Raw genomic sequence first — 69,679 nt, forward strand, 5'->3', positions numbered from 1 at the left:
ATGACAGCTGGTGGAGGGCGTCAGCTCTGAAGGACCCTCTCCCTCCCTCCTGGGGAGATCCAGATTCCCAGAGGCAGGACCTGGGCCCTCAGAGCTGGAGGGCCAGGTGTGAGCAGCTTGCCAGGAACTGTCACGCAGTCCCAGGCCACTGATGTAGGTGTGGAGACAGTGCTGGCAAAGCCAGTGGGGATGGGAGAGAGGCCACAGCAAGAGGCCCGTCTGGACTTTATCGTAGAGTCACAGGGACCTGAAACCAAGGCCACTTGGGGCACGTGCTTAAGGGCATGTAGAGAGCACTCCCAGGGCCAGGATGTGGAGTGAGGCTGTATTTGTCTAGCAGTGGGGAGCCACGGCTAGTTCTTGAGTGGGGGAAGGGGAGGCTAGGATGCTCCTCTCTGACTTCAGGAAGCCTGGGAAAGGGGAAAGCCACAGAGGAAGGCTACCTCCTGCGGAAGTGGGGGTGGCCCAAGCACCATGGAGACAACCCCCAATGCAGCTGGGTCTGTGGGGTTGGAGGAGAACTGGGAGGCTTTCCGGGGAGCCCCGCTCCATTGGGAGGAGCCCGCCTGGGGCCTGGGAGGCAGCTGGCATCTTGCAACCCTGCAATTAGTAGGCGGAGGAGCTGGGTGGTGGGGGGGGGGGGGTGCCGAGAGATGCAGCTGGTTGATGGGTGCTGCCTCTGCGTCCGAGGTCCCTCCCGCTGCCCCAGAGGGGTGCCCAGGGTGGCTGGCAGGCCCCAGGCAGACAGGGCACTGGATTCTTGGGAGGGAATGCAGAGCATAGGGAAAGCCAGGAAAACAATACTAACAGTAAAGTCGTATTGTTGGACGTGGGTTTGGACAACCCAGGTGCTATTGTCCTCATTTTCAGATCGGGAAATGAAAGCCCAGAGGGACAGAAGCCAGCAGACAGCCAATTGGAAAGAGCTGGGGCCCAATACCATGTTTATCTGGAGGGCTGGGGTGCAGCGGGGACGGTCACTCCCGGGGTACGGATCTCAATGCAGGCGACCCTGGGGCTGCCCAGTAGAGTCGGGTTGGCAAAATGACGTCAGGAGGCCGAGCCTTCAGAGGACTGACTCCAGAGCCCCCAGCCTATCCCTGCAGGGGGAGGAGGGGCTGGGTGGGGCAGTCTGGCCCAGCCGGTTCTCTAGCCTGTCTGGGCACCCCAGGCCTGTGAGGAGAGGCCTGGCACCACCACCCCTGGGCTGCTGCTGCTTTCCTACTCGGCCCTCTGCCCTGGGAGACTTCTTATCTGACCAGCACAGAGTCCCATCCAGGACCAGTCCTGCAGGTACTGCAGTGGGGCTGGATTTGGGGGGTGGTTCTGGCTTCAGCCTTCTACCAAGCCATCCATCTCCCTCCCTCCCTTCCCTCCCCTTTCCTTCCTTCCTTCCTTCCTTCCTTCCTTCCTTCCTTCCTTCCTTCCTTCCTTCCTGTTCTAGCTTCAGACTTCTATCATATCATCCAACCATCCATCCTTCTCCCTCCCTCCCTCTTTCCTGTTCCAGCTCCAGCCTTCTACCATACCTTCCATCCATCTGTCCTTCCTTCCTTCCTCCCTTCCCTCTTTCAAAGATGCCCACTCAGTCCAGGCTACCGTGACGGCTGCTGGCAGGATTCTCTGGCCTCCAGGAGCATCTGGTGGGGCAGGCAGGAGAAGCAGACGAGTACACAACCCCTTAAGACTCTAAGAATGAACAAAGTAGGCTGAGCTTGGAAGGACTGGTGGGGCTTTGATGGGGGAGGGGCAAGGCTGGTGGCAGTAGGGCGTGCTACTTGGCTGGAGCTGCAGGGTCTCTGGAGAAGTGGAGTGGGGCAGGGCTGCAGGGGAGGGCAGGGGCTGCACCACGTGGGGCCTTGCCTTGGAGAGGTGGGGTAGGGAGCCGTCCTCAAGAGCTCGGACTCTGGCCTCGGATCCATCGGACCTGGAATGGCAACATCACCACCAACCAGCTGTGTGGCCTTGGGATAGTTACTTGCCCCCTCTGAGGCTCTGCATCCTCGGTGAAAAGTGGGAAGATGATGGTAGCGCCTGCCTCAGCGGGTGTGAAGTGCACGGCGTGGCTCAACACGGTTACCCGTTCTCGGAAGTCACCCCTGTGTTGAGGAGCCGGTAAGAGTTCCGAGCTCATGGCTGACATGTGTCCCTGGACTGACTATACCTCACCCTGACCCTGGGCCAGTGTCTCCCCTTCTTGGTCAGTTCCCTCACCTGTTCAAGGAGAGACTGGACCGGACCAGAGGAAAAACCCTCAGGTGCCTCCGGGGGCCGGGCAGTGATGTGAATGAGGTGCACGCAGAGTAAGGCTGCAGGGAGCGGTGGGGACTATGGCCCGCCCAGGTGCCTGTGCCAGGCAGCACCTGCCCCTCTGCCCAGCGGCTGCAGTCACGTGTGAGCGTGAACCCGACGTGGTCCAATGTGCCGATTCCTCATGAGAAGGAAACCCGCATTTTTCTGAGAAGCTTCCCATTGCTCATATTAGCAATGCTTTAATACAGTTTTCAAAGTATCACGTGAGCCAAAGCTGCTGCCGCCACTACCGCGAACACAGGACGAACAGACTGCGAGCAGGGAGGCAGCACATTCCAGGCCTGGAGAATCTTCCAGTTCCGCGTCTGCCCCTCCCGAGACTTTGATCTTCCCTTGGAGGCTGATGGGGGAGGCCAGACCCTCTCCTCACTGCCGTTCTCGGGAGCGGCCCTGCCCGCAGAGGGGCTGGAATGGGGTCCCTGCTCAACACTCTCTCCAGGGGTGCCAGGGAGTCTGGGGAAGCCGGCCTTACCGGCAGGTCTGCCCAGGGCCTGGGGAGGCGGCTCTCAGGGCTGCTGTCAGTGACAGCCTGGCTCCTGGGGGTCAAAGGGCAGGCAGCATTTCAGCCCCTTCTGGGACTGACTTCCTGTTTGGGAGAGAAAACAGAAAGGCCCCAACAGGAAATGGGTCTTCTTCCCTTCTCCCCACAGCGCTTTTTCCGCTGGCTCTGGCCTGTGGGGAAAGACCCATGGTGGAGGGAGGGGGGCTCCCCATGGCTGGGTCTCACCCACTCCTTCCTTTGCCCTTGGAGCCCAGGAGGGAACCTGAGGCCTCTCAGCCATGATAGCAAATCCCACCTCACCAGCACTGCTAGGTCACTGATCACCAGCTGGGCTCCTGACACCCCTTAGGGCCCAGCACTGGGGCCTTGGGGGCCCCCTCAGACTGGGCCACAAGAGAGAAAGCACGGGGTGCAGCTCCCCACCACAGCCACAGAGTCTCTTTCCCAATTGAAGCGAACAACTCTTTGGTGCCAGGCCCCTGCTCAGAGCCACAACTGCTCCTTGCATACCCCCTGAGCACAGGGAACTCACCCCTTCTGCCTGCTAAAACACAATGTTGACGGAGCCTCTTTCTGCAGAAAGCAGGCCTGCTGCTGAGAATTCATCCAAGGGCAGGTGTCTCAATGCCACCTAGACTTGCAGATTCAAAAATGTATGCTAGTGTGTTTTGAGTAAGTTTCTACCAGATTTAACGTAAATCTGCTGGTTATAGAGGGTTTAGACATTAAGTATCAAAAATAACATGGAAACTACCTGCAATTTCATTACCTAGAGCAGGGCTGGGGTAAAGATACAAGGATTTATTATTTATTGTGTTTACACCTACCTCTGGTCACCTGAACTTCATCCCATGCGGCAGAACCCAGCGGGCAAATCCCTCCTCTCTGGCGCATACCTTCACGTATTTCAATAAGGACTAACCTTTACTGAGCTCCAGATGAACTCATCTTATTCTCACGATAGCTGTATGAGATGTCTAATTTACAGATGGAGAAACCGAGGCTCAGAGAGGTCAGGTACTTCCCCATGGCTGCATAGCCAGGAAGGGGCAGAGGCAGAGATCTGAATCCATCCGGAGCAGAATGGAAGTCTCTTCTTCTCAGATTAGACACACACTGTACCTCTTCCTCCCCCTCATGGGAGCCGGATTCCCGACCATTTAGCAGCTCAGATGTTCATTCATTCATTCTTTTGCGTATTCAGTCATTCGTTACGTAGCTTGACATTCCTGAGCTCGGGCTAGGTGTCAGGTGCAGGCTGGTGCTGTCCCCTACACCAGCTGCCCACATCTGCCACACTCTCAGGACTCTGCCCTGAGAACCCAAACTCGGTTTATTACAAAAGGCTGAGTTTATCACATTGTACTATAAACAGCTCCACCTGACCCCCAAGCTTCAGAGAGGCAGCCTGGGTCGAGGCCCCAACAGCCCCCCTCGCCATCCCCCTCGCCCCTGCATGAAGGTCCTGGGTGGATGGGGGTGTGGAGACCGGGCCCGGGAGCGGTCCTGTTTTTATAACATCAGATGGGTCCAAGGACCCCACGCACATACATAAAATATACATGTATAAAACACAGGCGATGGCTTCCCTTCCAAGAGGTGTTGCTAGGGTGGGACGGTCGACCCCCACCCTGGGAGAGGAGGAAGTCAGCCGTGGCGGGGAACACGGGTGGCTGCACCAGTCCGAGCGGCCAGTCCGCCTAGGCACCCAGGGGCCTGTGGCCACGGGCCAGTCCTGTCCGGCCCTGGGAGCTCTAGGCCACCTGGATCTGCAGGTCCTCATCCTCATCCAGGTCGCTGGCTCCGTCCCCGGCTTCCTCAGTGCCGAAGCGAGCGCTTCGGATCTTCCCGAAGAGGGGGGCGTTCTGCTGCTGCCTTCGGAGCCTGTGGGGCCGGGTGACAGGACGGTCAGGGGAGTCTGTCAGCTGCAAGCGGCCAAGCCTTCCCTAGCACTTCCCTGCTGCCAGGCCCCAGGCTGGGCCTTTTTCATCCATCACCTCATCACCCATCATCCTCCCAGAAACCACGGAGGTGAGGGAGATGCTACTTCACCCCCGTTTGGCAGACAAGGAAACTGAGGCACAGAGCAGCCAAGTAATCTGCCTAGTCCCCCGGACAGTAGTGAGTGAGGCTGGGCTCCACGGTGGGCTGGGGCTAGAGAGGTAAAGTAGCCGCTTAGGGTCATACTGCTGGGATTTGAACCCACGTCAGGCTCCAAAGATCACAGGCAGAGAGTTTGTTTGGGGCTGGGGGTCTGAGTCCCGTACCCCCCCCAGGGACAGTGAGAAAGTGCTCCGCCCTCGCTCTTCCCCACATTCAAATTCCTAAAGCCAAATTTACAAGGGCTGGTGGAGGAAATGACCATCCCCCAGCAAGTGGCCGCCTTGGCTGCATCTTACTGGAAGGCATGAATTATTAACACGGCAGGGAGGGGCCCCGGCGGGGGCCTCCATTACTGGGCCATGATTTAGTGAGCTGTCCCCGGAACATTAAAGCACAAAAAGTTGGAAAATAAAACGAGGCAGCGGTCCTGGGCAGCCCTGCCCTCCCCGTTGGAAGCACTTGAGAGGCTGGGTAGAGCCCGCCTGTCCATTTGGGGAGTTTATGGCTCCCAAAGAATGTGGCCAACACTGCGGGAAAGCCCGGGGCTAGGCGGCCTCTGAGGGGTGTGTGCTGTGGGGGTAGAGTGGCCAGTGCCGGCCATGCCTGGACTGGTGCCTGGGCCCCTGCACAACACTTTATGGGTCTCGTCCCAGGCAGACGGGGAAACTGAGGCCAGGTTGGCCACGCCACATGGCTTCAGGTCTGGCTTCATAGCCTGAATTCCCAGCCACGAAAACTCCACACACGGCAGCACATGGCACGTGCTCAGTGAATCAGGGCACAGGTGGCCAGGGGGCAGTTTGGCCAGAACACTGGTCCACTGTGTGGCCGTGAAGACACGTACCTTCTTAGGCCTGAGTTTCCTCGTCTGCCAGCTCCCTAGAACAAAATATCTTCTACTTCCCTTCTCTCATAGGAGCATGATTCTTGCGGCACAACATGGGTCCCAAATATAAGTACCCCCCAACAGCCCCCAGGGGCTCCCCGGGGGCAGAGGCAATAACAGCAGTAGCAGCACTTACTATGTGCCAGGTACTTTTATAAGCCCATTTAACTCACAATAACCACGAGGTAAGAACTGTATCATCCCCATTTTACAGAGGAGGAAACTGACACAGAGAGTTTAAGCAAGTGACCCAAGCAAGACCACGTTGACCACTGACATAGCTACTAAGTGCAGATTCCCACCACCCGGGCAGCCTGGCTGCAGAGCACGTATCTCTCTGTTCTGTGAAATAATAGGATGCCACGAAGGGCCTGGCTAGGGCCTGGCACAGGAAGTTGGTCAGTGTAGTGGTCATGATGCCCTTGGCTGGCGGGGCACCTACGAAGTAGGCAGGGGCTTAGGCTCGGCTCTCTGTTACCTTATGGCCCCGGGGAGAGTGCACAGAGTCCAGGGATGGGGCGGTCAGGGAAGGGATGAAGAGTACTAGCTGGGTGCCCCAGAGACCCCGAGGTCATCCTTCACTAACGCGGTCGCGTCCTGTCCAGAGCTGATGGGTTGGGTCTACCATCAGGGCCGGGGCTCCTCCATGCTTCCCTGCCTTCCGATTCCTCAGCTCCCAGCTGGCCTGTGGTCACCCCAGCCCGGGGACCTTGGGGGCTGCTTGTTCTTCCTGGCCATGACTCTCCAGACCCTTTGGCCCTGCCCGCTGCCCCACCTAGGACCCGACCTCTTTGGCCGCCCTTCCTTCCCTCTCACCACCCGCCCACCTGCCTGCCAGCAGTTCACAGGAGATGATTCCAGGGCTCCCAGCTGGTCTCACTTCCTGCACTCCCCTTCCCTGGTTTCCTGGCCCTGGCCCTTCCTGCCTGGAGGGGACAGGATTCTGGCCCCAGGGGTCTTGGATCTCTTCCTTCACTGCCTTCCCCTCTAGCAGGAGTTTGGGGCTCCAACCCTGACCGGGAGGAAGTCTCTCTGCCCTGTTTCTGTGCCCCAGCTGGGAATCCTCTCCCCGCTGGCCCTCCTGCTGCACGCCGGGCTCACCTGGACTGCAGATGTTCCAGCTGCACTTGTAGGTTCTCGCTCTGCTCCGTCTGCTCGTCCAGCGACCGCTGCAGCTTCCGTGCCTGGTTGTGGGCCTCGTCCAGCTGGTGGGTGAGCAGGGAAAGAGCGTGAGGGTCACCTTGGGCCAGCCACTCCTGCCATTCCTCTGCCTTCCCCAAGAGCAATCCCCGTCTGTCCATCGAGGCCAAAACCAAGGCCCACCTCCTCCAAGGAAGCATCCCTTTGCTCCTCTCCGTATCTGCTGCGCCCCTGCCTTCCAAGTCTACACGTCTTCCAACACCCCAAGCTACTGATGCAGCTATCAACCCACCTGCCCGTCTCTCCCTGTGGGTCTGTTTATCTGACCATTCAGCCGTGGAATAGCATCTGTCCATGGAGATACCTCCCTACCTGCCCACTCACCACTGCTTATTCTCCCCGGCCACCCATCCGCCCCGTCTATCTGCTTCCACTCTCCCAGACCCACCTATTATCCCATCTTTCCATCCTTCTGTCCTTCTTTCTCTCTGTCCATTCATCCTTCTACCCACCGATCCAATCAGTTATCTGGCCATCTTTGCACTGTCATTTGTCTTTCCACACATCTGTACACTCATCTGTCATTTATCCGCCCATCCACTCACCTACCCATCCACCCATCCATCTATCCCAACACCTACCCATCTACCCACCCATCCACTCACCTTTCATACATCTATCGTTACATCCTCTCCATCCCTCCCTCTTCCCTCCTCCCCCTCCCTTCCCCATCCACCTGTCCATCTGTTCTCTCATACTTCTGTTCATCCATCCACGGAGTTACTCTCTCGTCTTTCCATTTACACATCTATGTGGTACCTGTGCCTCCTACACATCCACCCACTCATCCATCCATTAATCTATTCGACTACTCATCTCTTCGCCCGTTTTTCTTCCCACGCTGCTACACACGCATCTATTTATCATCCGTTGGACGCCCACATCCCGCTCTACCCTGGGCACCTCTCGAGAGTCAGGCTCATGCCGGGCACCGGGGGCCCGGCGCAGAGTGACACAGGAGGGCCCTGCCGCCCCACTCCTACCCCGGCTGAGGTCTGAGGCCGCCCTCCGGGCTCCCGCGGGTGCTCACCTCGTCCTCGGCCTGGGCCAGCTCCTTCTTGAGCTCCTCCACCCGCAGCCGCAGCTTCTTCACCTCTGCCTCGTGCTGTTCCACCCGCCGGTTGGCGTGTGCCAGCTCTGCCACCTTCTCCTGGAACTGTTTCTTCAGCTTGCCGTGCACGTGCTTCAGGTCTGCCAGCTCCTGCGGGGCAGGGGAGATGGGGGAGGACTCGGCGTCAGAGGGCACCGGCCTGTTCGCCGCCGTGCCTCCAGCGCCCACAACAAGGCTGCACCCAGCGGGTGCCCGATGGACATCTGGAGGATTAAGAGGCTTAAGCGACACAACGAACAAAGAGCACTGGCGCGGGGCCGGGCTCCCAGTAAAGTGCTCGGTAAGCCTCGCCCCCGGTGGGCACCCAGGAGGAGCAGCTTCTAGGGCGACTGCCACCCCTGTCCTTAGTCGTTACTTCAGGGGTCCCCGGCCCCCAGTGGGCTGGAGCTGGACACCCAGCAGGCGCTCTGCCCTGGCTGCACGGGGCCCCAGGGGTGCCCCAGCCCCGGCCGTACCACCCGCTACCCCACCTTGTTCTTCTCGAAAAGCGCAGCCTGGCTGGCCCGCAGGTCACAGTCCAGCGCGCTGGCTGTCTGCCTCCGCCGCCGGGCCAGCGCCTCCTCCAGGTCCCCGACCTGCGCCCGCAGCTTCTTGTTTTCCCGTTCCAGGCCCAGCTTCTCGGTCTCCAGCCTCTCACGGCGACCCCACTCGGCTGCGTTCTCCGCCTGCAGCCGCTCCATCTGCAACAGGGCAGGACGGGGTCAGGGTTCCGGGGGACAAGGGACAGCAGGGTCTGGGCTGGATGCTCCCCCTCCCCATCTCCTCCTGTAGCCAATTTTGGCTCCAGGAAGCAGATCCGGCTGCAGCAGCTATAATTAACCTGGGCTGATTTCACGGTGTGCAGGATGTGAGGGAGCTTCTGGTCTCTGTGTGGGAGAGAGGCCCGTCACCCCCTGCAGGCTGGAGCCCGGGGTGTGGCTGGTCCCCCCCTCAGCGCACAGGCCTGCTTCTTGCCCTCTTCTGAGCGGTCGGCTGATGGAGACAATGCCCCTGGCTCCCCCCAGTCCCAAGCTCTCCCGGCTCCCAGCCGCGGCCTCACCTCACCCCTCAGCTCGGCCATCTTCCTGTCCATGCTGGACCGCGCACCCAGCTCGTCCTCCAGGTCTTCGGACATGCGACCCAGCTCGTCCTGGTGGGCCTCCTTCAGGATGCTGAGCTGCAGGATACAGCACAGCCTGGTTATGTGAGAACCACCTGGGTGCATCTGGAACCAGCTCTGGGGGATGGGCTCTGGTGCAGGAACGCTCTGCAAAGAGTCTGAGGTGGGGCCCACGTGGGCCACAGAGTATCCAGAACAGAGCCTGAATCCCACCACTTGTGCCATTTCTGGCATCTCACGCTTCCGACCTCATTACCCGCTAGCCTCCCAGTGTCTACTTGTGGCCCCTGTCACCCCACTTTCCACAAGAGTAGCCTAGAAGGAGCTCTTTAAAAAGACAAATCCAATCATACCTCCATCTTTGGGTTGCTTAGGATAAGGACCCACCTCCTTTCTATGGTCTCATGAAGCCCTGCGTGGTTGGACCCTCGTCCATCTCTCCTCAGCCTCATCTCCCACCTCTCTCCCCTTAGTTCACTGTGCTCTAGGCTCTAGTCCTCAAACACACCAGGCTCCTGTCTACCGCTGGGCCTTTGCACATACGGCTCTCTCTACCTGGTGCACTCTTTCCAAAGTATTTTACAGGACTGACTTTACTCATTCTCAGGCTTTGGCCCAAATGCCCCCTCCTCAAGGAGGCCCCTCTCCTCCTCCCTAACTACAAGGGGTGCCTCCTTTACTCTCTGTCCCACTCCCCACTGGAATGTGAGCTCGGGAGGACAGAGAGCTTGCCTGTCTGCCCACCTTTGTATCCCCGATGGTCTCGGCCCTGGGTAGCCCTGTGCTGGCTGAATGCACACAATAGACCCGAACAGGGTCTGCGTATGGGTGCGGGGCTGGCCACGTCAGGATCGTCTGGGGTGATTCTGGCAGAGTTGCACATTCCCTGTTGCACAGCAGGAAAACCAACAAACTACCACTCTGTGCAATGACACGGATGAGCCTCAAATACATAATAGTGAGGGCAAGAAGCCAGTTACAAAAGAGAATCTTTATAATTATCTGCTAAACTGCACATTCATGTTTTATTCACTTTTCTGCAAATGATTCCAGTTCATAATTTGAAAAGATTAAAAAGGCAGATTCCTGGACCCATCCCCCAAAGATGCTGCTTCAGGAGAGTGAGGGTTTTAGGATATTTCCCAAGAGATTCTACCAGGGGACCAGCCTTAGTCGCCTCCAGGGCAGTTTCAGGCTCTGAGGTCTGGATCTTTGTACCTTCTGGAAATGCAGCTGATCCACAGGCTTTCTCTGGGTGGCTGCGCCCCCTGGTGGCTATAGGGGCCTGCACAGGAGGCAGTAGCGGCCCCCCAGGGGGATCTCTGCCTACCCCGAATCCCCCTGCTACCGTGGTGGAATCCCCTCTCTGCCAGCTGGAGTCTCAGTTTCGTCATTTCTAAAATGGGGACATCAGGGTCCAGCCTCCTCGACCGCCCCGAGGCATCAGTGAGAGCACACACTAGGTGCCCAATGAATGCTACATCCAGACGCCTCCCCTTCAGCACAGTCTACAAAGCCCAGTGAGGTTTGGCTCCCCTGTAACCTCCTCTCTCACTACCCTCCAGCCACACTGGCCTGTTTCCTGCACACACTAGGCTTATTCTGGCCGCAGGACCTTTCCATTTGCTGTGCCTTCTGCCAGGAACTCTGCTCCCATATGGTCTCAAGGATGGCTTCTAATTCCTTTAGGTCTTGCCTCAAACATCACCTTCCTAGAGAGGCAGGCCTGCCTGCCTGCCTTCCTTCCTTCCTTTTCTTCCTTCCTTTCTTTAAGATTTTGTGAACTTTATTTTTTTTTATACTTTATTTCTTTATTTTGAGAGAGAGAGAGCAGGGAGGGGCAAAAAGAGAGACATAGAGAATCTCAAGCAGGCTTTATGCTGACAGCGCGGAGTCCGACCCGGGGCTCGACCTCACAAACTGTGAGATCGTGACCTGAGCCGAAATCAAGAGTTGGACACTTAACTGACTGAACCACCTAGGTACTCCAAGAGAGGCTATTCTTTTTTTCTTTTTCTTTTTTTCTTTAAATGTTTATTTTTGAGAGAGAGAGACAGACAGACAGAGTGTGAGCAGGGGAGGGGCAGAGAGAGAGAAGGAGACCCAGAATCTGAGGCAGTCTCCAAGCTCTGCACTGTCACCACAGAGCCCGATGCGGGGCTTGAACTCATAAGCTGTGAGATCATAACCTGAGCCGGAGTTGGACGCTTAACCGACTGGGCCACCCAGGCACCCCTAGAGAGGACAGTCGTGACCCACCACCCCATCTCTCTCATTCTGAGTGCTTCAGAGCTTATGAATGTATCTGCCCGGTTACTGTTGGTATCCCCCGGGCCCCACCCCGTGGCCTCCACAAGGTGAGCTTCTGAAGGCAGGGACATCGCCTGCCCCGGCACCCAGAACAGCGTATGGCACACAGCCAGTGCTTGGCGAGGAAATGACTGAACTCCCTGTCTCCTGCTCCCACTGCTGAAATTCAGCAGCGCGGTGCTGCGTCTCCTAGGAAGACCGTCAGCTCCAGGACTTACTTGCTTGAGCATCTCCTGCTTGGTCTTGTTCAGCTCCTCATACTTGATCTTCCACTGGCTGAGCTCCCCTTCCAGCTTCTCAATGTTCCTGCTCAGTGCCAGTTTATCCCTGGAGAGAGGAGGAGGAGGAGAGGCAGACATGGGGGTGAGCTCACTGAGGCCCTCTGCTGAAAGCCCTCACCGGTGGTCTGCACCGGAGGAGTAGTCCGTGTCCAAAGTCCTTGCCTTGGCATTCAAGGCCCTGGCACCCCACACTGTGGCAGGCACCCTGCTTTTGCACTCCTTTTGGAGGGGTACCCCCAACCCCACGCACAACCACGGGTGCCCGGCTTACGACGTGGGGAGGTGACCGAGACTCCAGGGCAGCGGCCATCCTGGGCAGGTGTCTCAGGCTCAACTGCCAAATATGACATCTGTTCCTGTTTTATGTACTGGGGTTCCCCGTAAGGCTTGGTTTGCACACAGGGTTCTGGAGTTGGAAAAGCTGGAAAATACTGTCCAGTGGGTCTTAGATGGAGGGGGCACTTCTTGTCATCATCCCTGGGTGGGTCCCCTGTGATCCCCACTCTGCACTCTGCTCTACGCATGCATGAGATGCTGTGAGTAAAGAGCACAAGGCCTGGCCCTGGCGGACAGTAGGTGCTCAACGAAGAGCTGTGCTTATCATCACTCTTCAGCATGCTGTGCCTCACGACTGCCCCCCACCCCCCCGCCACTCTCAGGAAGCCTGACATGTCATACGTCTAACATGCGCTTCTCAGAGGAGACAATGCCACCTTCTAGGAGGTATGTCTGATAATCACGCATGATCGGGTCATTTAGTGGGCAGGGACAAGGCGTGCCTACGTCCTGCAGTCAACGCCCAGGACATCTTGTGCACCCAGGAACTGTCCCGCATCCCTGTAATGCGTGCATGTCCTATTGGACATCCCTGGGTGTGAAAAGGATCCGAGCCTTGAACCTCAGGCTGATTCCCATATAAACAGAAAGTATCTTTGGTATAACGTGGTGTTCCCCAGGAACAGAATCGCTGTGTAAATTGAGGGAACGTCGCGCTCTGCTTTGTTCAGAACTCTACCAAAGGCTGTTCATCTCTCAGGAAATCTGGTCACCAAAGAGACAGCACTTGTGTATTTGAGTTATTAACCCCACACACCTGCACCTGCCGTTTTTGTAGCCACCCTGGGAGGTGACTTTACCTGAGTGAACACACATAAGGCTGCAGGACAGTGGCTGGCTCGGAGTATTTGCTGGTATGGTTATCATCGCTATCATTCTTTATAAAGTTACCAGATGCTGACTACATTTGACCCTGAACACCATAGATTTCAACCGCACGGATCGACTTACATGCACACTTTTCAATAAATATAGTACAATACTGTAAGTATATTTTCCTTTTCTTTTTTTAAAATGTTTATTTTGAGAGAGAGAGAGAGCGAGAGAGAGAGAGAGAGAGAGCGTGCGCATGTGCCCAAGCAGGGGAGGGGCAGAGACAGAGGGAGAAAGAGAATCCCAAGCAGGCCCCGCACTGGCAGCCCAGAGGCTGACGTGGGGCTTGAACTCATGAACCGTGAAATCATGGCAGGAGCCGAAATCAAGAGTCAGAGGCTTAACCAACTGAGCCAGCCAGGCACCCCTTCCTTTCATATTCTTAATGTTTTCTTTTCTCCAGCTTACTTTAGTATAAGAATACAGCATATGATACGAATAACATACAAAATATGTGTTAATCAACTATTCACATTATCAGTAAGGCTTCTGGTCAACAGTAGGCTATTAGTTAAGTTTTTGGGGAGTCCAATTCTGGGGAGTCAGATTTTCAACTGCACGGGGGGTGGTCAGTGCCCCTAACCCCCACATTGTTCAAGGGTCGACTGCATTTCACTATTTCTTCTAGGGGAGCTGGGCCTGAGCATTTCCATGTCACGATACATATATTTTATGACAGGCTCCCCTCATTTCTGCTTTAAATTTCAGTTAATGAAACAGGTTGAGTTTTGTCTGTTTTGCTTAAACAGAAATTTACGGTCTCACAGTTCTGGAGGCTAGAAGTCCAAGGTCAAGGTGTCAGGAGGACTGGTTCTGTCTGAGGCCCACGAGAGGGAATCTGTGCCCTCGCTTCTGGGAGTTTGTGGGCCACCATTGGGGTTCTGTGATTATAGAAGCCCCGCACTGACCTCTGTCTTCACACTATCTATGCATTTAATTTCTGGACAGAAAAGGGGGTGTTACAAAATATTCTTTGCAATCAGGCCTGTGCCCTGATCAAGGTCACCGGGAACCTCCCTGTTCTAAATCCACGGGTCAGAGCTTAGTCCTCTCCTTACTTGATCAATTCAACTGTTCACTGCCTCCTCTGTGAAACAGGTGCTCCTGGCTTCCCTGTCCCTTCCAGGACTCCCTTCTCCTGTCTCGTCTCCTGCTTGGCTCTTCCTCTGATCTCTAAACTAGGTTGGCTCCAGGGCTCCGTCTCTGACCTCCCTTCACCCGGCTCGTGGCTTTACCAGTATCACCTACTCACTGCTGACTCTTGAGTTCTTACCTCCAGCCCAGATCCACCTCACGAACTCCAGACTCCTCATGTCCCCAGCTGTCTCCCTGTCATCTCAGACTCAACCAGTCCAAACCTGAATTCCCATCGGCAACCCCTCAACCTCCCTGACTGTCCATGGCACCCTCTCCCTGCCAGGAGAAAAGCTCCGTGAGGCCAGGGGTGGGGAGGTTTGGTCGTATTTAGAGCGGTATCCTCACTGCCGAGCACGGGTTTGCCAGAGTAAATGCACGATACATATTATTTAACTAATGAATTATTAAAATAAGTCAATAAACCAAACCTTGCACTGGGTCCTCCGGTAGAGCACGCCGCTCTAAAGTTCCAAGACTCAGCCCTAAGTAGTGCCATTCACCTGCAACGAGCCTCACATTCCACAACACTGACTTTCATTCTGTGATTCTGAGGGTGCCCTGGTGTGGCCGGGTCCACCCCCCGGGGCCCTGCTTCCCTCCCAGGACTCACTCTCGCTCCTTGAGTAGCACCTTCTGGGATTCATCTAGCCGCAGCCGCAGGGCGGTCAACTTGGATGCACCCTCTTCGATGGTGGCTGTGTCTTCCCAGGGCAGCCGGTTGCGCTCCTGGCGGCCTGAGCTGCCCCGTGGGCCCCCGGCCCCCACGCTGCGTGCCTCCCAGCAGCCCTCGGGCTCCTCTGGTCTGCTCTTCAGCAGGCTCTCCACTAGCTCCAGTTCCTGTGGGGACCAAGGCGGAGGATGGACCAGTGGCAGCTGAGCCCCGCTCTTGGCCAACCTCCTGGCCTTTCCCAGGCCCGGGGTCTGGGATCAGCTTGTAGGTAACCTTGGGCGAATCACACAGCCCTTCTGGGCCCCAATTTCCTCTTCCGTAGCCTGCCTCTCCATCCCTGGAGAAGGAGAGACACCCCCTCTTCTGGGCCTCCCCCTTCACTTCCTGGAACTGTGCATTGAGTCAGCCACCAAAGTTCTCTGTATCCGAGAAGATTTTGCAGGAGATGGTGAGCTCCCTGCTATTGGAAGTATGCAAGTATATGGTGGGACACTGGTGTGAATGGAAGCAGAAGCAGGGACACTTATAATGGATAAGAGCTAGCTTCTCTCAAAGGGAATTCCGGCTCGAAGATCCCATTCTTCAGGTGCCAACACTAAGGCACCAGGAGATACGTGACATGGTAAAAGAGGCACAGGCAGGCAGTCCCTGTGAGCAGAACCGGCTCCCAGACAGGAAGCACTGAGGGATTATTAACTCAGTGCCAAGCCCTCTTCCTCTCCTCCAGCCTCCCCCTACCCCTTGGCCCCTTCAGCCTGCCCCTGCTACACCCACGGCCTGTCTCTGACCACGAACCTGAGACATCCATGGACTCTTTTCCAGCCTGGCTTCCCTTGTGACCTTCCTAGATGAGTCTAGGCCAACTCCTTCCCGGTCTGGTGCTCCGTTTCCCTATCTGGACTGGGACAGTGGCCCTGGGAACTACCTGGGGAGAGAGACTCTACTCCTAATGTATCTCAGACTGTCTGGGTGGGGGCCTTGGACACCACCTGGTCCAAAGTCCTGTTTCACAAACAGGGAAACAGGGAGGGAAGAGGCTTTTTCTGAGTCTCAGACCCAGACCCTGATCACCACCAGCAGCCCCTTGGCTAGGCTGGAGGAAAAAACCTCAGACTGTAATCCCAAGGTTCCTGCCACTGCACTGCCACCTCCAGGGCTGTGACTGGCAACCACAACAAGGACAGGTCAGGAATAGCACCTGAGGCTGGCTGACAGGAGCTGTCATTATCTGCCCCAAAGAAGAGCAATGAATGCCACCTCCGAACACCAGGCAGGCCTGGGGGGGGGGGGGGGGGGCGGGGCTTCAGCCACCAGGAGGCAGCAGTGCCCACTCCAGCCTGCAGGGATGGAAGGGGAGGGAAAGGGGCAGCCAAGAATCTGAGCTGGAAGAGCTGACCTGTCTGGGGATGGAGCTGAGAGGAATGTGAGTCTGGACTCTGCTCCTAGAAGGTCTGCTGGGTCAGGGGATGCTGCCCTCCACACCCACCATTAATGCTCCAGCCAGACTGATTATTACAGTGGGTCCTGGAGTTCACCTGGTTCAACTACCCAACGCCCCAGTCACCAGCTGGCAGACATTGGTACTTAATCTCTCTATGCCTCAGTGTCCTCATCCACAAAGCAAACACCTCTTGGGATTGTGCGAATTAACTAGATATGGCACACGCAGAGTTTAGTGCTCTGTGTAGGTGCCCACTGAATGACGGGACCTGTTATTCTCAGCCTCTGGGCTTTTGCATGCCTAGGATGTCTGCCTGCACGTTTCACAGCTAATTCCTCCACATCCGTTTAGTCTCAGCTGAAATGGGACCTCTTCCAGGAAAGCTGTGAAGCCCCCTTCCCAAAGCCTGGTTCAGGGACCTTCTCTGTGCCCCTGTTGCCCTGACAATCCCCCATCCCCTCAGCTTTGATGACACGTGTTATAGATGTTCACCCCTACCCGCCCCCCATTCAAGCTGAAAGAATGAATGAATTCAGCTGCGATGCTAATGGACGCCTACTAGGCAACTGTTTGGATCATACTCCTGCCCCAAAGGATCGATTTCATGGTTCTGTTGACTGCTCAGATGTGGGAGTGGAGGGACCACCAGGTCCCAGGCCTCGCCACCCTGGCGATCTCCCTCTCCCTCGAAGAATGGCCTCTTGAGGCCCTGGGGAGCAGAGGCCGACCCAAGGGAGTGAAACCTCCCAGTGGACCAAGCCCTTCCTTATCCCCCTTTCGGAGTCTCGCAGCGCTCCCTTCCGGACCCCGGTGTCAAGGCCCTGCCCAGGAGCCCACCTCGTCCCCAGCCCCACAGCCCCACCCGCGCGCCGCGCACCTGGCTGCCCTGGGGCACTTCCGACCCGACGTCGCGCACCGGCTCCTGCTCCCGCTCGGGCTCCGGCCCGTCCGGCGTCCTGTCAGCGTTCCCCCGGGCGCCGCGCAGCCGCGCAAGCTCGCGGCCCCGAGCCTCGCACTCGCCCTGCGCCTCCTGGCGCTCGCGCCGCGCGCCCGCCAGCTCCTTGGTGAGCGCGTCCAGGCGCTGGCGCAGCTGGCGCACCTCCTCGCGCGCGCGGTTGCGCTCGGCGCGCACCTTGCTCCACTTCTCGCGCCAGTTGGCGGTGCAGTCGGACCACCAGCGCATCGTCTTCTCCATCTGCGCCGCCCGCGCGCGCGCCTCCTCCAACTCCCGCAGCCGCAGCTCCTCGCGGCTCTCCCAGTCCCCGTCGGCCAGCAGCGCGGGCGCGGGCGGCAGCGACAGAGCGGGCGGCGGCCCCGGCGAGGGCGTGCCGCTGGGCGGCGTGGGCGGCAGCGAGTCGGACGGCCCCATGCGCTCCGGCGAGGGGCTGCCCAGGATGGTCAGGAGGCTGCCCTTGGACAGCTGCGGGGACTCGGCCAGCCGGGGGCTGGGCCCGTGGCTCATGGTGCGGCCGCGCGGGCGGGCCCTGCGTCCCAACTCCGGCCGGACTCAGGGGCGGCACGGGGGACGCCCGGCGGAGGCGATACGACTGTGCATGATGGCCACTGCTCCCCACCGCTCTCCTGGCCACTGGGTGGGGGGGCGCTTCTTCCTTGGACCTGTGGGAGAACACAACCGTTATTAGGTCTTGGCCACCACCTGTCCATACCCATAAGCTCAGACATGGGAAGGGCAAAACCGGCAGCGGGAACCGCATGAGCAAAGGCAGGAGGGGGGAAACGGTCTGCTTCAGGAAAGTCCCAGTGAGGCTGCAGTGGTGAGCAAGGGCCTGTAACCGCTTCCGCACTGGCCTCCAGACACCACCCTATGGTCCCTTCACCCTGCAGCCGAGGCAGCTTATCTGAAACCTTGATCTGCTCTCCCTGACCTTCAAGTCCAATCTCACAAGGTGAATGGCTGGTACTACTTCCCCATCTCCACCCCAAATGCAGCATGCATGCTTGCTGAAGGAGTCCCCTCCCTGCCTCTTGCTGCGCTGGGCTAACTCTCATCTGTAAGATTTATCTGAGATATCATCTCCTCCTAGAAGTCCTCCCGGACCGCCTCAGGCCAGGTGGCCAGCCCCATCTGTGTCTCCATCATTAGTCTAACCAACCTCACCTACCATTGATCTGTATCCCTGTCTGCTCCCCATCCTGTGAGTTTGCTGAGGGCAGAGGCTGGCTCTCGGCCACTGTTTTAGTCCCAGCATATGATGACAATGGCAATGACATTTGTGGAGGGCTGACTACAGGCCGGGTACCATGCCTAGGGTCTCATTTATTCCTCTCAATAGACTCCAGGGAGATGACTGCCATTTACCTAAGGGGAAAGGGAGGCTCAACTCAAGGTGGGTTAAAGCCTCGGATTTGATCGCAGATACTGTGTCTGGGGGCCCAAATGCAAACACTGGTGAGGGTTTGGTGAATGCAACACGTGTTCTGGCGGTATGATGGAAATAAGCCCGTATGCAGTGTGGGGGTGTGGCGTGGGGAGGGATCGGTCCCACTGCTGGACTCTGCTATTTGTGGGCCCCATCACTTTAAAAGAAGCGAGATGTGGGCCCCTGGGTGGCTTGGTCGGTTAAGCATCTAACTCTTAATTTTATCTCAGGTCATGCTCTCAGGGTTTGTGGGTTCCAGTCCTGCAGCTGGGCTCCACACTGATAGTGTGGAGTCAGCTTGAGATTCTCTCTCTCCCTATCTCTCTCTCTCCCAACCCCCTCTTTCTTAAAATAAATAAAAGAAAAGTGAGACGCATGCCCTCTCTCTGTCCCCAGCCTGTCCCCCTCTCCCTCCATTGTGGCCTTGTGTTGAACCGCCAGCAGCAGCCTCTCTTGGGACATCATGCTCTTCCTTCCCCATTCAGCAGAGCGTGTCCCACAAATCCTCACCCAAGGCCCTGCCCCGATAGCCATCCCTTCCTTTCCAGTGCACTTCTGGCGGGACTCAGCCCCACAACCAAGTGCCTCAACACCAGCTGCTCCCAACACTGCCTGGCCAGCCCTCTCTGTCCCCTCTTCATCCTCCTCCCACCTCTAACCCCCACTCTCAGCAGGTGATCTAATGTCATAGTTGCAGTGAAAAGGGAAGCCATCAGATTGGCACTCCCTCCAGGTCCTGTTCCAAGGCCCATGGCCCCCTTCTCTCTGGCCCTAAGAGGATGGAAGGGCTGTCCCTCTTTGGGTCAAAGTTCCCCTCCCCGGTTTCTCCCATCTCTGCCAATGATACCCTCTCTAGGGGACCTCACCCCTGCTGGAGTCTCTCCTGGCACGATCCCCGCCCCCCCTTTCCCCTCTTCTCTCTCCTCCCTGTCAAGGCCCGTCCATCCTTTCAGTCTCTTTGCCCTCTCTCATCAGGCCAGGCCAGGCTGGTTTCCGGCCACACTGCCCTACCTACCTACTGGGCAAGCCTCAGCCCTCGCCGCTGCACCCTCTCTAGTGTGGGCACCGTCAGCCTCTCCTGCTTTCCTGCGTCACCCTCATCCAGGACGCCGTGCCCTCCAGGTCTTCCTCCTACCCTCCAACTGCTTCCCGCCAGCCTTCCCGGGACAACCTGGGTGCATCTGTTGAGTGGCGGCATCATCCAGTCCTGGGGCTCCTTGTCTCTCACCACCCGGCCTGAGCCACCCCACCATGTCGTCACCAGCCCTGAATCTCTCTCTCTAGCCCAGGTGCCCCACCGGAACCTCCCACGCCTCTACCAGGATGTTCCTCAGATAACTCAGACTCAGCCTGGCTGAACTGGAACTCACCTTCTCCATTCCCTCCACAACCAGCTCGTCCTTCTGGATGCCCCCTCTGGGAGAAGAGCACTTCCTCACTCCTTCATGCTGTGGGGTACATTCTGGAATCTTGCTTTCTCCCCACGCCCCTCATCCCGTCACCTCCAACTCCTGTCGGTCTGTCTGCCACATGTCACAAGGATCTATCCACCTTCTTCCTACTCTGTCACTAACCTGTCAAGGCCACCACCATCATTTCCCACCTGGGTGAGCCCAGCCACTGCCTTTCTGCTTTCCCCCTGGAACCACCTTTGCCTTCTTCAAATCCATTCTTTTTTTTTTTCTTTTTTTTAAATGTTTCTTTATTTTTGAGAAAGAGACAGAGTGTGAGTCTGTGGGAGAAGCAGGGTGGGAGGAGTGGGAGAAGCAGAGAGAGAGGGAGACACAGAATCGGAAGCAGGCTCCAGGCCCCGAGCTGTCAGCACAGAGCCCAACACGGGGCTCAAACTCATGGACCGTGAGATCATGACCTGAGCCGGTTGGACACTCAACCGACTGAGCCACCCACGTGCCACTCTTCAAATCCATTCTGAACAGTGGCAGCCAGAGTGAGTTTTAATTTAATTGTTTTTAAAGTTTATTTATTTTGGGGGAGGGGGAGGGGACAGAGGATCCGAAGCAGGCTCTGCGCTGACAGCAGAGAACCTGACACAGGGCTTAAACTCACAGGCGGTGAGATCATGACCTAAGCTGAAGTTGGACACTTAACCGCCTGAGCCACCCAGGTGCCCCCCGAGTGAGTTTTTAAAAATGCAAACCTGGGGGCACCTGAGTGGCTCAGTCAGTTGAGCATCTGACTCTTTTTTTTTTTTTTTTTAAATTTTTTTTCAACGTTTATTTATTTTTGGGACAGAAAGAGACAGAGCATGAATGGGGGAGGGGCAGAGAGAGAGGGAGACACAGAATCGGAAACAGGCTCCAGGCTCTGAGCCATCAGCCCAGAGCCTGACGCGGGGCTCGAACTCCCGGACCGCGAGATCGTGACCTGGCTGAAGTCGGACGCTTAACCGACTGCGCCACCCAGGCGCCCCGAGCATCTGACTCTTGACGTCAGCTCAGGTTGTGATCTCGAGGTTCACGAGGTCAAGCCCCGACCCAAGCACAGAGCCTGCTGGGGAGTCTCTCTCTCCCGCTCTCTCTCTGCCCCTCCCCTGCTCGGGCGCTCTGTCTCTTAAAATAAACAAACATTTTTAAAGAACACCAACCTTTGGCCATGCTTTGTTGTTGGCAATAGCGGTGACCCCCCTCTAGCGTCAAGTCCGAGCTCGCTCCCTCTAGGAGTCCCAATCACAAAAATCCTTCAATCCCACCACTTGTTCAAGGTCCGCACCACCCGCCTCCCACCCCCCCGCCCCCCAGCCCTGCTCCCCTCGCTCAGCTCACGTTCCACGGCCCTGCTCTCGCCCTGGCAAACTCCCTCAGCGCCCCAGCCCCTCTCCTGTTCTTTTCTCCCCAGGCAGTGCCAACCTAGGTCACCTCCACTGCTCTGCCTGTCTTGCCTCCACCTGTGCAGCCAGACACGCGGGTTTTACCGTCAGGTGGAGCAGTTTACGTTCGTGACCGCTCGCGTGTCAGTGCTGCCCGGCGATCCTCCTGTATTTCTCTCATCCGTTGGCTGTTTGTTAATTGTCTGTCCACCGTCACCAGGCATCGGTTCTAACCTCTGTCACCAACCTCGTGTAAGCCACTGCCCCTTTTTGGGCCTCCATTTCTCCACCTGTAGGATGCGGGTGGCGTGGGAGTGAGGGAGACCAGTGCTTCCTGATCAAGGGATTTTTCAGATTCACCTAGATACTTGCTTAAAATGCTATTCCTGGGCCTTACCTCCCCCACGCCCTGCCAGAGCCTCATGGTCAGTAGGTGTGGGGCTGGGGATCTGCATTTTTATAGTCCAGGTTGGGGACATTTGAGTACATGGTGATGCCTCGTCACCACCCCTAGTTTCACATAGACACACGTGTACGTCTCGATGCCAATAACAGCTACACAAAGTCACACACCCAGACACAGCCATACGGACCTAGCTTCCAGTTCCCCATACACCACCACCTCCCTGGCAGGCTGCGTGCCCTCCGACAGGCTCTCTGTGTGTGCAGTGAGGTGGCTGGCCTAGATACCACGTGCATTCGCAGACATCTTCGCACACCCGGACACATCTGCAGACACGCATGCAATCCCACACACTTAAACGCAGACACAGAGCGACACGGGAAGGCACGTATCCTCAGGGATGGACCCCTATGCACGCACCACGGTACGGATGCACGGAGATGCTCCCCTGTAGATACAGAGTCACGGAGGCACCCGAAGACGCGCACGTGAAAACACACCGATGGGTACACACGGACACGTGCCGATACTCACCCCTAAGACAGATGCACACGCACACAAACACACACTCCTCCTCTCTGCCTTTCCCTGGCCCAGCTCCACCAGAAGAAGCTCTTGGAAAAGAGAAACAATGTGCGGGCCTGAGGGGGAGGGGAGGAGGCAGGAAATCCCAGTGCCAGCCCTGTGCTGGTTCTGGGGTGTGGGGGGGAGGTCCGCCAGGATCCGGCTGCTGGGCCCTTCTGGCAGCCCCTAAACTGAGAGGGTGGCAGGGAGGGGGCCACTGCCATATCCTCTTGGCCTCTGGGAGCTTCCAGGCCTGGCATGGGGCTCAGCAGTGAGGGGGCGGGGGTGGGCTCTTTCCAGGAATCTCAAGCCTGTCGCTCAGGGGCAGGGCAGGCGCCACCCAGGCCCCTAATGGCTTCCAGGCGCCCACACTAAAGGCAGGGGTGGGCTCCAGACGGAGCTCCCGTTGCCCTTCCCGGCAGCCTGGCTCAGTCTCTCCTGGGGGCTGGGGGAGGAGGAAGGGGAGCAGCGGGGAAAGAGGGGCTCTGAACAGCCCTCCTGCAAGCCCAGAGTTCCCTGGGGGCCGTGTGTACATACGTGTGGAAAGGGGTGGGGGCCCCAAGGTTGGCTTTCTGGAGAAGCCCACCCCCCGGCACACCAGGAACCCTGCACCCCACGTAGATTCCGCGGCAGCCAGACCCTGCCTAGCAACACCTCCCCTCACCCTCACTCCCATCCCACTCACACAACACAGCCCCGGGGACATACACACAGAGCCCTAGTAACGGACGCTCACCACACTCACCCAGAGTCGTGCAACACAGAGGCTCAGGTCACAGTTACAGAGACAGACTGCTGCCGCCCTGCCCTTCCTGCCCCTTCTCCACCAGGCTCAGTGCCTTCTTCCCATAGGGTGTGTGGTTTGTATGTGTGTGTGTGTGGCCTCCTGCTTCCCCTAGGGTGTCACTACCCCCCAAAGAGCAGGTCGGGGAGGGACCAGCCACCACAGGCCCCAGAGAGCCTTCCTCACCCCACCCTCCCCTCTCCTGCCTCCCACCAGCCAGACGGGTCTATTCCTGCTCTAATCCTCAGGGTTTCTGCTCAGGCTGTTCCCCCCCCGCCGCTCGGAACGCTGCCCCTCAGTCTCCGAAACCCCCACCCATCCCTCAAGCTCAGTTCTGCCACCTCCAGGAAATGCCTCGATCTCCTCAGCTCCAGCTCCTCCTCCCCAGAGAGCACAGCCCTACAAACCATCGCAGCCACATTTGGCCAGCTGCCTTCTCTTCTTGCAGCGCAGGCTTCCCGGGCCCAGACGGGACGCTTGTGCCACCCACAGCTTCTAGGACAGGCCTTGAATACAGGATTTGCTTCAAGTTGGCTGGCGGGTGGAGAGCAGAAGGCTTAACTGTGACCTCGCATCCCCCTTAGTGGGACTCAGAACTCCCGAACCCCAGCCCCACAGCCGTCCTCACTGCTGCAGGAAGCTGTGGGCTCACTCTAGGACAGAAACTGGAATCTTTTGATCCAATACTTGGCTCAGGCGAGGCCCTCATCTACTCTGTCCACAGAAAGTGACCAGTGGTTCCTGCTGCTTGTGTTACTGTCTAGAAGTTCTCTCCCTCCTTCTTTCTCCATCAGCAAACTCCTACACATCCTTCAAGACCCACCTTTACTTTCCCCTCCTCTGGAAAGCCTTCTCTGATCTCATATAGAGCACGTGAGTGTTTCCAAAGCACTGGCACACCACCCTGTTCTTAGGCAATGGTCATAAGGAAATCTTGATCTCTCTGGCTGTCAGCACAGGGCCCAGCATACAGCAGATGACACATACATACTTTCTAGGTTGATGGATAGAAGATCAACAGTTAGGGATCCCCATATAAAGAGGGAGAGTTGAACTGTCCTAAGGATAAAGAGTCATTCTGTAGCCAGACTCCAAGACAGGCAGGTGTGTGAGCCTGTCTGTGGCCAAGGTCAAAGTCAGAGGTCATTTCATGGCCAGGTTAGGGATTGGGCCTCTTACTTAAGCTTAAGTGGCCCACAGGAGGACAACTTTGTGTTTTGTCTTTAGCATGTTTAGATGACTCTCACTATCCAGCTAGAGAAGGGAGCAATGCTGAAGGCTGGATGGGGGCCAGCTGAGGGGACTGGGGGTTACGCAGCGGCCCAGCTCTTCCCTCAAGCTAAGAACCCCACTGTGTCCTTCCAGAACCTTTCAGGTGGCGCTCTGGAGCTGCCCATGGCCACAGGCCTGGCTGTGGGCAGGGAGCAGAGCCCAGCAGGAAACCGCAGAGGACAGCCTGATTGGATAAGTGCAGGGTCCAAGGCTGGTCAGCCCACAAACTGCGGGCACCTGTCCCTCGGACCTGCTGCCTGGGCTCCAGCCACTGGATGGCCAGGAGAGGAGGGAGGGAAGGAGGGAGGTAAGCAGGGCCTGCCACTTAGACCTGAGCCGCTGGGGAGCAGACTATCCCAGGCACCCCCATCTCAGACCGAGGAGCCACAAAGATGTCCTACATCACTGATTAGAACTCCTTTCTTTACAATGGACCAACTTAGGTCCAGAGGAGCAGCGACTTGCCCACGTCCACCCAGAGGACCAGCAGCAAAGTGGGGGCGGGATGTGTGTGTGTGGGGGGGCTGGACTGCTGGGATTGGATCCTTCCCCTCCTGGGCTAAGTCTGCCTAAGGGGCATGATGCCCCTGGGAACACTTATAAGAGGGGGTCCTCAGGCATCGGGCCAAGTGGCCAAGCATAGCTGGTATGGGAGAGAGTTAGAGCCTTTCACGGGGGCCGGCCGGCCTCTCGGCGACTCCTTGAACTATTCGCTTTTGTAGAGCAGACATCCCACCAGTCAGGGCTGTGTCACTGGTAGGCTGTGTGATATCTGCAACTCTCTGTCTTGTCTGGGCCGGTTTCCTTGTCTGTACGATGGGGAGAGGCACTAACAAGATTCCTAAAAGCTCTGTCCAACAAAGTGGGCAGACCTTGTGCCACCTGAACCGACCAGAGCCAACCCAACCCCCACACAGGTCTGTACAACCCTCACTTAAGACACAGAAACAGGAGCCCAGGGCGGAGAGTGGGTTTGCCAGCTATCATCAATTGGCACTATTAGAACGGTGGGGTAACTGAGGACCACTCCATTCTCCTCGCACTGAGCCATCGCTCTAACTGCCCCAACTCCCTCCAGAAATGCGCTTTCTGCCCGCCCATGGCCAGAAGTCGCGTCGACCCTCACTTCCTCGCCCCTTCCCCAGCAGCCCCGGTCCGGCAAAGACGCCCCGCTCCCTCTAGCGGCTGGCGGAGGGCAGAGGGGGCTCCCGGCCCCAGGCGGCGCGGTCCCGCCCACCCCGCCGCGCGGCCCCCATTGGCGGCCGCCGCGGGCTTGGGGCGGTGGCGCCGCGCTCCGATTGGCCCTTGAACCCGTCCATCCCGCACTCGCCATGGTGACCACGTTGGGTCCCCCGGGAGAGTTCCAAATTCCGCCCCCGCCCGCCGCCCCCCTCCCGTCCGGTCCCGGCCCGCGGCATTCCGAAGGCGGCCCTGCCCTCCCCCCCACTCCCGGCAACCCCTCTACACCCGAGGCCTGGGACCCCGGGAAGTTGGGGAGCCCCGGGAGAGGGCTAGGAAGTTCTCGGAGTTTGGGGGTTGCTGCGGACGCTGTGCCCCTCTCCTCCAGCACGCCCCCCAACTTAACCCCTTCCCTCCCGCGGAAGGTTCGCGGCCTGGAGGGAGTTCCCGGGACGCAGTGGCTAGCTGCCCCCAGCGCTGCCGCCCCCGCTCACCTCAGCCGGGGACCCGCGGGCTCCGGACGTCCGACCCGCCGCGGCTGGGCGGAGCGGGCACGGGGCTTGCCGCGGCCTCCGCCGGGAGGGCCGAGGGAGGGCCGCCGAGTCTCCTCCTCCCTCCCGGAGGGAGGGGAGGGAGAGGAGACGGCGGGGCGGGGGCGGTGGGCCCCGGCAAGCTGCAGCCCCAATGTGACCCGGGCCCACCGAGTTGCCGGGGTGGGGGCACCAGCCTGATTTGGAGGCGAGGGGCACGGGGCGGCGGGCTCTGCTAGAGAGGGAGCGGGACCCGGACGGAGGCCCCACCTCCGCTTGGGGCGGAGGGTGGGGGGGGGTACGAAAGGCAGGGTCTGGGGGCCCCCGCGAGGTTCGGCTTTCCCGCCTCAGGCTTCCAGAGCGCCAACGACGCACTAGGCGCCCTGCAGCCGAAGTGGGCACCGCCTGTGCCGGGACAGCACGTGGGGCGCGCTTATCAAATGTTCACTTTTGTTACCTGCATTCTTCCTAGTGCCAGCTCTGCCACCGAGTGGCCGTGGAGCAGCAAGTCTCTGCCCTTCACAGGGCCTCAGTTTCCCCTTTGTACCACAAAGGGATTCACCAGAGTAACCTCACGCATGTTGAGAAGCGTGGTGCGGCACTTGGCCCGCGGTGGGGGCGGGGGGAGATTTTCTCCGAGGTGCTGGGGTACGCCCAGCCTGGGACAGGAGCAGGCAATTACGGTAAGGCGCGCTCTTTTGTGCGCCCAGTGGCTGTGGGACTTCCTCCGCCCTTGGGAGTAAGGTGGTTGTGGTTTGCCTGCGAGATGGGGGATGGGTGCCAGGAGGGCTTCTCATCATATCCTGTATCTGGAGGGCGACTGTGGTGAATCCTCTTTCTTTCTTTTTTTTTTTTTTTAAAGTAGGCTCTAGGCCACCTGTGAGGTTTGAACTCATGACCCTGACATCGAGTTGCATAGTCCGCTGACTGAGCCAGCCAGAAAAGCCCCTGCCATGAATCCTTCTGAAAAGATCACCAACACTTCACGGAGAGAGTAGAGGCAACAAGACCACATTGGGACTCTACCTTGAAAAGGAAACGAAAAATGATGAAGAAAGACTAGCTTTAACTCACTAACACTATTTAGATTATGATTGCAACCATGCAGACATTAGAATGAAGAGTTGATCCTTTACTGGAACAGGGTCATTTTTGCAAATATATTTGAGAGTTTCACGTGCAAATGTTGCTCTGAATCCTTTGGTAGTCTAACAATTCTCTCTGGAAGGACGCGATCATTTCTCTTTAGCGATGTTCTCTTCCTCTGTGGACAGCTATGCCTTCATTTGTCCCATGTCACTTTAACCAACTTCATGAAGCCCTGCGCTTTTTGCAACATTTGCAGTTTTGCTTGTCAGTTCATTTGCTTCTTACTTGCGTGGTTAAATGCTGATGTCTGATGGAGACAGATTTGGGGAGAGGATGTGGTGTTGGAGAGAGATCTAGTCTGTAAATGTTGCGAGGCTGGCCTTTGCTTTGCTTTGTACCTGGGCCTGTGAGAGTCAGTTACTAAGTACTCAGAGGACAGAGATTCTCCCCCTCTTTTTTTAAAAAAAAGTGTTTATTATTTTTGAGAGAGAAAGACAGAGTGCCTGAGCAGGGGAGGGGCAGAGAAAGAGAGGGAGACACAGAATCGGAAGCAGAATCCAAGCTGTCAGCACAGAGACCCCAACGCGGGGCCGGAACTCACAAACTGTTGAGACTGTGACCTGAGCCGAAGTTTGCTGCTTAACCAGCTGAGTCACCCAGGTGCCCCAAGACTTCCCCCTTTTAAACTTGAGGAAATGCTCCGGGTGGGGTTGGGGTGGGGGGGCTTTTGGCTCAGACTTCCCCGAAGTCCACAGCCGGTAAGGACAGCAATGGGCCAAGAACCCCCTGGTTCTTTCCCAGGGTTTCTGGAGGCGACAGTAGGGATAGAGGGATAAAGAAGGTTGAAGAGGTCGAGTCAGGGGTGAAGCTGAGCTCCAATGAGAACATCACAGTTGGGCCCTCTCTCCTAAGAAAGGAAGTAGTCCTAGGAGTGTCTTGCAGGGGATGGGGAGATCCCACCCAGTCATGGAACCAAGATGGGTACTGACCATAGGCTTGGCAGTTCGTATGAATTATCTCAGTTTTTTTTTTAATTTTTTTTTTTAATGTTTATTTTTGAGACAGAGAGAGACAGAGCATGAACGGGGGAGGGGCAGAGAGAGAGGGAGACACAGAATCCGAAGCAGGCTCCAGGCTCTGAGCTGTCAGCACAGAGCCCGACGCAGGGCTCGAACTCACGGACCGTGAGATCGTGACCTGAGCCGAAGTCGGACGCTCAACCGACTGAGCCACCCAGGCGCCCCATGAATTATCTCAGTTTTAAGCCACCCCGCGAGTTATCACCAACTCATAGGAAAGTAAGAATCAGAAGTCAAGTGACAGGCCCTGGGTCACAGAGCCAGAAGGTCTCAGCACCCAGATCTGACTCTTTCAATCTTACCATTGTCACCCCTGTCTCTGAAACCACACACCCAGACTGCCCTCTGGATGCATCTAATCTGGTGTCAGCCTCCCGGTGGCCCCACCAAAGGGGTTCCTTCCCCAGCTCAGCCTTCGATTGAGGTTTGTATTGGTATTTCCCACATTCCAGCATTTCTGTCTTGTACCTCTGCCCCCACTTTTTGCCATCAACACATAGCTCTTTTCCTCTAAATAATTTCGTTTTTTAGGATGTATGTGTATTTTAGGGTAAGCAGGAAATCTGTATCAGTTGCCATAAATAGAAGAAAATCACAAAAATTAATGTCACGCGAACAAACAATGCTACTAAAATCTAGCTAGAAACTTGCTCTTTGTTAAATAGGGGCGTTTTTCACAATAGCCAAAAGGTAGAGGCCACCCAGGTGTCTGTTAGTGGACAAATGGATAGATGAAATTGGTCTGTACATTCAAAGGAACGTTACTCAGGCTTAAGAAGGAAGGGAATTCTGATACATGCCACAGCATGGATTGACTGTAAAGACATTACGTTAAGGGAAATAAGCCTGTCACAAAAGGACAAATATTGTGTGATTCCACTTCTAGAAGTTTCCTAGAGTGATAAGATTCAGAGTAGACTGGTGGTTGCCAGGGGGCTGCAGGGAGGAGGGTAGGGAAAGTTGCTATTTAATGGGGACAGAGTTTCAGTTTGGAAAGGTGGGAAAGTTCTGGAGACACATGGTGGTGAGGGTTGTATAGCATTGTGAATGTACTTAACTGCCACTGAACTGTCCACTTAAAAAATGGTTAAACTGGTCAATTTTATGTATATTTTGCCACAATAAAAAATTATTAAAAATCAGGTATCTAGTTTTCTGAGTCCAATATAAAAGATTGAGAACTGAAAAGATAAGGACACAAGGCAGTAGTAGAGACAAGTTAGAGAGAATTCAGCTCTAAATGGAGGCTTCTCCTGGATGCAGCCAGGATTGAAAAACAATGAACAGCGAGTGACTTCTTCATGGTGTGACTCAGTTTAGGTAATGTCCTGTTGGGGGTCCCACTTACCGTCCTCTTGCAGATCACGGGTGAGTAGCCCCCATGGGGAGAGAGAGATGCTTCCCTAGGGATGGTGTGTGGCTCTCCCAGAATGGGGAGAGGGAGGTGGCTTGCTGCTTCCTCCCTGCCTGGGGGGCTGAGCAAGGGACTGGCACGCCTCCTAAAGCTGAAGCATCTGGAATGTTTTATAGGGGAGTTGGAGGCAGATCAGCCTTCTCAGGGGAAGCTGGACTCAGGGGAGCTGCCCCTGAGCGCCTGAGGGATGGAGAAGAGCTGGGGTCCTGCCCAGTACGTGTGCGTCCCAGCTGGGACAGGGCGGGGAGGTGGATGCGAATGTGGCAAGCCCATCCAGAGCTGGGTGGAAGCTGGACGGGGCTGGACCACGAAGGCAATCGGGAGCCACTGCTGGCTTTTGAGCCGGGGAGTATCTTGGTGGTGATTTCCAGGGTCTGGAGTGCACGGTGAGGTAAAACCAGCACTGCTACTGAGGCAAGGCTTCGTGAAGTTGGCACAGATCCCAGGTGGGAAATAGAGGGGATTTGGCGTGAGCAGGGCCTCGTCCTGAGCCCTGAGAGCAGCCTCTTGGGCTCGCAAACAGCACGAGGAGGAAGGCTGCTGGTGTTATAGCCCTAGATAGAGGTGGCCAGGAGACCTCAGAAATGAAGAGCCTGGAGGTCATGGCCTGGGTTGTGGCCACAGAAAACCAAAGTTCGGAGAAAGGCAAGGACTTTCCCAAGTCGTCTAGCAAGAGTGTGGCCATGGGTTCAGGACACAAGTGCATAGGTGTCTCTGCAAAGCCTTTACCCTGCAGCCTCTTGCAGTGGGGGAGGGAGTGCGGAACCTGGATGCGTGGACCTGTGCGCCCCTCAGATCTCGCTGCCCTCCAAGAGGCAGCTCTCTTCCCCCTTCCCAGAGAGGCCTGAGCTACCTGTGGGTGGCACTTGGGTTGATGCTGGAAGGGCCACGGGCTGGGGGAAAGAGGAGAGAGACGCTGTTGGGACCTGCCTGTCTCCTCCTTGCTGCAACCCCTTCTCATCCCGGGGGGAGAAAAATACTTTCCTGAGCCGGAATTTGCCCAGGGAGTCTGGCTGCCTCCCACCAAAATACACAGATACTTCCCCTTCCCCTTAGGATCCTGCACAGGAAGTGGCTGGAATAGGACCGGCTGACCAGCCTACCAGCCCCAAGTCTGGCCACATTTTCTGAGCGCTGTTCCGAGCAAGACCCTGCCCCAGAGGGCTCTGCATTGGGTAATTCCGGGCCAGGCCCTTGTCCTCTCCAGACCTCAGTCTCCCCCATGTGTGAAACAGGGGAGCTTTGTGGAGCGCTTCTGGTGACTTCACAGCACTTCCTTTTATAAACCCCACACTACCCCATGAGGTGGTACTATCTCTCTCTTTTCCTTTTTAAAGTGTGTTTATTTATTTTTGAGAGAGAGTGTGTGTGTGTGGACAAGGGGCAGAGAGAGAAGGAGAGAGAGAATCCCAAGCAGGCTCTGTGTTGTTAGCACAGAGCCCTACTCGGGGCTTGATCTCATGAGCCCAGAGATCATGACCTGAGCTGAAATCAAGAGTTGGATGTTTAACCCACCAAGCCACCCAGGCGCCCTTACGTGGTACTGTCTTATCTCCATTTTACAGAGGGGAAGCTGAGGTTCAGAGAGTTTCAGTCAGTCCCCCAGCCAGTAAATGGCAGCCAGTAAATGGCAGGCTTGGTATTTGAACCCAGGCAATCCGACCCAGCCTTTGCCTGAGGTCCCGGCCATCATCACTCTGATTGTCAGTTCAGGCAGGGGTCATTCTCCCTTTTCTGCAGACGGGAAAACTGAGGCTGAAGAGGTGCAGAGCAGAGGCAGGTCTTGAAACCTTGTGGGGTGCCACGAGGGCCAGCTCTCCCCCCTTCCCCCACTGACATCAGACATCTCCTTGAGGTACTGCCATCCCCAGGAAGTGCTGCAGGAGCTGGGGAGTGAAAGCAAGAAGTGTTCTGAGCCCAGAGACCAGAGGAAGCAAGAGGCTGCAGTGAAAGAAGAAGTGAAGTGAAGTGAGAGCGTGTTGTGTTGTGTCGTGTGGGGGCAAGGAGAGCAGAGAGAAGGGGAGGACTGAGAGCCCGTGCCGAGCACTGAGGGGAGCAGAGAGGAGGCGGCCGGCAGAGGCATCCAAGTTCCCTTTTGTTCTGTGGACCGGAGCTGGGAGCCCGTGGCAACAGCACAGCAGCAGCGGCTTCACAGGTCAGCCCCATCCAGCATCTCTATTCCCCACTCCCTCACCTGTCCTTATCCACCCGGTCCCCAGCAGGTGCCTGCCGGGGCCCAGGATTGGTGACATCCTGGGAGCAGCAAGCTGGGGACACACCTCATTCCCTTCACTCTCTGGGGGCAACTCCAGATCCCTGGGAATGTAGAAATCTATATTTAAAAAAAAGAGAGCAATTTAAACGAAGGAGTGTTTAGGCACTAGGTTCAAATCTTGGCTCCCTGCTGCGACCTGCGGCAAGTTATTAGACTTTCCTGGATTTCAGTTTCCTCATCTGTACAGTGGGGTTAATCTGGTAGCCTGCACCTTAGATGACATTGGGAAGGGCCTGGATGGAGTTTGTACTGGGCAAACGGGAGCTGGTGCCATTCCTCTCAGAGTGAGCTGGACTGGAGCCCGGGGACTCTATGTCTCAGGGAAATGGCTCCAGTGCTGGCTTAGTCACTAAGTTGGGCCTTGGCGTGGCCTCCCTTTCCCCGCCTGTAAAATGGGGCTAATAATGGTATTTGTCAGGGCTTTCCTGCAGAGACCACAGGTTCAGTCCTCACCCAGGCTGGGGTGAGGCCAGCTGTGGGGGCTCCAGGAGCATGGCTGGCTCAGCAGGCCTGGTGCTGCCGGGGAGAGGGCAGGCTGCGGGGGGGGGGGGGGGGGATGCACGGTCAGCCCCAGGGAGGAAGGCAGTGGTTCCCAAGGCATATGCTCAGATATATCTCCAGCTGGGGCTTTGGGTCAGAGCCCTAAACTTGCAGTGGGATCATGGAAATATCTATGTGTCTCTCTCCCTGAGAAATAGGTGTCCTTGGCTTCAGTTTACAGATGGGAAGCCCTCAAGCACAGAGAAGTAGAGTTATTGCCCCACGTCCCAGCCCAGGCACTGAATACTGGAAGTGGCTATCAAATTTGCATCTTCTAGAGGCTCTAGTCTCCACCCTGTTGTTTCCTTATCTCTCTGTTGACCTAGATAGAGGCTTACTCTTCCGTAGAGCAACCCAACCATCTTTGGGAGCCTGTGGCACACAGCACTGGACTTGGAGTCTGGGCCCTGGGTTTGAGTCCTGGCTTGACCACGGGACTGCCGTCACCTCCCAGGCAAACTCCTGTGTGGTTTCCAGTTTCCCCACAGTCAACTGGAACCGTCTTGGACCTCAGGTAGGGGGTTTCTGTTTCCCACGGAGCTTCAGATAATGAATTGTGGGGCCACGGTGAGCCGGGTGAGGGTGTGGGGCAATGCTGCACGGTGGCTTCTCTGAAGGGCAGGGGAGAGGGGTGTGTTAAGCAGAGGTGAGGATTGTGATTTGCCCCCTGGGAAAGGGAGTGGTAACCACAGCTATTTGAGGGGTCTGGGAGAGGTGTCACTTCTGCTTTGACCTTGATTTCTCCAGTTGGTGGTGGGGTTAGGCCCCTCTTCCCTCTGTAGACACAGAGCAGGGTGGCCAAGGGCCTGGGGAGCTGGCTTTACGGTCCAGACCCTAGAGGTCAAATCTGCACCATTGTCTGGGCCTCCATTCACACAGTGAGGGGGTAGACAAGATGACCCGAGATCTGTCTGCGCTGTTGGGTCCTCAGACTTCTTATCTGAAAAGTTTTAAATCGTTTCATTCAGCAGCTTCCTTTGTCCCCTCAAATGTTTTTCCTCCTCTCTTCTCTGAGGTTCAGAGAGGGCAAGTCAATTGCCCGAGGTAACACAGCCTAATAAATAACCAAGTGGCCAAATGAATAAGAACCCAGCACTCTGTGACTCCAAAGTCTCTATTCTCTTTTCAAATCAACACATATATTAATAGTGTTAAGACACATGTATGACTACCCGGAAAAAACCATCACATCCCCATCTCATGCTGTACTCCGGGATCGATGCAAATGGACTGGAGGTTCCAATGTGAAAAATGCAAACTTAAAAGGACGAGGAGAAACTTAAGAGAATTCCTTTGTAATGTTGGAGCAGGGAAGGCCTTTCTAGCTACAACTCAAAATCCAGAAGACCTAAGAGAACATGCTGCTAATTCTGATTACATAAAAATTATACATACAAAAAAAGACTCCTACCGGCAGAAGGACCATGTGTAATGTTAAAAGGCAAATGACAAACTAGGAAATATATTTGTAACTCACACAGTGGACAACGAGCTAATTTTCCTATTATGTGAAGAGTTTTGAGAAGATAAGGAAGAGTCGAACCTGATATAAAAATGGGCAGGTGTGGGGCTCCCGGGTGGCTCAGCTGGTTGGGTGTCCAACCCTGGCTCAGGTCATGATCTTGCAGTCTGTGAGTTCGAGCCCCGCTTCGGACCCTGTGCTGACAGCTGGGAGCTTGGAGCCTGCTTTGGAATCTGTGTCTCCCTCTCTCTCTGCCCCTCCCCCACTCACACTCTGTCTCTCTCTGTCTCTCTAACAGAAAGAAACATTTTTTTTTTTTTTAAAAAGGGCAGATGGTGAACTTGCACACGTGGGAAATGACATCAGAACAGCTGCACTTTGGAAAGAACCAAAGACTGGAATCAACACAACTAGCTGTTCACAGGGCACCCACTGAAGAAGTTAGGGTTTATCCCTCCAACGTTAGACTATGAAGTTGTAATAGTAAGCAATGGAAGCTCTAGGAACTGTTACAGAAAGCTCTCCAAGATATATTTTCAAGAGAAAAATGCAGAGTGCAGAACAGGAAAAAGTGTGCTTTTTTTTAATAAAATGAGAAGAATCATATATATGTGCTTATATGTATTTTTTTAAGTTTATTTACTTCTTTTGAGAGAGAGCAGGGGAGCAGCAGCAGAGACGGAGGGGGAGAGAGAGAGAGAGAGAGAGAGAGAGAGAGAGAGAGAGAATCCCAAGTGGGCCCCACGCCGTCAGCACAGATCCCGACACGGGACTTGATCTGTGAGATCATGACCTGAGCCAAAAACAGGAGCTGGACACTTAACTGACTGAGCCACCCAAGTGCCCCATGTGTGCTTATCTATATATGAAACTTGGGAAAGTCCACAAAACACTAATGATAATAGTTACCTGGGGGTGACGAATGAGGAACCGAGTGGTTGGGTGACACGGGCAGCAGGGATACTTTGATTTTATGTGCTTGTGTGCTTGTTTATATTTGAAAGATGTAAATTCCAAAAGCAAAGAGCAAATAAAGATCGAGAAATATATAACTATAACGCAGGGTAACTTCAGAAAATATGGGCAGTCAAAACTAGTACCCAGAAGTGACCCCTGCATCTTCCACATTTTGCATATATGAAAAAATATGACTTTTACAAGGATTGGATTACACTGCTTTGCAACATGGTTTTTGTTTTACATAAGCAATACGTCACCATTATTTTTTCCATAATGCTAGTCATTTGGAGCACTAAAAAAAACTCTAAGTTGGGGCACCTGGGTGGCTCAGTCGGTTGAGCGTTCGACTTCAGTTCAGGTCATGATCTCACACTCCGTGAGTTCAAGCCCCGCGTCGGGCTCTGTGCTGACAGCTCCGAGCCTGGAGCCTGCTTCAGATTCTGTCTCCCTCTCGCTGTCTGCCCCTTCCCCACTCATGCTCTGTCTCTCTGTCTCTCAAGAATGAATAAACGTTAAAAAAATTAAAAAACAAGTAAAAAATAAAAAAACTCTAAGCATTAAAAACTTGCTTTTCTGTTTTGAAGATAACACATGTTCGTTGCAGAAAATGTGAACTATACAGAAAACATAAAAAAGAGAGTAATCCTCCTTCCCCAACATTATTAGCATTTTGGTGACCATTCTTCTAGATACCCTCCTAGGCTTAAGCATGTATAGTTGCACACATTTCCATACATGTGATTATATTGTGAGTGTTATGTTCAACTTGCTCTTTTCAATGCGTAATAATACACTGTGTTCCTCTTTTATGTTACTATTGACATCATAACTTTCGATAGTGACGTGGCGATCCAGTGTACTGTATTTTTGAACTTCTACTTTTGAAAAAATGACAAATTCATGGGAGGCTGCAAAAAAAAATAGTACAGAAAGATTTTGTGTATGCTTCACCCAATTAATCTGTATAATCTCCTCCTTCTCTTCCTTTTATTTGTTGAAGCCTTCCTCCTGGAAACTTCTTTTCTCCTGCTCCCTTCTGGACAGGATATACCCGGTCCTGCTGTCCAACCTACAACCGGGGGAATAGCTTTGTCTCCTCTCCGCTAGGGTTTCCTGTGTCCTGTGTTGTCTTTCACAAGTTACTCCCTCATTCTGTTGGAGCGCGTCCTCCAGCAGCTTTCTGAAAGAGGGTGTATGTTTTAAAATACCTAGTGATCCTCGGTTGACCGCTCACCTTTAAGAGTGCAGCACTAAAGCCTTATTGCTTGTCAGGGCTGATAACTGGGAAAGCTCCAACCTGAGTTCGGTCCTGGCCATATCACTGAGGAACATCAAAACCTCAGTAGCTATAGGATACTTTTCTTGGAATAGCCAGTTCTTCAGCAAAGAGTTTTCTCCTGGCTTAGAGCATCGTCACCTGGCTGCTGCAGGCTTCTGGAGGCTGAGTGGAGGAAGTGGTGAGGAAAGGATACGGCTTAATTTTTCTATACCTGAATGGCATCCCATCCTTGCCCTCAGGTCCTCTGGCATGCACTGTTTCTTGGGAATGAACTTTATGTTGGAATGTGGTTGAGGGTGGTAGGGTGGTGACAATAGTCCTGGGCACCCCGGGTGACAGAGGAGATCTGGGGCCCCAGCTGGTCATTTAAAAGACTCACCACCATCAATCCCCCATTTTTGCCTTCACCCTTCTTTTAGAGGTTCTCGATGCCTCTGGTTCTCAAGTGCTCCCAGGGCTCTAAACCTTCTCCCTGTCCCCTCTCCTTCTCCCCTCCCTCACTCCACACCTCTCCCCCCTGCAGACACTGGGGCTCAACTCTTTACGGTTGGCTAAACTGATTACCAGGTGGTCACCTCCTTGGAACCTCCAAAGTTTTGCTAACATTTCTCACCTGCTGTTGACTTCTTTCCTCTTCTGTCTTTGTGGCTTTGCGCCCGTTTATCCACTCACTCTCATTTTAGTGGCGTTTCGGGGGGTTAACATAGATTTGCTATAGTTAAGCAGACGTTTATTGGTTTATTTTAAAACCACAGAAAATGAAGGCTGAGAGGGACAGACCCCTGCCCAAAGTCACACAGTGAATTAATGACACAGCTCAACAGGGTTACCTGTTGCTTGCTCCCAAGCAACTTCCCCTTGGGTGAAGTCAGCGCCCTGGAGAAGCCCCCAGACAGACCATTGTTTTGGGAGGGAGAGTGACTCAGGCAAAGCTGGTAATGGTGGGCATTTCTGAACAAACAATCTGGGATTCTTGGAGTCGCAGAGACCAGGCTCAGGGAGCCTAAAGCAGAGCAAGCCCACTTGCTCTCTGAGCCTCAGTTTCCTCATTTGTGAAATGCAGGAGTAACGAGGATTAATTAAAATGCTACATGTCCTGGGGTGCCTGGGTGGCTAGCCGATTAAGCATCAGCCTTCGGCTTAGGTTGTAATCTCATGGCTCTCAAGTTCAAGCCCCACATCAGGCTCTCTGCTGTTAGCATTGAGCCCGCTTTGGACCCTCTGTTCCCCTCTCTCTCTGCCCCTCCCTTGCTTGTGCTCTTTCACTCTCTCTCAAAAATACATAAACATTTAAAATATATATATAAAATGCTAGATGTCCTACCTTTGGGACATGCTGGACACCTAAAAGTTAGAGCTCACTCTTTTACCATGGTGACAATGGCATGCATCTTTTCCAGGTTGGAAACTAGTTTTTGGAAGAGACTGGGAACAGGACATGGATGGCCATAGGGTCTTTTTCCTCTGCCTGTGCCTCATGATTGCTCACAGTGATACAGTGGGTAAGGGGGTGCTGCTGAACTGGGGGGCAATCTGAGCCCGGGCCCGTGGCTGTGACGTGAAAGGGGGACGACCCAAACCAAGGGAGCTTGAAAGAGGGCACTGAGGTCTCCCGGGGCAGCAGCAAGGCTGAGGCTGTGGTAGAAGGGCCCAGAGGCTGTGGGGACAGAGGCTGATGTGGAGGCGTGACCTGCCCCGCAGAGGAGTCCCAAGAACCCCTGAGCTGGATGAAGAACCTGGAGAAGAAGTCCAGGAGCCGCAATGGGAGTTCGTTTCGTGGGTGAGTTGGGCGGCCCTCCCCGCCCCCCCTTGAGTCAGCTGTGCCTCCCACCCCCAGCTTGCACCTTGAGTCAGTGGTCCAGGGTTGTCCAGTGTAGACCATTAATCCATTTATTCAACATTCAGTTATTGAGTACCTACTGTGTGCCCAGCACGAGGCTTGGAAGATGCAGGTTAACCATGTCCCTGCCCTTATCAAGTTTGCTGTCTGGTTTAGGGCCTTTAACTATGGATGCCATGAAATCGGGTGCAGGATCGTGGGTCTCTGCATTTTCCTGGGAAGGAGTTGCAAAGCTGGACCGAGCTCTCGAATGGTCTCGCAGCTCTGGGTGAGGGGATGGTGCTGATGACTGGCCAGGGGGAGCACAGGGACTATGTGGCATTTCACTCAGTCAGCAGAAAAAATCCAGAAAAATCTTCCTGAAGGAGGTGTCCAAAGATCTGGACCTGAACAAGAGGTAATCAGGAGATGTGGATGAGTGGGGTGGAGAGGTAAGAGTGTGCCAGACACTGTGTGTGCAAAGGTCCGGAGGTAGGGGTAGCAGATGTGGGCTGGGGGAAGCCCTGCCCTTATTGGCTGTCTGGGGCCCCTCTTGCCCCCACGCCCACTCCAGACCCTGGCCAGCTCTCTCACCCTCAGGCTTATCCGGGGCCTGGAGTGCAGCCTGTTGAACACCAGCTTCGAGGGCAAGAACCTTACCTTGCAGACGCACAGCATCCAGACACTGGCCTTCAAGCTGGGCTGTGACTTCACTGGCCTCGCACTGAGCAGTGCGACTCTGGAGCGGGTCCCCCAGGTCAGAGGGGGCCACGAGATGGAGGGCAGCCAGGGTCTCGACCCTAGAAATCCTCCAGGGGCTTCAGGTCTGGACTTCCCCCAACTAATCTGGTCTGCCCTAATAGCTGTGAGTTGCCTCTTCTGTAAAATGGGGCTGACATTCCTCACGTGAATGGCGGAAAGAGAGGGTGCTCTGTGGCCCCTCAAGGGCAATGTCCTCTTCCTGCTTCTGCAGGTCCCCGAGGGGAGGCGGCAGTGGGAGAGGCCAGGGAAGCCAGGGTCCTTGGAAGACTCTGGTGTGATTCCTGCTGACCGTCTGGGCGCTGAGGGCTGACGAGCTCCATCCCCCGGGGCCCCAGTTGGGTGGGGTAAATCGAGGCAGGGGCAGCCTGGAGGAAGGGCCTGGGATCTCAGGAAGTTGGGGAGGAAGTACAGCCTGGGAGGAGAGGGCTCTGCAGGTGGAGGCTCCTAGGGATGAAATGCCCCAGGGAAAGAACAGGATGGGAAGGCTTCACAAGGAGTGGGGAGCAATGGAAGTGTTGGGGCCGGGTGTGGCTTAGCCCCTCCATGGCTGCCCGTAGGCCTCGGTGCCGCACGCCATGGAGTTCCCGGCAGAGCTGACCCAGAATGCCTGCAGGACCCGCCCCAGGGAGCTGCGCCTCATCTGCATTTACTTCTTCACTGACTACTTTTTCCAGGTCAGTGCCACACGGGGGCCAAGCAGGGTAGGTGCCGGCCCCTTCCTGCGGGCACTGCGGGCATCCGTACCATCACCTGGCCTCTGCACAGGGACCAGCACCAGGTGGGACCAGCCCATTGTGCAACCTGAGCCAGCCGCTGTCCTTTCTGGGCCTTGGTTTTAGGAGAATGGTGTTGGGGGTGCAATTACAAGAAATCTACCATGGATGTGTCTGTCCCTAGATGGGAGACAGACAAAGGTGTTTTTAACTTTGGCTTTGAAAGTGAGCGAGGACAGATGGAGGCTGGAATGCACTGAATCCATGGCGGAGAGGTGGGGGGTGAGTGCTGAAGGGACAGCTTTCCAGGTGGGGGGGACAGCATACGCAAAGGCTAGGAGGCTGGCCCACGTGTGAAGGCACACTGCTCTTCTCACCCGGGGGAAGGGGCTGGTGAAGGGGGGCTCTCGGACCTCAGCCGGGGTCTCCATGCATCCATCCTCTCCAGTCAGCCCTTTGCTGTCCTTCCAGAGTATCAACTCATCTTTGCTCAATAACTATGTCCTGGGAGCCCAGCTGAGTCACGGACACGTGAACAACCTCAGTGAGCCGATCAACATCAGCTTCTGGCACAACCGAAGCCTGGTACTGTTGGGGGTGCCCCCATTTCCACCTCACCCCTGCCCTTTGTGGCTCCTGTTGAACTCTGGCTCAACTAAACCCACACCCGTGGAAGCATTTTGAAAACAAACCGTTTCAAATCGATCACAGTTTGAAAATTCCTGTCAAAGGAATCAGAGAGAGAAGTTTTGCTTAATTTTTTTTACTTACCACATTAGGCAGGATTCTTTGAGTTGCAAGTGATGCAAAGCCAAGTCAAGCCAGCTTAAACACAGAAAGGATGGGCTCGTGCAGATGAAATGTCCAGGGCTGTCCAGCTTCAGGCCTGGCTGGATCCAGGGGCTGATGCAATGCCATTCTGGCTCAGCCTCTTTCCATCTCTCAGCAATGGTTTCCTATCTTGGATCTCTACTCTGGTAAGATGGCAGCAAAAGTGTCGGACTTCCATCCCCTCTTCCCAGGAGGCTCTTCCTCATCGGTGCAAACGAGGGTTCCAAAATGGAGTCCTTAGGGTCCAGCTGGGTCATGTGTCCATCCCTGCACCATCACTGCACACAGGTGGATGGAACGTGTGGATTGGCCAGGCCTGGGTCACACGGCTTGGGGACTGGGCTGGATTCATCTGATCTGCCATGGGGGCAGGTATGGGTCTTCAAGGGAAGCTCAGAAGCTGATCCTGGAGTGAGGGAGAAGGGCTGCTGGGTGAGCACAAGCCCTGGTGTCTCTGTTCTCCTGGCCCTGGCATTCCGGAAAAGCCCAGAGACTCTACATTCTGCCCTGACTTTCCATCAGCTTCATGAGACTGCTCTGCACTCTTTCTCCATCATCCTTCCCTTACTTTCCTCTGAACCTTTGCTCCCGCAGTTCCCTTTATCTGGATTGCCCTCGTTCCACTTCTGCTGAGATCTGATGTGTCCTCAAAGACCTCAGTGCCCCAATCGTCCCTTCCCTCCTTGGGACTCCCCTACCCCTTGCTCAGTGGTTTTCCATGGCACTTTCTGTGTCGTTCCTCCCACCCCACCACCCCCATGGCTCAGCATCAGGGTTGTCTGTGGATGAGTCTCTTTCCCGCCCTGGGCAGTGCACCTGCAATATCGTTGTTCCCCATGAGGAGGAGGGGAAAGGGCACAGTTGATTGTAGAGCACCTACTGTCCAGCCAGAGCTGGTCACTCAAGATTCCTCATTGCCCGTAATTTAATACCCTCTTTGAGAAATTGTGTATAGAGGATCCCATTTTACAGATGAGTAAACTGAGGCACAGAGAAGCTTGGCAAGTTGCCCAGGTTACTCTGAGAGTCCATAGTGGAGGTGAGTCTGGAATCTGGGTCTGTCTGGCCAAAGCCCAGCCAGTGCCTTGTAAGAAGTTGACAAGGGTGCAGTTGAATCAGCTTTGGCCCCCACAATTTCCAGACTCTGACCCACGGCCCTCCCCCATACCCCTTACCCCGTACCTCCTCCATACCCAACTCCACCATCTCCCCTTAGGAAGGCTACACAGCGACCTGTGTCTTTTGGAAGGAAGGAGCCAGCAAGGATCACTGGGGGGTCTGGAGCCCCGAGGGCTGTCGCACAGAGCAGCCGTCACCTTCCCAGGTGCTCTGCCGCTGCAACCACCTCAGCTACTTTGCTGTTCTCATGGTATGTGTGCATCCAGTCTGGGTGATGGGAGTCAAAGCTGTAAAGGACCCCATGTCTAGGCAAGAGGAGCAGGGCACAGGCAGGTGCAAGGGACAGACAATCCAACTCAAGTGGGCTTAAGGAGAAAAAAAGAGAAACGTATGAACTCCTGTGGCTGAAGAGGCTATGTTGGGCTTCAGACATGGCTTGATCAAGATGTTCAAGATCACCAAGACAAGGCTCTATATCTCTCACGTGTGTTTGCTGTGTACTGGCCTGGGCTTCAGACGGAATTTCCCTTCAGGATAATTATACGACTGCTAGCAGATCCTGGCTCGTGTCCTACTAGCTTTTAGGCCAGTAGGCTCTAACTGGCTCTTTCCCAATTCTGCCAGCTAGTTTGGGGATTGAGTCCCACTGGCCTGGAGTGTGTCACATTCCCATCCCTCAATCAATCACTCTGGGCAGGAGGAGGGAAGGCTCTGATAAGTCAGGCCTGGGGCACTGTCCACGCACAGTGCCCATATATGTCTATGTGCATAGACAGCAAGGCAGGGGAGGTTCTCATAGAGAGAGGGGAGATGGGAGTTGAGGGGGGCAAAAGCCACCGTACCTGCCAGAGCCTTTTCTTTCAAGTCAGGACCATGGTAGGCTTTGTGGTGGGGCAGGGGAGCTTGGAGCTGAGATCTTAGCAGGTCCCCGTGAGTGCGGGGAGGGCATTCCCATGCTTCTGTCCTCCATCCCCCCTTCCTTCTTGCAGCAACTCTCCCCGGCCCCGATCCCCGCAGAGCTGCTGGTGCCTCTTACGTACATCTCCCTGGTGGGCTGCAGCATCTCCGTCGTGGCCTCGCTTCTCACTATCCTGCTGCACTTCCAAGCCAGGTATTCCCCTGCCCCCGTGCCAGGACCGCCCACCCGCTGCTGCTCAGCACCCCTCCTTATCCAATTGATCCCCCAGAGTGGGGTGGACTTCTCCAGGGAATGGGGGCAGGAGACCAGCCTTGCTGTGTGGCTGCCGTTGGATCCCCGCGACCTCTCAACCTCAGTGTTCCCATCATTGTGTGTCCGTGAGCCCAGGGGGTGGCACTGCCTGGGTGACGTCCCCAGGCCACGGAAGGGCATGCTCCCACCCGCAGGAAGCAGGGTGACTCCACAACACACATCCACATGAACCTGCATGCGTCTGTGCTGCTCCTGAACGTCGCCTTCCTGTTGAGTCCTGTGCTGGCCGGGGCCGGGGCAGCATGCACAGCACTGGCGGCCATCCTGCACTTTGCGCTGCTCAGCTGCCTCACCTGGATGGCCATCGAAGGCTTCAACCTCTACCTCCTCCTCGTGCGCGTCTACAACATCTACATCCGCCGATATATGCTCAAGCTGTGTGCAGTGGGTTGGGGTAAGCAGAGCCTCCCTCCCCCTTGCTTCCTGAGGGTTCCAGCCACACAGGCAGTCTACCCTCTCCTGCCCTTCTCTTTCTCCTCTTCCTCATCATAGCGACCATGAGCACTGATCATCATCCCTGCCAACGCTCACCACTACTTTCTACACTGCTATTCTTATCGTCGGTTCTACTTCCAAACCTCCATGGCGACCTCCACCCCAACGCCTCCATCCCCTCCACCCCCAACACCTCCATTCCCCCCAACCCCAACACCTCCATCCCCTGCCACCCCCAACACCCCCATTCCCTCCACCCCCAAAACTCCACCCCCTCCCACCCCAACACCTCCATCCCCTCTACCTCCACACCTCCATCCCCTCCACCCCAACATCTCCATCCCCGCCACCCCCAACACCTCCATCCCCTCCACTTTCTACACCTCCATCACCTCCACTCCAACACCTCCATTCCCTCCACACCCAACACCTCCATCCCCTCCACCCCAACACCTCCATCCCCCCGCACCCCCAACACCTCCATCCCCCCACCCCCAACACCTCCATCCCCCCACCCCCAACACCTCCATCCCCTCCACTTCCAACACCTCCATCCCCTCCACTCCAAACCTCCATTCCCTCCACACCCAACACCTCCATCCCCTCCACCCCAACACCTCCATCCACCCGCACCCCCAACACCTCCATCCCCCCACACCCCCAACACCTCCATTCCCCCCCAACACCTCCATCCCCTCCACCTCCAACACCTCCATCCTCTCCACACCTCCAACATCCCTACACCTCCATCCCCTCCAGAGCTCCATCCCCTCCACCCCCAACACTTCCATCCCCTCCACCTCCAGCGCCTCCAACACCTCCACACCTCCATCTCCTCCACCACCAATACCTCCATCCCCTCCACCTCCACACCTCCTTCACCTCCACACCTCCACACCTCCAACACCTCCATCCCCAACACTTCCAATCTCTCCATCCCCACAACCTCCATCACCTCCACACCTCCAACATCTCCAACACCTCCATTCCCCCCACCCCAACACTTCCATTCCCCCCACCCCCAACACCTCTATCCCCTCAACCCCAACACCTTCATTACCTCCACCTCCAACACCGCCAACATCTCCACACCTCCAACATCTCCAACACCTCCATTCCCTCCACCCCCAACACCTCCATCCCCTCCACACACAACACCTCCATCCCCTCCATCTCCAACACCTCCAACACCTCCATTCCCCCCACCCCCAACACCTCTATCCCCTCTACCCCAACACCTCCATTCCCTTCACCCCCAGCACCTCCATCCCCTCCACACCCAACACCTCCAACACCTCCAACATCTCCAACACCTCCACACTTCCAACATCTCCAACACCTCCATTCCCCCCACCCCCAACACCTCTATCTCCTCTACCCCAACACCTCCATTCCCTCCACCACCAACACCTCCATCCCCTCCACCCCAACACCTCCATCACCTCCACACCTCTAACACCTCCATTCCCCCATCCCAACACCTCCATCACCTACACACCTCCAACACCTCCATTCCCCCTATCCCAACACCTCCAACACCTCCACACCTCCAATATCTCCAACACCGCCATTTCCCCACCCCAACACCTCCACACCTCCACACCTCCACACCTCCATTCCCTCTACCCCAACACTTCCATCACCTCCACACCTCAAACACCTCCATTCCCCCCACCCCCACACCTCCATCACCTCCACACCTTCAACACCTCCATACCTCCGACACCTCTAACAGTTCCATTCCCCCCACCTCCACCACCTCCACACCTTACCTCCAACACCTCCAGTACCATCACTTCCAACACCTCCACCATCACCTCCACCTCTAACACCACCATCACTTCTGCCATCGTCTCCACCATATCTACCTCTAACACCATCAACTCCACCACCACCACTTCCATCACCACCTCTGACTCCACCATCATCTTCACCACCACCTCCACCATCACTACCATCCTCATCCTCGTCTTCACCACCATCTCTGGCATCACCATCACTGGCACCTCTATCGCCATCCTAGCCCTTCTTGAGCATCTGTTTCCTCACAAGTTCTCCCAACCCTCCGTCCCATTAGCTCGATCTCCCCACTGCTACTGCCATTGCCATCCCACCCTAGAGTCCTCACTAACATCATCTTGGAGAGCTGTCTCCTCTCAGACCTCTGGGTTACGTGCTTGGAAGCTGGACAATATGGCAGGGGCTGGGGGCTCGGAACAGTCCCTTTCCCTCCCCACTTGCTCAGTGGGATTCTGTTTTAGCAGCCCCAGGGACCCATGACAAACCTTTCTCTGGGGTCACCTGACAGATGCTGAGAACTCTGTCTCATCCCTCAGGGGTCCCAGCCCTCCTGGTGCTGCTCCTTCTTGTTGACCAGAATTCAGTGTATGGACCTCACACAATCCCACTCTTCGACAGCCGGGAAAATGGCACAGGTTTCCAGAACAATTCCATGTGAGTACCTTCAGGGCTGTGGCAGGCTCTCTGGCTCTGGTGGAAGGACCCAGGGGCTCTGAACAGGGTGTGCTGAAGGCAGGACACTGGCTGTGGGGCAAGCAGGTGACCAGGACTCAGAGAGGGGGTGGTTTCCAGGGGCCTTTGCCACACCTTCTGCTGGATCCCTGAAGCCTCCTGCAGAGGCAGGCTCTCGTCCTAGGCCAGCTAACCCTAGGGAGCCCTGGCATGAACTCTGGTGCTTGCTCATGGGCCTCCCAAGCGCGGGTAGAAGGCCCTCCACCCCCTGGCAGCACAGAGGTCGGCCCAGCACCCCCTCCCGCTCTCAGACCTCACTGGGGGAGCTCAGCCTGCGCCTGACTCTGCTGTCCTTTCCCACCACCTTGCTGTGCTCACTCAGCCTCCTGCACCTCCCGATCTGTGCCTGGCATAGCACTGCCAGCCCACAGACCCTCCTGGTCAGAGAGAGTGCTGCAAGGGCTGGGACACCCCAAGGACAGGGCTGACATGTGTGTGTGTGTGTGTGTGTGTGTGTGTGTGTGTGTGTTGGGGGGCCTGGGGGTCTGGGGGTCTGGGGACCAGATTCTGTTGCTTCTTCCTGTGCTCTCGGACATTAACCTTTCTCTTGTTATGAAGTTTCTAACAGCCAATGTAGGGAGAATAGCCTAATAACCTCCCGTCGACCTAGCTCCAGTATTCGGCTGTCCATCCTGCTTTCTTTCCTGGCTGACACAAGCTCAGGACTGCTGAGGGCCAACTCTGGGGCAGGCCTCATGAATTATCCTGTTTAAACCTTGCAGCAAGGAGTGGGTCCTGTTGTCAGCCTCTGTTTACTGTTAGGGAAACTGAGGCACAGACAGCTGATGAACCCTGCCCAAGGAAACCCAGATGGTCAATGGCAGAGCTGAGACTTGGCCACAGGCAGGATGGCTCCAGAGCTCAGCCCCCCAGCCTCCAGGAAGTGAGAACTCTGGGCACCGAGTGGAGGCAGAGTGGGGTTCATTCCTCACAGCAAGGGTCAGGCTGCTTCGTCAGAGGAGGTGTGACTTGGGGCTCCTTAACCATGTAGTTTTTAAAAAAAAATGTTTTAAGAATTTTTATTTATTTTGAGACAGAGAGAGAGAGAGAGAGAGAGAGAGAGAGAGAGACAGAGCACGAGTGGGGGAGGGGCATAGAGAGAGGAAGACACAGAATCTGAAGCAGGCTCCAGGCTCTGAGCTGTCAGCACAGAGCCTGGTGCAGGGATCGAACTCATGAACCACGAGATCATGACCTGAGCCGAAGTCAGACGCCTAACTGACTGAACCACCCAGGTGCCCCTCACCATGAGTTTTAATATAATATGTGCTGTGTCCCCTGCAGTGGGGACAGAAGGACATTATTGCTGGGCTGTCAGAGCACTCCCCACTCTAAGGACCAGCTTCTCCCAAAGCTTCTTCCTTCTTTCTCCTTTCCCTCTCATCTGGCTTCGTGACTTTTATTCTCCTGCATTTAAAAGACCCTTCCTATGTAGATTTGTGTTGCTGAACACAAACAGCAATAACAAAAAACCACCCTTGAACGTACTCCAGTGCCCGCTGACGGGACACTGGTTAGTAAATTGCGATAGAGCCACCCCTGCTGGACTGCCACACTGTGGTGAAAAGGAATGATCCATGACCACACTCAGTCCCTTGGATAAATCCCCAAGATCACATTCAAGAATGGTGGCTGCCGCAGCAGGGGCTCGAGCAGGCGACTGTGACAGGGACACAGGCATTGAGCCCGGGACTTCAAATCCCACCTTTGCCTCTTACTAGCACATGTTCCTAAGCCAGAGCCTCAGTTTCCTCATCAGCAGGATGGGGATGGTGATGCACCTGCTTCATGGGGTCATCATGAGAACTGAATGGGCTAATCCACGGAAAGCATGGGACACGGTGTCTGAGTGGGTAAAAGGTACCACCTGTCTTACAGGTGTCCTGGGGAAGCAAAGGGCATGAAGCCCTCAGGGAGGGTCTAGGAGCGGGGCTGGGGCCACTGCCAGGCCTCTGCTCTTTCCTCAGTCCTCGGTGGCATCTTCCTGCTGTTTCTTCTCTGCTCCTTGGTCCACACGTCACCGTGAGTGCCCCTCCACCACGCTGCCCCGACTTGCAACAGCTTGTTTACTGCTCAGAGCCCAGCATGTCGGCCCAGTCTAGGTGGGGAGGGGTCCACTGCACAGAGATGCTGATTGGATGGTGATGACCGTGTGGCGGGTGGGAGGAGGAAAGAGGGCCCCCGGGCCAATGATCTGACAGTATCGTACAAGTTGGCAGTTTGGCTGGCCATGGAAGGGGAGAGAGGTAAGACGTAGAAAGGAGAGGAAGAGTTTTCAGGTGGGTTAAGGCATGGAGGCATGAGAGAGCCCTGTGTGGCTGGAAAGGAGAGCTTGGGAGGCTTGAGGCAGGAGGCTGAGGTGGCAGGTGGGGCCTAATGTGGTGGCCTGGCTGGAAAGCTGGGCCCAGAACTTCACCACACGTGTGGTCGGAAAAGAAACAATGGGTCTGGGCCAGGAGACAGGCCCAGGTTCGGGAGCCCATCCAGAGGCCCAGAGACCAGGATCTCCTCCCCACCCTGGCCTTGGGAGCCACACCGACCCTGAACTTCACCCTTCCTCTACAGATGCTGGGTGCGGAGCCCCTGGGTGCACAACATCTTGGTCATGGGCTATGGTGGCCTCACATCCCTTTTCAACCTGGTGGTGCTGGTTTGGGCGCTGCGGGCCGTGCGCAGGCTGCGGGCGCAGGAGAAGGTGCCGGGCACCCGGGCCTGCCGAGATAGTGTCACCGTGCTGGGCCTCACCCTGCTGCTGGGCACCACCTGGGCCTTGGCTTTCTTCTCCTTTGGTGTCTTCCTGCTGCCCCAGCTCTTCCTCTTCACCATCTTCAACTCGCTGTACGGTAGGGCCCGCGGGAGGTGTGGAAGAAGCCCCAAGGGGAGTGCACAGCGGCAGGTGGATGTTTAGCCCGAAGGGCTTCAGGCCAAGGGGGCAAGTCAGGGGCCGAAATCCAGCTCCCCTGCCAAGCTGGTTGGGGGCTCCTTCTGCCCATGGGAAGGAGCATGTCCTTCTAATTGGCACAAAGGCACCTTCTGGCCTAGTGGTGGCTGGTCCTCCAGCTTCTACGCTCTGCCCCTTCTGGCTTCCAACAGTAAGGGGCCCTAAGAATGACTCCTGGGCCTCAAGGAAGCTCAGCTCACCCCCAGCGAGGAGATCCCTGGATTCGGGGTGGGGCGCCACGTTGCTCCTGCCAGTGTCCCCCTGACCAGTCTTTTGCTTGCAGGTTTCTTCCTCTTCCTGTGGTTCTGCTCCCAGAGGTGCCGCTCAGAGGCAGAAGTGGAGGCAGAGATGGAGGCGTTCAGCTCCTCCCAGACGATGCCGTAGTCTGGGCCCGCTGGCCCAGAACCCGTAGCCTCTCTGGCTGCCTGCAGCCCGAGACTCTGGCTCCCACCAGAGAAGGTGGCAGGCCAGCTGCTGGACACCAGAAGCCCCTGTGCCCTCCAGGGAGGCTTCCCTACCTCCATGGCTTCCCCGGGCCCAGAGGGCAGGGCATTCTGCCCCAGGACAGGTGCAACCCTGCTGGGGGTCAGCAAACTTTACTGGGGTGCCTGGGCCCAGGGTACCCGGTCAGGCCCATGGGCAGAGCACTGGCTTGGGAGTCAGGAGGCCATATTTCAAGGCTTGGCTCCGAGTCTTACTGTATGACCTTGGGCCTGTCATCTCCCTGACCCTGGTTTCCACATCTGTGACATGGGGCAGATGGCTTCGGTCCTGCCTAGCCCAAGAGCTTTGTGAAGACTGAGTAAAACCAGGGAAGAAGGTCTTAGTGGGCCCCGTTACTTCCAACTGCCTGCTGGGGGCGGGGTCTCTGCCAATCTGCCCTGGATATTTCCTGCTGGGCCTTGCCACCTTCCTTCTGGGGAGGGCCAGGCCACATCTTGGCCCAGGGTCCCCAGCCCAGAGCTGAGTCTCCCCCAGTGTCTGAGACCTCACCAGCTTATGCCTGAGGCTGCTTTTCCTTTAGTCCCCCCAAATTATGATGACCCACAACTCCAGGCCTGTTCTTAAAGATCAGGAAGTCCAGTCCTTCCCAGAAGCTCCTCCTCCAGTGCTCCCAAGACCCCTATAGGCCATGTAGAACAGAAGCTGGCGATAGGGCTTCCTGGGGAGGAGGGCAGAGCTTCTTTCCCCTCCACCTGAGCCAGCTGGGCCTGTGACCTGGGTATTTGATGATCGGTTAGGATCGAATTTCCCGTGGTAGGCATGAGGGTATGGATTCTAAACCCAAGCTAAGGCTCTCTACAGTTGTAGAGACCTACCTTGATCTATCCGTCAGACCAAGAGGGGGAGGGCTCACGAAGGCAGCTGCATTCCCAGGATGCACACCAGAGGGCGCTGTTGGCCTGTGCGCAGAGGCCGTTGGCTCCAAAATCCATCTGGAAATGTCACCTGTCTGTGGACTTGACACACAAGCTGCAGAGGTCCTGCTTCCAGAACTGCTCCTGCTGAGGGACCAAAGAAAGAGTTCTCACACCGTTTACATGGCCATTTCTCTCTTTTCCCAACGCAGCTGCCGGTTCTGGCTCTTCTGGGCATATCCGGTGCTAAAGCCGTGGGCTGGGGTAGGCTCTCAGGGCGCCGCCCCAGGCCGTCAGACAGGTAATAATGGCTGTGGAGGGCGCGGAGAGGGAACTGGAGCTGGATCCCTTTTCTCCCTGGGGGATCTTCTGCCCTCTGCTCATTTCTTGATGCAAATAGCCCTTCTCTGGGTGGTGAGTACTGTGGTCTCTAGAGCCAGACTGCCTGGGCTCAGATGGCTCTGCCACTTGCCAGCTATGTGACAAGCCACTCAAGTTCTCTGTGCCTCAGTTTTCTAATCTGTAAAATAGAGGTAGTAGTAGGGGTGCCTATTTTGAAGATGAAAAAAAAAACATATAAAGAGGCTTAGCGCATAGTAAGCGCTCAATAAACGGTTATCATTGTTATCATTAGTGTTTTTGCTATTATTATTAACAGAGTCAACTGAGAGGGCACGCCATCACTAGGCACAACCTGCTGTCCCTCAGCTTCATCACCTCCTCCCCCACTTTCCCTAGAGTGGCCTCTGCTCTGACTTCAGAGTGGCCCCCCACCTCTATCAGGGTGATGTGGGTCCCCATCCAAGTCCCCTGCCTGGGGTTGGCCCAGTCCTGAGGGGTACCAGGCTCCTTAGGCCTGGGGGAGGGGGGCTCTCATACTAACGAGGGTGCTGAGGGATCAGGGCAGGTTCCCACTCCTGGTCTCAGACAGCTCCGGGTCTGTAGCCCAGTGAACAAGGGCCTTGCCTGTGACTTGGCCCACCCCACTAGTTCAGGCCCCACCTCTAGACCCTACCAAGCCCAGGGCTATATCCCAAGGGAGGATGTGGCCACAGTGACAAAGGGTCGTTCTGGTCGTTCCAGAAAATAGGCCCAGGCATGTGGCTCTGAGCACCATGGGGATCAGTTCCCAGAAATGCCCCTCCCGGGTGTGGGGGCAGGGATGAAAGAGACCTGCTGGACCTCCCTGCCCTCCCCTCACTCCCAGCAGGGTCCAGGCCTGGCCCAGCCTGGAGACTGGGCTCAGATCTCCGGGGGCTTGCAGGCCAGTGGGGAGATGGACCGGGTAGGATGACAAATGGATGCCGTGGGGCCGCAAACTAGAGGTGTCTGTGTTGTTTAGATGCGGCCGCATCAGGAAGGCACAGTGTGTGCGTGACGGGGTGGGGTTTGAAAGCAGGGTTGCCAGATAAAATACAGAATGCCCAATGTGAGAGACATATACTAAAAAATTATTCACTGTTTATCTGAAATTCAAGTTTAGCTGCGAATCCTGTAACTGTCTGTCTATCATGCTCCCCCTTTCTTTGGCTGTCTGGCAACCCTATTACAAAGGAGCACTGGCTTGGGAGTGCAGGGTATGCACTCTTTACCCTTCGACTGTACCCCAGATGTGCTGACTGGGGAGCCCCTCTGCCCACTGAACAAACCCTGCACACTCGGGCTGACTCAGCCAGGCTTCTCCTCGGTGCTCCCCTTACCTGCCAAGGTCGCCGAGAGGGCGCTCAAGGAGTCGGCCTTGTGCTGCACCCCTCCCCCGCTATAAAACTTGGCCCAGCCTCCATCCCTGCAGAGCCTCCTCCCCGGCCTCCCTGTCTCCTCATTCCCATCCTCCTTTCACTCAGAAGCCAGAGGGAATTTCCACCCTGCAGCCTGATCACGCCCTTCTGTACCCTGTTCCTCCTTTTTGACAAACTCCTCACAGGAGCTCCAAAGGCCCTGGGGGTCTGCCCCTTGCCCTCTTCTCCAGCCCATCACCCATCACTCCTTCCTCATCCTCCTAGCAGCTGCCACACTCAACTCCTTTCAGTTCCTCGAACAGGTTCTTTCTCACCGCCAGGCCTCGGCACAAGCTGTTCTCTTTTCCCAGAACACTGTCCCTCAGTGCTTTCATTTGTGGAAAGATGAGAGCCCAACCCTGAGATCTCTGCTTTGCACCCTCCCCTGACCTCCTGGAGTCTGGACTAGGAAGCTGGCCCTGCCCTCCAGCATCTAGGGTGGGGTCTTCTCTCGCCTCCACGGCCCCTGCTCTCTCCCCTTAGCAGTAGTTATTTCTCTGTCTCCTGGTCTGTCTCAGCTTCCAGATTGAGAGCAGTTGGGGGACAGGTACTATGCCTCATTCACTCCTTCATTTATTATATGTCCATCACGTAATTGTGAGGCACAATCCAGACACTGTGCAGGTTGCTGACGGTGGCATATAATAAGCCATTTAACAAATAAATAGGATATCATTAGTGGGAACTCATGCGATTAGAAAAATAAAGGAGGGAGAGGGGATACAGAGGCCGGGGGCTCGGGTTTCAGCAGAGGGGGTTGGAGAATGAATCCAGAGGTGCTGGGGTGGGTAGGAGAGAGTCAGAGAGCTGGCCTGATTGGCTGGTTGCCTGGGGAGCCCCAAGGCCAGAGTCCTGTAGAGGTTTTGCCACATGGTGACAGTGATCTTTGGATCTAGGGATGGGGAAGATGGGAACTTGTATCTGTTGTGACGAAAAACTCTAAAGGGGGGCTGGTGAGGTGGTCCCAGGTTGGGAAGCCCTCGGCTCTTGGCAGGAGCAGAAGTAAACTCAAGGCAGAGGAAAGCTTCCCTCAGGTGGGCCAGGAGGACCCCTGCAGAGTAAGACTCGCTGATGAGCTTAAATACAAACCTTACCAGGTCACAAGAAGACAAGTTACCATGAGTGACAGCAGAGACAGGAAGCACCACACGAGTCCCCCAGTGTCAGAATACAGAGTGGCCACGTATGACATGTTTAAAAAATAGTTACACAGAGGAGGTTAAGCATCTGACTTCGGCTCAGGTCACCATCTCACAGTTTATGACTTCGAACCCCATGTCGGGCTCTGTGCTGACAACTCGGAGCCTGGAGCCTGCTTCGGAGTCTGTGTCTCCTTCTCTCTCTGCCCCTCCCCTGTTCATCCTCTGTCTGTCTCTCTCTCAAAAACAAATAAACATTAAAAAAAAAAAAAGAAAAGATGAACATATAAACAAAGAAGGGTGAAGAGAGAGAGATTTGGGGGAAGAACATATGGAAATTCCAGGAGTGAAAGACATAATTTCAAAATCAAAAATTTAATCAATGGTAAACAGTTGAGTAGAGAATCTGTGGACCAGAAGTTGCACATAATGAATGCAGGAGGTGGATAATATGAATGAGAGATTAAGAGATACAGAGAATTGAATGAGAAGATCTTATATACTGGAGCCCCACAAGTAGAAGAAAAAGGGAATGGAGGAAAAGCAGCCTTTGAAGACATTGTTGGCTGTAAATTTTCTAGAAGCAGTGAAAAACAGATCCACAGAACCAGGAAGCTCAAAGTATCTCAAGCATAATAAACAAAAAGAAATGTAAGGGTTACAGACATTTTATTGGAACCACAGAATGCCAGACGCAGAGAGATGTTGAACGCGGTGGGAGAGAAAGGACAAATCATCTCCAAAGGGATGACAGAACGTGAGCTGACTTCTCAACAACCACAACAGAAGTCAAAACGCTGGAGAAGATGGCAGAACAGCATGGAAGTTGGTTTTTTTTGTTGTTGTTGTTGTTTTTTTTTTGTTTTTTTTTTTTTTGCGTCTCGCATCCATGAAATATAGCCAGACCAAGACTAAACCATCCTGCACACCTAGAAAACTGATCTGAGGATTAACATAACAATCTGCACAACCTGAACCACAGAACTCAGCAGGTACACGGTGCGGAGAGGTGAACTGGGGGAGAGAGAAGCTGTGGAGGGCAGGGAGCTGTTTTTGCTTGCGGAGAGAGGACGGAGACAGGGGAGGAGAATACGGGAAAAGCACCCCTCCCCAAAAGCAGCTGGAGAGAAAGTGGAAAAGTGGAAACAGCTGCAGGGACTGAACTAAAAAGAGAGAAGGGAGAAAGGAGAGGGTTTCAATTCCACTAAGACTCTGTAACAGGGGGAGCAGAGTCGGAAACTCCACAGCTGATACCTGGCGGTGCTCTGGTGGGAAAGGCGAGTCCCCAGGAGCAGAGTGAAGTCTGAGCGGTCCTCGGGCCACATGGGGAGTGGTGGTTCCCCTGCTGGCAGGACATCGGGTAGAGGCTGTGTGCCCCTCCCCCCCACAGGCAAAGGTGTCAGCGGACCCTGGAGAACAACCACATTCGCTGGTGCTGGAACAAGGTCGTCGGGGGTGAAGCCTGGTGCCAGATGCGTGTTGTGATTTGCCACAACCCCTGAAACGCTGCTGCTACGCGATCGCGTGAACTTTTTCTGGGGCGGGCTGGCACGCGGCCGCAGTCTGGGCATCAATGGCAGCAGCACAGTCCCTAGAACATTCCTGGGTGTGGCCAGCACCCGGCCATTGCTCGGTGAGACCCTCCCGCGGAGGAGCGGAGCAGGCCAAACGCAGTCCCTCAGAAGTAAGGGGTCGGGAAACACAGACTCATCTGAGGTAAAACTCAGGAGGGAGGTGTTGCCTGGCAGCCTGATGGCTCACGGACAGTGAAAAAGCGGGGAGTGGACCAAAGCTGAAGACAGAGGACAGGTGAGCAATTGCTGATCGGGAAGACCAGAGTTCTGATACTAGAGCCAGGGTAGCTGGGTGACGCCATTTTCACTGCTCCCACGCATGCGCATACGCACCTACAAGTGCCACAACAATCCTTCCCAATAAGCTAAGCAGCGCCATCTAGTGGAGAATGGAGCCATTACACTAAGCCCGGCCCAACTGGGACAACCTCACTCTTCAGGAATACAAGTCTCTCCACCTGCTGAGTTTACAGACCGTAAAGTGCTTCATAGTTTGACTTCTAGGGGAAAACGATGTAATATCAATTGTATTTCGGTCTGTTTCCTTGTCCATCCATTCAATTTTTTTTTCTTTTCTCTTTTTCATTTCTTTTCTTTTCCTTGAATACAGAAAGAGAAAAAATTTACTTTTATTTTCAATTTTTATTAAAAATATTTTTCTTTATTTTTTCTACCATATTTTTTTACTTTTTTTATAAATTTCTCAAATTCTATTTTACTTCCATCATTTCATTTTATTCTATTGCAGTGTGTTCATTTTTTTCAAATTTTCAAATATTTTCCTTTTTCTTCTTTTTCTTTCTTCCCCTTTTTCTCTAATCTATCAAGCTCCTTTCAACAACCAGAGCAAAGCACACATAGGATCTAGCATCATTTATTTGATTTTGTGTGTGTGTTGTTGTTTTTAATTAAAAAAAATTTTTTTTAAACGTTTATTTATTTTTGAGACAGAGAGAGACAGAGCATGAACAGGGGAGGGGCAGAGAGAGAGGGAGACACAGAATCTGAAACAGGCTCCAGGCTCTGAGCTGTCAGCACAGAGCCTGACGCGGGGCTCGAACTCACGGACTGTGAGATCATGACCTGAGCCAAAGTCAGACGCTTAACCGACCGAGCCACCCAGGCGCCCCTTTAATTTTTTAATTTTATTTTTTTACCTTATTACTTCCTTTTCTCCCTTCAAAATGACAAAACAAAGGAATTCACCCCAAAAGAAAGAGCATGAATAAATGACAGCTAGGGATTTAATCAACACAGATACAAGCAAGCTGTCTGAACCAGAATTTAGAAGCACGATAGTAAGAATACTAGCTGGAGTCAAAAACAGATTAGAATCCCTCTCTGTGGAGATAAAAGAAGTAAAAGCTAGTCAGGATGAAATTAAAAAATGCTATAACTGAGCTGCAATCTTGAATGGATGCCATGGCAGCAAGGATGGATGAGGCAGAACAGAGAATCAGCGATCTAGAGGACGAACTTATGGAGAATAATGAAGCACAAAAAAAGAGGGAGACTAAGGCAAAAGAGCACGATTTAAAAATTAGAGAAATCAGTGACTCATTAAAAAGGAACAACATGGGGCGCCTGGGTGGCGCAGTCGGTTAAGCGTCCGACTTCAGCCAGGTCACGATCTCGCGGCCCGTGAGTTTGAGCCCCGCGTCAGGCTCTGGGCTGATGGCTCAGAGCCTGGAGCCTGTTTCTGATTCTGTGTCTCCCTCTCTCTCTGCCCCTCCCCCATTCATGCTCTGTCTCTCTCTGTCCCAAAAATAAATAAATGTTGAAAAAAAATTTTTTTTAAAAAAGGAACAACATCAGAATCATAGGTGTCCCAGAAAGTGAAGAGAGAGAAAAAGGGGTAAAAGGGTTATGTGAGCAAATCATAGCTGAAAACTTTCCTAACCTGGGGAAAGACACATACATCAAAATCCAGAAAGCACATTCATCTAATGTTGCATCCCATTAGATTCAACAAAAACTATCAACAAGGCATATCATAGTCAAATTCACAAAATACTCAGGCAAGGAAAAAAATCTTGAAAGCAGCAAGGGAAAAAAGTCCTTAACCTACAAGGGAAGACAAACCAGGTTTGCAGCAGACCTATCCACAGAAACTTGGCAGGCCAGGACAGAGTGCCAGGATATATTTAATGTGCTGAATAAGAAAAATATGCAGCCAAGAATTCTTTACCTAGCAAGGTTGTCATTCAAAACAGAAGGAGAGATTAAAAGTTTCCCAGACCAAAAAAAAAAAAAAAAAAAGGAGTTTGTGACCACTAAACCAGCCCTGCAAGAAATTTTAAGGGGGACTCTCTGAGGGGAGAAAAGATGGACAAAAAAAAAAAAGACCAAAAACAACAAACATTAGAAAGGACCAGAGAACACCACCAGAAACTCCAACTCTACAAGCAACATAATGGCAATAAACTCCTATCTTTCAGTACTCACTCTAAACGTCAATGGACTAAATGCTCCAATCAAAAGACATAGGATGACAGAACTGATAAGAAAACAAGATCCATCTATATGCTGTTTACAAGAGACCCACTTTAGACCTAAAGACACCTTAAGATTGAAAGTAAGGGGATGGAGAACCATCTGCCATGCTAATGGTCAAACAAAAGAAAGCCGGAGTAGCCATACTTATATCAGACAATCTAGACTTTTAAAATAAAGACTGTAACAAGAGATGAAGAAGGGCATTATATCATACTTGAGGGGTCTATCCACCAAGAAGACCTAACAATTGTAAACATTTATGCTCCAAATGTGGAATAACCCAAATATATAAATCAATTAATCACAAACATAAAGAAACTCACTGATAATAATACCATAATAGTAGTGGACCTCAACATCCCACTTACAACAATGGACAGATCATCTAATCAGAAAAATCAACAAGGAAACAATGGCTTTGAATGACAACTGGACCAGATGGACTTAACAGATATATTCAAAACATTTCATCCTAAAGCAGCAGAATATACATTCTTCTCCAGTGCACATGAAACGTTCTCCAGAATAGATCACATACTGGGACACAAATAAGCCCTCAACAAGTACAAAAAGATTGAGATCATACCATGAATATTTTCAGACCACAATGCTGTGAAACTCGAAATCAACCACAAGAAAAAATTTGGAAAGATAACAAATACTTGGAGACTAAAGACCATCCTACTAAAGAATGAATGGACTAACCAAGAAATTAAAGAGGAAACTAAAAAGTACATGGAAGCCAATGAAAATGATAACACCACAGCCCAAAACCTCTGGGACACAGCAAAGGCGGTCATAAGAGGGAAGTATATAGCAATCCAAGCCTTCCTAAAGAAGGAAGAAAGGTCTCAGATACACAATCTAACCTTACACTTTAAAGAGCTGGAAAAAGAACAGCAAATAAAACCTCAAACCAGCAGAAGACAGGAAATGATAAAGATTAGAGCAGAAATCAATGCTATCAAAACAAAACAAAACAAAACAACAAAAAAGAAACAAACAAACCCAGTAGACCAGATCAATGAAACCAGAAGCTGGTTCTTTGAAAGAATTAACAAAATTGATAAACCACTAGCCAGTTTCATCAAAAAGAAAAAGGAAAGCCCCAAATAAATAAAATCAAGAATGAAAGAGGAGAGATCACAACCACCACAGCAGAAATAAAAATAATAATAAGAGAATATTATGAGCAATTATATACCAATAAAATAGGAAATCTGGAAGAAATGGACAAATTCCTGGAAACATACAAGCCACCAAAACTGAAACAGGAAGAAATAGAAAATTTGAACAGGCCCATCACCAGTAAATAAATCGAATTAGTAATCAAAAATCTCCCAAAAAAACAAGAGTCCAGAGCCAGATGGCTTTCCAGGGGAATTCTACCAAACATTTAAGGAAGAGTTAACACCTATTCTCTTGAAGCTGTTCCAAAAAATAGATATGGAAGGAAAACTTCCAAACTCTTTCTATGAAGCCAGCGTTACCTTGATTCCAAAACCAAAGACCTTACTAAAAAAAGGAGAACTATAGACCAATTTCCCTGATGAACATGGATGCAAAAATCCTCAACAAGATATTAGCCAACTGGATCCAACAATACATTAAAAAATTATGGGGCGCCTGGGTGGCGCAGTCGGTTAAGCGTCCGACTTCAGCCAGGTCACGATCTTGCGGTCCGTGAGTTCGAGCCCCGCGTCGGGCTCTGGGCTGATGGCTCAGAGCCTGGAGCCTGTTTCCGATTCTGTGTCTCCCTCTCTCTCTGCCCTTCCCCCGTTCATGCTCTGTCTCTCTCTGTCCCAAAAATAAATAAACGTTGAAAAAAAAAATTAAAAAAAAAAAATTATTCACCACGACCAAGTGGAATTTATACCTGGGATGCAGGGCTGGTTCAATATCCACAAAACAATCAATGTGATCAATCACATTGATAAAAGAAAGGACAAGAACCACATGATCCTCTCAATAGATACAGAGAAAGCATTTGACAAAATACAGCATCCTTTCTTGATAAAAACACTTAAGAAAGTAGGGATAGAAGGATCATACCTCGAGATCATAAAAGCCATATGTGAAAGACCCAACGCTAATATCATCCTCAATGGGGAAAAACTGACGGCTTTCCCCCTAAGGTCAGGAACAAGACAGGGATGTCCACTCTCGCCACTGTTATTCAACATAGTATTGGAAGTCTTAGCCTCAGCAGTCAGACAACACAAAGAAATAAAAGGCATCCAAATCAACCAGGAGGAGGTCAAACTTTCACTCTTGGCAGATGACAAGATACTTTATATGGAAAACCCAAAAGATTCCACCAAAAACCCACTAAAACTGATTCATGAATTCAGCAAAGTTGCAGGATATAAAATCAATGCACAGAAATCGGTTGCATTCCTACACACCAATAATGAAGCAACAGAAAGAGAAATCAAGGAATAGATCCCATTGGGGGGCACAGTAAGACCAAGGCTAAAGTGTTCTAAAGACCTTGCACTTGGGAGGAATGGGGGGGTCATCAATATATTGTTTAACATTAGGTATTGTTAATTAAATGTGCATGGTAAAACTTCAAGGATAATGACTAAAAAAATAAAACTGGAATGTATACATTTCATTCCAATAGAGAGGTAAAGGTAGGAAAATAAACACATTGAAAGCTTTTTAAAAGGCTAAGGAAGGAGAAAACAGAAACTAGGGATACCTGGCTGGCTCAGTCAGTACAGTATGCGACTCTTGGTTTCAGGGTCATGAGTTCAAGCCCCACATTGGACTAGGGGCCTCTTCAAACCAATAAATAAACAACAACAACAGCAAAAAGAGCAGGATTAATAGAAAAGCATAAACAGCTCAAGACAAAAATGCACAAAAATTGTGAACTGGCATTTCATGAATGATGAACCAGCTACGGTCAGAAAACACAGTGAGAGGCTTACACTCTCTGGTGACCAGGGATCTGGAAATGAAGACCACAATGAGACATTACTTTCTCCCCATTTGACTGGTAAAAAGTCTGATGTCTGGTGCTATTAAATGTTGTCGAGGATGTGGGTCAACAGAAGCCGAAAATTGCTGGTAGGAGAGTAAATTGGTTCAAGCACCATAGAAAGACAGTGGGACATTTCTTTGTGAAGATGGACCCTGGCACACCTGTGTCCTAGGAATCCCGCCCCCCCCCCACCCCTGGATTTGAAAAGGAAGCCTCGCAGCTGCACCTAGAAATACATGCAGCTTGAGGACGTTCATGATAGCACTGCTTACAATTGCAGAAATGCTGCAATAATGTGGGTGAGTCTAAGACATGTGATACTGAGTAAAAAACTCAAGTCTCAGGGACTAGATAGAGTCTGATGCTCTTTTTATAAAGTGTAAAACCAACAAAAGTAAATAATATCCATGCGTGTATCCATACTAAGAGTAAGTGGATGAAACCCACAAAATTCAGGAAGCCTCTGGGGTGCAGAGGTGAGGAGGGAGAAGAGAAGAGGGGGGCTCTGGAATTTGGATTTTATTTGAAGGTAACACAGGACGGGACTTGTTTCCAGGGAGAAGGCTGATGTGATTGTACTGTGTTTTTAATTTTTTTAAAACATTTATTCATTTTTGAGAGATGGAGAGAGACTGAGCGTGAGTGGGGGAGAGGCAAAAGAGAGGGGGAAACAGAGAATCTGAAGCAGGCTCCAGGCTCTGAGCTGTCAGAGCAGAGCCCGACACGGGGCTTGAACCCACAAACTGTGAGATCATGACCTGAGCTAAAGTCGGACGCTTAACAGACTGAGCCACCCAGGTGCCCCAAAGTTTTTTTTTTTTTTTAACACAGGAAGGTAAGTGTAGAGGCAGGGAATTGTCACACCTGTAAATATTCAGGCTTTTCCTTTTCTGAGCCCCATTTTCTCCCTCATAATGGTGAGAGGAAACCTTTACTATGTGTACCAGATGCTCACTATGTGTAATAGCTCATTTAATTTCCCTAACAAGCCAGTGAGGTACGTGGTTATTATCATACTTGTTACATCCATGAGGAAACTAAGCACAGAAAGGTTAAGTGACTCGCCCAAGGTCACACAGCTACTCAGTGCTGAAGCTGAGATCCAAACCAGCCTGTACTGAACAATGAGGGGATGGAAGTGACCCAACCGGGTGACAAGTCCTGCTGTGGCGGAGGCCGTATGTGTGTGTTCATGCTGTGGTCCCCCCCTGGATACTCAGAAAGTCAACCACAATTATTGTCACAGCAGGGTTTGTCAGAGGGGCAGGGAGCAAGATGGGAGAATCCCAGACAACCTGGGTTCAAATCCTGGCTCTGCCACTCACTCACTCACTCACTCACCACAGCCCTTGGCCTCTCTGAGACTTAGCTTTCTCACCTGTAAAATGGAGATTGCTCAAGTTGTTACTTCTAGGGGTGAGGTGAGGGATCAGAGAGAAAAAGCTGCGAGTGGCCTGGTCTTAAGTGCTTAAATGTGGGCTGTTACTGGTCACCTGTCCACAGATGTCCTTGGCACTCTCTCCAGGCAATCTCTAACAGGGCTGGGCAGATGGCAGGCCCTCCACAGTGTAAGTGAATGCCTGGTCCACCACTGGACACATCATAGATTCTGCGGGCTGTGTCTACGAACAATTTGATGGAAGCCTCAGCCTAGGAGCCAGGAGGTCAGGGTCTGGGGTGAGGGCGAAGGTGGGCTCCCCAGCTGGCAGGGTACGGCCACTGTGGCCAAGCCAGGCTCTTGGGTGGTCATTCTTTTTTTTTTTTTTTTTAATGTTTACTGTTTGATTTTTGTGCCTCTTCACATCTTTTTTTGTTTGTTTTTATTTATTTTTGTGAGAGAAAGAGAGGGGGGGAGGGGCAGAGGGAACTGGGGACAGAAAATCCGAAGTGGGCTCTGCAGGGACAGCAGCGAGCCCAATGCGGGGCTCAAACTTAGGAACCGTGAGATCATGACCTGAGCTGAAGCTGGACACTTAACCAAGTGAGTCATCCAGTCTCTGGGATATCTGGGGTGGTCATTCTTATGGCAACCACCAGGGGTCACGATTGGCCGTGTCTGCCTTTCTCCCTGGTCCCAGCTCCCTCAGGTGGCCTGCAGAGGGCAGCAGGGGCAGCCACCTTCCTGCTAGCTGCAGGGTGGGGCATTGGCAAAAAGAGTGCATTTGAAGCCCTGACCTACTTGGCTTCCATACCTCCGTTAAAGAAGAAAATTGGTAAGTCTGCCCATCCAGCTGTGGGTCTGTCTACCTGTCTCTGATCCACCAATCCTTTGTCTTCACCCGTCTGTTTGTTCATCCATCTTTCTGTCTGTCCATCCATCCATTTTTTTCCCTTTATTTTCCATTTGTTCATCTATCCATTCATCTGCCCCCTCATCCAGCCATCCACCGGACCATCTAGCCATCCATCTGTCCTTCATTCATCCGTCTGTCCACCTGTCCATCCTAATGTCTGTGCATCTGTCTATTATCATGCTTTTTATTCACCCATGTGCCCCTTCATCCATCCATCCATCCATCCAACATCTGTCCATCTACCCACTGTATATCCCACATGCACTGAGACCTTCTATAGAGCCAGACCTTGCTCAGTCCTGGGTTTCCCCATGAAGGGGGGAGGTACAGTTCTTGCTTCCAGCACCGCCCCCCTGGCAAGCTCACCATCTGGTGGGACAGAAGACAAACCAGGCAGTGATAAAATAGCATGATGTATGTGGACAGACTTGGGGGCTTGGCAAAAATGTCACATTTCATTATTATTAATTCTTAATTCACATTAGACCCTAATACCCCCTTCCCCTGCCTGGGCGGGACATTCAGTTTGTCATTTGTGGAGAAGGCCCTTGAGTTCAATGAAAATCTGGGAGGCTTATGTTGCTCCTAAAAGAAAATGGGGGAAAGACCTTCACCCTTCATCATCACTGCTGGAGCCCTTGTTTTGGAGCCCATGGAATCTCTTCTATCGGCTCTCTCCCTGCCCCTCCCCAGGCTTTCTGGCCCAGGGAAAGCTTTGCTGGACGGAAGCTGACAGGCTGCATCTCAGAGGCACCTCAGACCTTCCTTCCAGCTGTCCCCAACAGTGGGAGCCTCTGGTCTCTGGCAAGTCCTGGCTTCGTTCCCTCATAGCAGGTGCCTGGGTTGCAGGAACACCAGCCTCCCCATGGCCCAGAGCCTGGAGCCTGTGGGCTTGGCTGCTTCCTTAGGCAGGGTGTTGGGGCAGGGCGGGGGTGTAATCCAGCAGGGAGGGAGGCTTCTTGTGAAAGGGGGCTTCTAGCTGAGACCTCAGTCTTGAATAGGGTGAGACCGGAGGAGGGGAAGAGGTGTTTTGGACAAAGGCTTGAGGTTGGGGGTTGGTGAAAAGGAGAGAGAGAGAGAGAGAGAGAGAGAGAGAGAGAGAGAAGCAAGTGGGTTTAGTGGGCAGGGTGGCAGTGAGAGAGGCAGGAGGGAAACCAGAGGAAGGAGAAGGGGCTCGGTCACGGAGCTTGGGCAGCAGGGAGATATTGAAGGCCTTTGACCAGGAGAGTTCTTGATCAAGTGGTGTTTCAAAAAGGTCACTTCAAAAGGGCGGAGACAGGTTGGAGGGACAGCCAGGGAGGAGCAGCTGTCTCTGGTTGTCCTTGGGTGGACCCGAGATGATGCTGGGCCTCCCCACCCCCAGTGGTGCTGATACAGGTACAGAGAGGGGGTGAGGCTCTGAGAGGAGCTGCAAGGAGGACCCGCAGGGTAGAAGGCCTGACTGGATGTCGTTTAGGGTTGGGAGGCATCAGAGCTGATACCTGGGGGTCCTGGGTGGTTGGAGTGGCCTGTCTGTAACTGCGATGGGGCGCACAGGACGGGAGAGCAGGTGGTGTGTGAGGCAGTTTTACTGATTTAATCATTTTTAAACATTACGAAGCACCGTGAATGTAGAGATATACACACAATTTAACAAAAAATGATAAAAGCCTATCCCTATGTAACCACCGCCCCCAGAAACCCCCAGCCCCCTTTCTCCATTACACACCTCCCTGAGAAAGACATCCTGACACTTAAAAGAATCGCTTCCTCACTTGTATTGATAGTTTTACCACCTGTATCTGCATGTCTAAACAATAGTTTGGGTTTTGCCTGTTTGGCAAGTTTATCGAAACAAAAGCCCACATTCCTTCAACTCACACTGTATTTGTAGGATTCATCCGTGCTGTTGTGTGTAGTTTGCGTAGATACAGTTTGCGCATGCGTAGATACTGCGCATGCATGCGTCCGTAGATACAGTTTGCGCATGCGTAGATAGTTTACGCATGCTCATTGCTGCAAGTCATGAACCCGGTAGCGTCTTGCTGGGTGCGTTGCTTGCGATTTCCCGCTGTTGTAAGGATGCGGGAGCCTTCTCCTACGTAGGTGGTGGCACACGTACGCACGTTTTCCTCCAAGCTATGCATCTAGGAGCGGAATTTCTGGAATACAGGTCACATGTATCTTCAACCCTACTGCGTGATACCGGTGTTCTGAAGTGGTTGAACAAATTTCCCATCCAGCCTGGATGCGCGTTCCCATTGCTCCCAATGCCACACTTGGCATAGCTAATTTCTGGCCATCTGCTGGGCATGGAGGGATATCTCACTGGTATTACAAGTTGTGTTTCTAAGGCAATTAATGAGATAGGGCACCTCTTCATGCATTGATGGGCCAGTTGGATTTCCTTTTTTTTTTTTAAGTGTTTATTCGAATCTTTTGGCTGCTTTCTACTGGGTTGTCTGTCTTCGTAGTGGATGCCTCTGGTGCCAGTGTCCCTCTGACTTCGGCCACTCTGTGGTGAACAAACCTCCCGCTGTCAGAAGGCCAGCCTTCCCACTTCTACCTCAGGGTCTTCTCCAGCATTGTGGAAAAGACTGGAATGGCAGGATGATAGCTGGAGAGGTAGTTCGGTCTCCCGACCTTCTCACAAACAAGTCTGGTGCTCCCTAGGGGTTGTGGAGCCCCCACGGCCTTCAGTAGAGACCTGATGACGCCCTTATATTGGGGTGTCTGCTTATCCTGTCTTGCTCATTCCAACCTTCACTCCTACCTCTGGTGTCATCTTCTAGATACACTCTTGCACCCAAGCCCTTGTCTCGGGTTTACTTCTCATCTTTTTCTTCTTGATCAGTAGGAGATATTTATATATTCCGGACACAACTTCTTTGTCAGTTTTTTTTTTAAATTTATTTATTTATTTTGAGGGAGTGAAAGAGAGTCCAAGTGGGGGAGGGCAGAGAGAGAAGGAGAGAGAGAATCCCAAGCAGGCTCTGTGTTGTCAATGCTGAGCCTGATGCAGGGCTCGAACCCACAAACCGTGAGATCATGACCTGAGCTGAAATCAAGAGTCGGATGCTCGACCGACTTGAGCCACCCAGGCGCCCGTCCTTTGTCAGTTATATTATTGCAAATGTATTCTCCCAGTCTGTGATTTGTCTTTTCACTTTTTCCCCTTGTAGTCTTTGGATGAACCGAAATTCTTTAGTTTAATGTAATGAATTACACTTTTCCTGTATGGTTAGTGCTTTTTGTGTTTAAGAACTCCTTCCCAGCTTCAAAGTCAGGAAGACATCTTTCTATATTATTGTCCAGAAGTTTCATAGTTTGTTGCTGCCAGGTCTTTAATTCACCTGCAGTTGGTTTTCGTGACTGGTATGTGTTAAGGTAAAATTTTGTTTTTTTCTCCTGTATGGACACCCAAGTGTCCTAGCACCATTTACTGGAAAGTCAACTCTTTCCACAATTCTCTGAAATGCCACGTCGGTCATAAACCAGGCAGCCACATATGTGTGGGACCGTTGGTGTGTGTACCCCAGTCTGTTTTTTTATGTCCCAATTAAGTTCTGGAATTTTAGCTGGATTTTTCACATTTCTGGTTAGATTTATTTCTAGGTACTTGGTATATTTTGAAATATTATACATGGTGGTTGTATTAGTGACCTATTGATATGTAACAAATCACCCCCAAAAGTAGTGGCTACAATAAGAAACATTTATCATCTCCAGTTTTCATGAATCAGGTACCTAGCTGGATGGTTCTGGCTTAAGGTCTTTTGTGAAATCGCTATTAATTTGGTGGCTGGGGCTGAATGCTTGACTTGTGGAGGGGACCTATAGGGCTGTCTCACAACATGGCAGCTGGCTTCCCCTGGACAGGAGATTTGAGAGCACCTAAAATGGGATCCACAGCCTGTTAATAACCTAATATCAGAAATGACATTGCATGATTTCTGCCACATTCCGTTCAGTCGAAGCGAGTTAACAAATACAGCCCAAAGAAGTGGAGGGATGGCATAAAGGCGTGACTACCAGGAAGCAGACAAATTACCTAGCGTTTCCATGCCTTAGTTTCCAGATCTGCAATATGGGGATGGTCATAATGGTAACTAGCTCATGGAGTTAATAGGAGAACACACAAGTTACTAAATGCAACGTTCTTAAGAGTGTGCCTGGTGTGTACCAAGTGGTATAAAATCTGTTTTAAAAAATGGGATGATAAAAACTGTCTCATGTACCTCTGCAGGTTAACTGAAATTGTGGACACAATATATTTTTTAAATGTTTATTTATTTATTTTGAGTGAGAGAGAGAGAGAGAGTGAGTGAGCAAGCACGAGCGGGGGAGGGGCAGAGAAGGAGGATGAGACAGACAATCCCAAGGAGGTTCCGCACTGTCAGCACGGAGACTGACATGGGGCTGGAACCCACAAACCATGAGATCATGATCTGAGCTGAAATCAAGAGTCAGACGCCCAGGCGCCCCATGGACACAATATTACTGCTGTTCCTGCTCTGTTAATCTAGTGTGATGTCTTCATATTATAGATGAGAAACTGAGGCCCAGAGAGGGCAGAGCTTCAGCCAAGGCCACCCAGCAGGCCACTGGCCCCCTGACCTGGAAAGCAGCGCTCCAGGGTTCTAGCCCAGCTCTGTCACCAGTGACTGGTTGTGTGACCGTGGCCTGGTCTGTTCTCTCTGGGCCTCGGTTTTCCTGTTGGTGAACCAACAAGGAAGGCTGGTCATTCCTCCACTTGCTCCCAGCTCCATCAGACCAGTGGAGGACACTATGACCAAGCCCCAAGGCTTGTGCTCAGAGGTCTGGGGCTAGCAGTTGCTGAGGTCACTTAAGGACCCACAGGCGCTGAGGACGTGCAGTGGAATGGTGAGTGGAAGCTGCCTTCTGGGAATCCACAAGCTTGAGAGCCTGTAGCCTCAAACCAACTGCTACCATACCTAGAGCATTTATGAAGGTGTTACCCACCAGCTGGCCTGAGTAAGCAGTTTCCCACGGTGAGGGGCGGGTGACAGGGCCACGGCTCGGGGTGAGAATTTGCTGCAGCCCTTTAGTTAGGTGGCCTCAGGCAGGCAGGCCTTCTCTGGGCCTCTGAGACTTCGGTCTTGCCTTCCATGGGTTGAGGCAGGACACCAGGTTTCGGGCCTTGCACTCTGCCTCAAATCAGTCCCTGCCCTTCTCTGGGCCTCAGTCCCCCGTGAAAGAAATGGGATGGGGGACAGCGTAGATAAGGCTCCACCTGACCTGCCCATCAGGCATGTGTGACTGTCCCTCCTAGCATGTGGCCCTGTCTCCACCGGCCGCCACTGCAGGGGAAAGGCAGTGCTGAGTGTGAGCACAGGGACCCCGGCCAGACCACCCTATGGTCTGAGCTCTCCGAGGGTCAGTGCTCCTCACTCGGGCACGGAGAGCAGCACCCACACGGCGGGGCTCACGGGGTTCCCCGGGCCTGGCACTGTGTCCGTGCTCCGTATGACAGAAAGCAATTCCCACCCCACCAGTGCCCCTCCCTGCCTCTGCCAGGCCTCAGGGGCTGGAGTCCGTTCCCAGGCCTCTGCAGGCCCCAGGCCTCCATCCCAGAGGGAGTCAGAACTCAGAAGAGGCCTTGGCCCCAGTTCCAGAGCAGGTGCTGGAGTCTCCTTCCCAAAGCCAGGGCTTCCATATCCTGCTGGGCCTCCAGGCCAACCCCCAAATTAGTTATCATTTAGTTAGGGTCCCCAGTCTGCAGGCAGTTAATTGCTCCCATTAGCAAAACAGGAAGACCTTAATGAACAATTAATGGATAAAACCGATGACTTCCAGAGCAACTTCTTTCAACAGAGACTGATTTTATTAACCACTTAGTCACTTGGACAAAGGCTGATATCTGCGGATTTGCATCCTCCCAGATGCTGGGAGGAAATACAGAATCAGTGCTGTGCCAAGTGGTGTGGTGTGCAAATCCCACCTCATCCAGTCTTATAGTGAAGTACTATTTCTATTTATTTATTTGAGAAGCAGAGAGAGAGGGAGAGAGAGAGAGAAAGAGAGAGAGAGAGAGAGAGAGAGAGAGAGAGAGAGAGAGAGAGAGAGAGAGAGAGTGTCCCACGCAGGCTCCACACTGTCAGCACGAAGCTGTGCTCAAGCTCACTGGAAGTGGGCTCGAACTCACAAACCGTGAGATCATGACCTGAGCTGAAGTCAGGTGCTTAACACTCTGAGCCATCAGGTGCCCCCAAAGTCCTATTATTATGCTCATTTTATAGGTGAGGCAGCTGAAGCTCAGAAAGGCTATTCTCTTTCCCCAGGTCACATAACTTAGTACAAATGGATCCCAGTGGGTCTGACTCCAAAGGTATTTTCCCCTTGAGTGGCCTCTCAAACACCAGTTTCCTTTTATGGATGGAAGACTCCAGAACCTGTAAGCTAAGGGACTGTTGACCAACTCCCTCATGGCCTTGTAGGGAAGACTTGTTTGGACTCAGGTCTGTTTTCATAGCAACTCCATTGCTTTAGTGATGAAGGAAGCCCTCAGGACCTCAGACATGCTGAGGCTGGCTGGTCCCCTCCAGGTCCAATCTTCAAGTTCCGGATTTGTCTCGGCTTCTCACTACCTACCTCTTCCTTGTCTGTGGTTCTCCCCACAAGGCAATGATAATGTGGTTTTAGATGGCATAGGAAGATTACATTTTAATTTTCGTTTCATGTATAGCTTTTATTTTATTTTTTAAAAAGATTTTATTTTTAAATCTCTCCACCCAATGTGGGGCTCGAACTTAACAACCCCGAGACCAAGCGTGGCATGCTGTACTGACTGAGCCAGCCAGGCGTCCCTAGTTTTATGCATATCCTTCAATTACAGCATGTGACTCTGGTCACTTAACACAGTGATATTGCACTTTCTTTGAAAATCTATCATTTTGAATTACATTTTCAAAAAAATCAATAGACCTAAAAGAAAACATTAGGTAAATATTTGGCAGATTTGATTTCTAGATTTGGAAAAAAAACAGTGAGAATGAACTTGCCTGCCTGAAGCTGGGGAGACCTGGTCTGGGTTATCCCTTCTCTTCTTAACCAGACAAGTCCAGGGAGCGGTTTGGCAGTTTCAAGAGAGAAGTCCTTTCCCAGAGGGGAAGCTGGCCTTCCTCCTGAGCCATCAGGCTCATGCTGCAGTGAGTTATTTATTTCTCTGCAAATGTTATCAAGATACTACATGCACATAGTTTTAAAAAGTATCATGGTTGCCTCGGGGCAGGGATGGAGGGGAGGTTGACTGCAAAGGGGGCAGGAAGGAACTTTCTAGAAAGATGAAGATGGTCTATACTTTGACTTAGGTGTTTGTTGCATGAGTGTACACATTTGTTTGTTTTTTTTTTTTTAATTTTTTTAAAT

General features: G+C 53.4%; 2 protein-coding genes across 4 annotated transcripts; one reads left to right on the top strand and one right to left on the bottom strand.

The window, feature by feature from the left end:
- Positions 1-2,462: 2,462 nt before the first annotated feature.
- Positions 2,463-26,450, bottom strand: CCDC102A (coiled-coil domain containing 102A). Of its 2 annotated transcripts, XM_043599291.1 has the most exons (10): positions 26,167-26,450; positions 21,576-21,760; positions 17,140-17,879; positions 14,762-14,988; positions 11,743-11,851; positions 9,155-9,271; positions 8,586-8,795; positions 8,035-8,205; positions 6,906-7,009; positions 2,463-4,699 (listed from the first exon to the last, which is right to left on the bottom strand). In XM_043599291.1, exons 3-10 carry the CDS (start codon positions 17,722-17,724, stop codon positions 4,570-4,572), a joined length of 1,653 nt encoding a protein of 550 aa, XP_043455226.1. In that variant the 5' UTR covers positions 17,725-17,879; positions 21,576-21,760; positions 26,167-26,450; the 3' UTR covers positions 2,463-4,569. The 2 variants fall into 2 exon arrangements, with proteins under 2 accessions (XP_043455226.1, XP_043455225.1); XM_043599290.1 differs by lacking the exon at positions 21,576-21,760 and having other exon boundaries at positions 26,167-26,282.
- A 5,178-nt stretch (positions 26,451-31,628) lies between these two features.
- On the top strand, positions 31,629-50,668 carry ADGRG5 (adhesion G protein-coupled receptor G5). 2 transcript variants are annotated; one of them, XM_043599292.1, is made up of 12 exons: positions 31,629-31,939; positions 37,701-37,802; positions 38,002-38,080; positions 38,720-38,876; positions 39,439-39,555; positions 40,066-40,179; positions 41,642-41,794; positions 42,534-42,655; positions 42,910-43,169; positions 45,547-45,664; positions 48,308-48,585; positions 48,967-50,668. In XM_043599292.1, exons 2-12 carry the CDS (start codon positions 37,739-37,741, stop codon positions 49,065-49,067), a joined length of 1,563 nt encoding a protein of 520 aa, XP_043455227.1. In that variant the 5' UTR covers positions 31,629-31,939; positions 37,701-37,738; the 3' UTR covers positions 49,068-50,668. The 2 variants fall into 2 exon arrangements, with proteins under 2 accessions (XP_043455227.1, XP_043455228.1); XM_043599293.1 differs by lacking the exon at positions 31,629-31,939 and having other exon boundaries at positions 35,526-37,802.
- The last annotated feature ends 19,011 nt before the right edge of the window (positions 50,669-69,679 follow it).

The sequence above is a fragment of the Prionailurus bengalensis genome, chromosome E2 (genome assembly GCF_016509475.1).
Source record: "Prionailurus bengalensis isolate Pbe53 chromosome E2, Fcat_Pben_1.1_paternal_pri, whole genome shotgun sequence".
Lineage (NCBI taxonomy): Eukaryota > Metazoa > Chordata > Mammalia > Carnivora > Felidae > Prionailurus > Prionailurus bengalensis.

Bases quoted from the DNA above. Each gene is read 5' to 3' on its own strand.
- CCDC102A (XM_043599291.1), bottom strand. From the start codon at position 17,724: ATGAGCCACGGGCCCAGCCCCCGGCTGGCCGAGTCCCCGCAGCTGTCC. The intron at 9,272-11,742 runs GTAAGTCCTGGA...TGTATCCTGCAG, and splicing joins AGCAGGAGATGCTCAAGCAA to CTCAGCATCCTGAAGGAGGC. The intron at 4,700-6,905 runs GTGAGCCCGGCG...CCGGCCCCACAG, and splicing joins CTGGAACATCTGCAGTCCAG to GCTCCGAAGGCAGCAGCAGA.
- ADGRG5 (XM_043599292.1), top strand. From the start codon at position 37,739: ATGGATGGCCATAGGGTCTTTTTCCTCTGCCTGTGCCTCATGATTGCT. The intron at 37,803-38,001 runs GTAAGGGGGTGC...CCTGCCCCGCAG, and splicing joins TGCTCACAGTGATACAGTGG to AGGAGTCCCAAGAACCCCTG. The intron at 38,081-38,719 runs GTGAGTTGGGCG...TCTCACCCTCAG, and splicing joins AATGGGAGTTCGTTTCGTGG to GCTTATCCGGGGCCTGGAGT.